The sequence below is a fragment of the Triplophysa rosa genome, linkage group LG7 (assembly GCF_024868665.1).
Source record: "Triplophysa rosa linkage group LG7, Trosa_1v2, whole genome shotgun sequence".
Lineage (NCBI taxonomy): Eukaryota > Metazoa > Chordata > Actinopteri > Cypriniformes > Nemacheilidae > Triplophysa > Triplophysa rosa.
The window spans coordinates 11,307,535-11,379,623 of record NC_079896.1 but is presented as its reverse complement, the minus strand read 5'-3'; the positions used below and the strand labels follow the sequence as shown (position 1 = coordinate 11,379,623).

Genomic DNA, 72,089 nt, shown 5'->3' with positions numbered 1-72,089 from the left:
AGCGCTCCCTGTCGCAATTCAATATCTGCATTTAGGTGAGATGTTGTCAGGCTGAATATTCTATCGTTCTTAACTTGTTACAAAAAAGTCTTTCACCTTAGAAAAACAAACTATCTTGTCCTGCCAGACATTATACAGTGCTATTCTCAAGCAAATGTGGCGGCGCATGCTGGTTTCACTGAAATGGCATACATGTGAAATAAAAAAAGTAAAATAAAAGTAATGTACTTAAAATCACATAACTGGTACTTTGTGTGTTTGCCGGGAAGGATTTACATGAGGGTATAACATTCATATTCATCTTTCATTAACAGTTCATGTTAGTATTGTGTATTCACCATGGTAACTCTTGCTTCAATAATTCAGTTCAATTCAATTTTATTTATATACTGTAACGCTGTTCACAATGTGCATTGTTTCAAAGCAGCTTTACAGGAGAAAATAAGAAAAACTGAAAAACACAAAAAAGGTAAAACACAGCATAGTGCATGGTGTTTATAGAACAAGCAAGATTATTCTAGTAAATAATATCTAATAAATGCAGTCTCCCGGTGGTTTATTTAGCATATTTTGCATTAAGTGAATGCTTGGCTGAAAAGATGTGTCTTTAATCTAGATTTAAATTGGGAGAGTGTGTCTGACCCTCGAATAGTACCGGGAAGGCTATTCCAGAGTTTAGGTGCTACGTATGAGAAAGCTCTACCCCCTTTGGTGGATTTAGTTATTCTAGGTGTTATCAAAAGTCTGGAGTTTTGAGATCTTAGAGAGCGTGATGGGTTGTAGTGTGATAGAAGCTCTATTATGTAGGTAGGGGCTAAACCGTTTAAGGCTTTATAAGTAATTAAAAGAACTTTAAAGTCAATACGATACTTAATGGGTAACCAGTGAAGGGTTGATAACATTGGGGTTATGTGATCGTATTTTCTGGACCTGGTTAGAACTCTGGCAGCTGCATTCTGAACTAACTGTAATTTGTTTATTGATTATGCAGGACAACCACTAAGTAGTGCATTACAGTAGTCAAGTCTTGAGGTCACAAACGCATGAATAAGCTTCTCTGCGTCAGCAATAACCCCAAAATGCAATGTTATTTTTTTTAGCTTTGTGTCATTTTGTATATGTTTATATTACGGTGGTGGCTCAAACCAACAATTTTATTAAAAAACTAGTTTGGGACTGCTAGCCTTATAGAGTAAGTAGCATGAGATCATGAAAATTACATTTCATGCAGTGTGTTATGTTGCCGTGTTTGAAAATAAGCTGTCTGCCAAGTTGCAAGTTCGAAGGTGAATAAATAACAAATGGGAGTCGACTCTGAATCATGCAAACAAGACATGAGCTAGTCCGAGTCTCTAACCGCCGCGTATCTACGTCACTAGACATAGTCCCCGCCTACGTTTTGCTGGGACTGCTGCGAAAACTTCACTAGTCTCTCCTCCCCCAAAACACTGTAGCTCGTTCGTGATGCATGTGTATCATGTCTAGAACCTGTGTTCTACGTTGTGAAACTAAGTCCGTCTTATTTCAACTACCAAAGGAAGAACTTCTGAGGGAACAATGGTTACAATTCATTTTTCAAACGATACCAAAGGAGTATAACCCCAGGGTTTTACTGTGCGTGCGTCATTTCACCGAAGATTGCTTCAATAATCTTGCCGCGTTCACTGCACGATATGTGAAACGACTATCCTTGAAAGAGGGGGCAATACCAACCTTATTTAGACCTGTTAGCTCCACCGAATCACAACCTCTAAGTGTGACTATTTATTTTTGCCTTAACTTCAAGAAATATGTGTGTACCTTATGTCTGTGTTTAGCTAATGCATATAACGCTATCATTAGCATGTACCGTTATTTCTGGGGTATTACAGTTTGTTTATCTTGCTATTAAGTCGGCTAATTTAATTGTTCAATCTATTAAATCTCAAAGTATTTATTTCAAAAACTGAGTCGAATACTATCTGTATTGTAATAACATCTGAAGATACAAACACCGTACACTGTATGCCGTGTCAACTAGTCCAAGAAACATGATGAACGCGTTTGACCAATCACAACAGACTACACCATCTGACCAATCACATGACACTAGGCTAGCGGATAGGAGGGGACTAGACGGATGAATCGCGGAACGAATCATTTGAGAGTCAGACAAGAAGTATGGTAAGAATAACTTATTTGCGACAAAATTATTACGACATAATAGTGTTTTTACACCTTGTATGTACATAAACTTGTTGTTGGACACTCCATAAACCAAAGTAGGACCTTAAAAATCATATGCTACTTACTCTTTAACCTTATAGGCTCTTAAACTTATAGACTGTTCTTTCATCAGTATTAGTCATATTAGTCACAAATCTTTGTTAGTATTTTAGCATTAGTCACTCATTTTTTTAAACATACTATATATGACGTCATATATCCTAAAAAGTGGGCCGCGGCTTGATGACCATGGGAAAATGTGGGTCCCATGGCCAAACCTGTCATGATTCTGCCGCATCATGTCATGTTTCTCGTGGTCTAGTGGCAGGATCATGACAGAACCCCATATTTCATGTGGAGAGGGGTAATTTTGGCCCTTATGGCCTTCCATACACCCTCTCGTCTCCTCTCGATCTCTCTCTGTTCCCGCCCTCTAGTCTCCTCGTTATTGCTCGTTTATTGTTTCATGCCCTTCACCTGTTCCCCTCTTGATTTATCATGCCCTTCTGTTTTCTGTCCTGTGCTGGTTCATTTTGATTCGTGTGGTGTAAGTCCCTGTGTCTTGTCAAGTTTAGTCTAGTGTAGTCATTTTGTAAATTATATCAAGTGTTAACTGTAGTTCTTGTGTAAGTTTAGTTAGTCTTAGTCTTAGTCTTAGTCCAGTCTTGTCATGTTATGATATTCCCTTGTTTTGTTATGTTACCCCCTCGTGGGTTTTTTGGTTTTGTCTTTATTATTTATTAAACGTCTTGTTAACCCCTTACCCGCTGTCTGCACCTGGGTCCTCTGTCCTTGTGTCTCACCATGTTTCCTGACACAAACCATTTGAGAAACACATTTACGTAATCAGACAAATATGTAATGAAAAATTATCCACTTGGCTGGCAACTCATTTATACCTCAGATACAAGTGTGGTCAAAATCACAACCTTACCAATGTTTTCCGAACAGAAAAAGGGTAAGAGCTGAGACTGGCAAATCCATCTGCACAACTCCCAGATATTCCCATTTCTGATTAATACAGCAGCGTATACAGAGCTTGATTACAAGTTTGACAACTGGCAAGAGACTAAAGTCATCTGTATGCTACTTGCATGCTACCTTTCTTGCCTATATTTGTATTGCGAGTCTGAGACACAGGGACACATAGCAAAAGGAAAAAAGTGAGCCTTACAAGCTTGCGGTTTTGAAGCCACCAAAATACATTTACATTCATGCAGTTTACATCAACACAAGTCAAGGCATTCTTATAAATCTGAGTCAAATCACAGCGGTGGGTTTTTATGTGGATCACTAAATTATTTGTTCGAAATAAATTCTTGACGCACGACTCCTGTTTTGGCTGAAATATGAACAAGGAATTCACTCCAAAATTGTACAACATGCAGCAGATATTCCTATGAAAGCAGTGGTGGTGGCCACATTTCAGCCAAAGCTGCCAATTAAAGTGGCATAATGCAGCCTGACACACAGAGAATGCCAATCCATCACAAGCAAGCTGCTCTAAATGGTAGCCCACGAAACACAGGCTGCAATGAAAAGAGCAGGAGAAAATAAATAAATAAACAAATAAACTGAAAAAGGTTCTGTGGTCTGCCGAGTTGTGGTGCAAATGTATCTGTGGAGTAGCTTTATTCAGCTATAGCTGGCAAACGTGTCTTTGATATTGTGAGCAAGGCAATTTAGCTGCTGCTCCGGAGAATATGATTTTCCTCTAATGACATTCTCCCTCTCTCGCCTTTTTACCATCAGCACCTTACTCAAGATAGTCATACGAATTTTAATTCACCCATCATATAATTCGCCAATCACCCATATAAGAAAATATGGACCTTATATACTATTCAGTTCAGCAGTCTCATTATTACACCCAATCTCTGCATAATGAGCTATATCTTTTTACCAGTTCTTTTAAAAATGTTAAATTCGTTTCAGTGACAATGTGACATATGTAAACATACTTGCAATAAATAGAGTAAGAAAGAGGAGCAAAAAGCAAAATCATGTCTACTTTTTTCCTACAACTAATTACTGAAAAGGACAAATCAAGTTGCCTGTTTGCTATTCCCCTTTGGAATATATATATAAAAAAAACACTCTAGAGACACTGTACTGTCCTTTTATTAAAGCAAAGGTAAACAAGTCCATTGCAGGAGGACAAAACTGATGACAGTGGGCAAAACTGACAAGCAAGCAGTGCCAAAGTTTGTAATAGTAAGTTGCACCTGTCAGTGGGTGAGCTATAACAATGTGGAAGCATTAATCTGTCACTGGCAGTGCTAAACAAAACACAAACCTCACTAACTAAGTTTCTAAACTAGATTTAATTCTTCTATAATTATACAACCATATGTAAGATACATTTTATTAAAAACATTTTGATTTTATTATTATTGTCCTATGTACTGAGAGGGATGCAAACCATGCCTCAGCTTGCTTAAAGCAGTTTTTACATCTGCGCTATAGAATATATTACATTTATGCATTTGGCAGACACTTTTGTCCAACTCACAGTGCTTCAAGCTATGCATTGTCTCTATGTTAGATCCACTGGGAATCAAATATGTGACCTTGGCAACGTTGCTGGCACGCTTTACCAATTGAGCCATCTGTAAGGCCAGTTGACTTCCATACAAATGCCTTGCAGTGTTATCCAACCAAAATAACTCAAATCTGCAATAACACCACAGCAAATGTGAGTTCCATAGTTTGGGTCTCATATCTTTTGCCTTTCAAGAAACTTCAGGGTAAAAATGTTCCCTCTTCGAGTGACTCAGGAGAGGGTGAATAAATAATCAGTGAGCGCCAGAAGGACTTGTGAATTCAGCATTAATGAGTTTGCAGCTTGACTGTTCTCACTCAAGAGCAGCCACGCTCTGAAACAAAGAGCAACCGAATCTCCCTGCAACTGCACATGTCATTATATCAATAAATGTCCTACATGCTGGTAGTGGATTCACCTGCACATGGCAGTCTGTGCTTTGACACACCAAACATTGTTCTAACTACATGACAACAAACTGGTAGAAATCCGAACAACAACGCTGCTATGTAATGTACAAAAAGAACAATTGTGCTCCCGGTAGTCAATTTATTAAAATGATAGATGAAGATGTCTGCTTACTTTCATGAGTTAGACAGCCCTTGATCTGTAGAGTAATGAATTCAGATTAATGAATAATTGTATGTTTAGATGGCATTGTGGCATTGTGTTTGCGTTGGCAATCTCCTTTCACCTGAAAACACAGGCATAAACATCAATCACAGTGCTTGTCTGTTTTTTGTTGGATAAACTAACTTTTCCTCTTTCTTGTTTTTTCGTTTCCCTGGTGGGTGATAGAACCCAGAGAGAATGGCTGAAGAATTTTGATTCTCACCACACAATTATCAATACAGAAAAATCATTCAACAAATATCTGTATTTAATGTCATGTAGTATATGAATGCAGAATACAACATTATGCATCAGAGATTTGTATGCCTTGAGCTTTTTTGTTGTTGTTTTCTTTTGTATGGGTAATGCCACAAGCAATATTGGTGACAATAAATGTATTCCTTAATGAATCTTAAATGAATCTTATTTACCAATGCCTAAGCAAATTATTTTTGTGGCTGTTAGTTAGGGGTCAACATGCGGGTAACATCACAGACCAGTCATGATCGACGCAGTATTGTGGGGTTTGGGACAGAGTCAGAGGTCGGGATGTCCCAGTTTAAATGTCCTACCTCCAAATAACTGCACGCATGATGTATTTTTGTATGCAAAACCTAGTCTCAGCTTCACACGTCACACCTACGGACTGTTGGCTAAACATCACCGGTTTTGTTACTGTGGGGACATTTCCAAGCCTCTAAACATGATGCGGCACAAAAAGAAAAGTTGGTAGCTTTACCTGTCAGTCATGTGGCCACTTGGGTGGGCCTTGGCCGATGAAAGCGGCCAAAGTTCCCAGACCTACTGGCTGTGTGAGACTATCCAAAACCCAGAACTGAGTTAGCATTATCTGGTTCCATCACCCCAAAGTCAATGTTTTTTTTTAATGAGGTTTTGGTTAAATGTCTTAAATAAGGTCTGCGGTTAACAAACCTCTAAATTATTTCACAAATTATTCTATGACATAAAACACACCAGTAATGACCCGCGTGTGAGTTTTTAAACTTTTATGTGTCTTAAAAACGGAGATTGCTAACAAGTTGCTAAAAGTGACAGTGACTAAACGTGTAAGTATCTTTGTCAATGACAGAGCTTATTTTTTGCGATCTTCTGAAAAATCCATAGGCTTTTGGTCAGGGGAACCAGTGCGCTCTAACTTCCGGGTTGGTCTGCAAAAATATATCATCCCTGCGGCCCTCTGTACATTCCAGTCAATCAGACATCCTTTAAATAAAACATACAGAAAAGAAAATAATTCAATATGATCTGTGATGTAAAGAGTTATTTGGGCGTTAATCTTGGTCATGTTGGGTGGGATGTCAAATGATGCATCTACCTAAAGCCTGTAATGATCGGTCTGTCCTGAGTTCAGAGGTCGTTGTGAGCTCCATTTTTGTCTGAGGTTGAGGTGAGAAAAATCAAAAGTCTTCATTGTTTTGAACACAGCATACAGAATGTCTAAGAATGTATTTACACTATATACATATACAAACACTAATCACTGGTTAAGTATTATGCAGTATCTACTGCCACAGTTTGTGATTTGAGATGCAGCCTTTCAGTTTGGCTGAATGGAGTGCAAAAAGTGAATTTCTTTTGTCACTAGTATGTATATTGATGAAAAAAATTCCACTTGGCATCACAAAGAATAAATCATTTGTTGATATTGATTAAAAATCAACAATGGAACGTGTAACAGAAGTGTGGCAGGTATTTTGTTGAACACTCTCATCATGTTGTACTCCAGTGATTTATCCTAATGCCTTGAGATAGTACGGATAATATGCTTTCATGTTTTCTGCAGGTTGGATTATTATTTTCAGTCTAACTTGGACATATGTTTGCACAACATGTCTAGTGAGGCCATCTATGGCAAAAATTACAGCATATCACAATGGAACGTTCCATTTTTTAAAAATTATAAAGCCATTTTTATTTACTCTACATATTACGCAAGTAAATTCTGACCTCCACTTTTACGCAATTTCTTAAATGTGACATTTCAACTTCTATATAATAATATTTGAGATATTTCAGTTCAAAGCGTTGCTGATCAGAAAGAGATAATTAACACAAGTCAACGATCCAAAAATATATTCATCTTTTTTATCCCAGAAGAGCTGGCTTCCACGTGGGAGAGAAGCCTTGGGCAAAGTCTCGGGTGTCAGCAGAGGATAAAAGTGAAGGATACGAACTTGAAGGTGGCAGAGAGCAAGATGAGGAGCCTTCCTGCTCTACTCTCATATCTTCAATCGCGGAGCTAGAAATCTTTGATTGACATTTGTTGATTTTTTTTCCCTCTTGAAGAGCGACAAAGTCCAGGAGTTGTATCATCTTAGACGTTACATTGATAATGCAGTCTTATGATGTAGACATACCCACATGGAGCTTTTGTCACCTTCTCAAATGTTCAGAATAGTCATTTTGATGTCTCTGCACAAAAGGAATGTGTTAATGATGCATGACTAATGATGATGGTTGTGTAATAATGTGTTTTTGTCGAAAGCTCAATACGCTTACATTTTTTATTTTTAGTTTTTGGGATTAGCAATGATTTTTAATGAGTGTTCCTTTGAGGAAATTATTTGAGCCATTTAGAATGATATGCAGTGATGTATTAATCAGAATGTGTGCTAATCTAATAGTAATAATGAAGAAAAATTACACTGCCAAAGGCATTCTTTGCATAAATTCATTGAACACATACACAGTGCCCGCGATGAAGTTTTGTGGTTTATTGTGTCATTGGCTTACGAATGAATCCATCCATGATCAAAATATACTTCAGAGAAGGTCTATAAAAGAGTTGTCAGTGCTAATGAGGCTAGAAAAGGGTTACAAAACAGTCGCTAAAGAGTAAAACATTCATTAATCTACAGTGAGGCAAAGTACAAATGCTTTTTAGCTCTATTCTTATGCTGGGTAAGCGTCCAGTTAAATCATCCCAAGGGTAAGTACAATGTTTCAGGAGGGTAATGGGCATTTCATGCTGTGTCTAATTTGAATGCTCATGAAACCACAAGAAAGAAAACAGAGGCTGGGAGGATGTAATGAAGGAAATCACTGGTGTCTAAAATGAACATTGCTGCATATCTCAGGACCCAGGATGCCTTGAAATCTTTGAGGGAGCAATTCATTCTGAGCTGAAGTTTAGATTGAGTTGTCAGTTGAAACCAGTATGTGGGTCAAAGCTTGGCAAGCCTTCTAAACAAGTACATCTACAAATGAACAGAAGATTTGCATTCTGGAGTCCAGAACCCATCTTAACTTTTTTGCCATAACCTAAAGTGAGCAACTGATGCACATTACAAATTATAATAAAACACTTTGAACGAACGGAAGCAGGTTGCAATCTTAGCTCCTATAGTTGGTGCCACATGTTATACATTAGAAGCACTAAGTTTGGAGTTTGAGTTCAGTTTAGCTATGATGTGTAAACAGAACAATTCTGGACAACTGGTTGTCTGTCAAGTGATAGACATGATGTAATAGTGATGTAAATCATACAATGAGACAGGGCGTCATTCAGCTTCGGCACACATTCAGCTTGACTTGTGTAAATTGTGTCATCTGAAGGCTTTAGATCCCTTCACTGTCTTTCTACTGGATCCGTTTCCATTTGTTTATGGTGTGGGTGTGACCTAAATCTATACTAAGCCAGTGTTGGTAAATTATGATTTGACTGTTGCTATGGTTACATGCATTGTTTTATGAGAACAGATTATGAGATTGACTGTGCGTGTCTGCGTGTGTGTGTGTTCAAATATAAGAAAGGCTGCAGAAAACTGACCTGCGCTCAACTGCGATTGCTCAAACTCTTTTTATTACCACTTCCAAGATGGTCATTTCAAATTTAAAGTCACATTAGTCTATGCCTATTGTCTACTTTCCTTTCACCGCTATGGAAGTGACTGAAAATCTTGACAAATTCAGCGAGAAAAGAATCTCATGCATCACTCCTAATGGTGAAAATGATTGCGTAATCTTGGCAAGTCTGTCTCTTTGGCGGCCGCAGTGAGACATCACTGTCTGCTCTTCACAGAATCAGTGTCAGGGGTATGTCTCCAATCCAGCCAACGCCAACCAAACAAGTTTAGAGCAGGCTATCACCTGATAACAGATAAGAGCACAGAACTGGCAGTATTGTAAGAGAAACCATCTAGCAAAGAGCCAGCTATTCACTCTAAGACATTTCATTTATATCCCCTCCCCCCATGCAAGGCAATTATGTTGCATTGGTATTATTTTTGGGGGGATCTGCACCGATTCAAGGTCAGTATGTGAGGTCATCATTTTTTCTTGAATAGCAAAATAGCTATTTGCATACGTTTGGCTCTGCGGTCAAGGATGGAGGCTTTTCCCCTCTGAGATTATTTTGAATTCACATCTTTATTTGTTTTACTTCAATTTGAGTGATAAATGAGGGACCTGTAGGGAGTACACAAATTAAATGCCTGTGTTTTGTGGATGCCCGTGTTTTTGTTGTATCCAGTGAAATGCCAAATAACCATGTCACTAAACAATTTGTTTACGCTAAAGAAATGAATTGCATTAAACTCTATTACCCCCAGCAAGAACCGAGCGTACCACAAAAAGCAACCAATTAACATTTCACAAAGTGTGTTGTAAGGTTAAGTGTTCTCCTTAACACCCCATAATGACACTGCACAATGGAGTCTTTAAAAGCCTGTTGAATGCTGGAGAGTGAAATTTTAACTTCATTGGTGATGCTTTTTAAACGCACCAAATTGATAGGTTTCAATCATTTAAACAGGCTAAGAAAGAGTCTTAAAGGTCAAGACTGATGTAAAAACCTGTTAGGACATAAGGACAGCTCTCATTCTGTGTAATACACTCAGTCGCGCTCATAATACATCTTTGGTTGCGGCCTTCAACCTCTCCATGAATTTTTCATATGTCGCCAGATGAGTATTGCAGTGACATTAATGAAAAAGACAGGTGCTCCAGTTTAATAGATGTTTGTTTACCTCAAGTGGGAGCAATGGCAGATGAAACCACAGCATTGTAAGCTCCTTCTCCAGATACTTCTATCGCTTTTTCAGACATCTAAATGAACCACATTCTAAGTATTTCAAATGTATCAAATTTGAAAACAGCTGGCACTGAATAATTTGGCAAAGGCCCATTTCATTCCCCCTAAAAAAGTACTCATATTTGCCCCTGGATTTGTTAGACATTAGTTTGTCTTTGTGAAACTCTTGAAAGCATATTTTGTATTTTTTTAAATACTGTTGCGTGAAGAAAATATTGTTGTGCAGTTGGATTATTTATGTGCGTGTGGAAAGGGAGTGTAATGAGCCAAAACAGGAGGATTCTTTTCAGAGAATTTACTAAACTTCTCCATGTGCAGATGCAAGTAACATTTGGAAACTTAGCAGCAGTATGACAAGTATAAGCACAAATTAATATCAGGTTAATGCGGCAAGAGTAAATTTCTCTGAGGTACAATATAAAGGATATTTTAAAAGTTGTTGCTGACTAAGTACTGTGGAAGTCATCAAAATCTGCACATTAAAGATGTTTCTACTTGTGGGACAAGGCCATGATCAATACCTCAAAAAAAAAAAAAATCAGATTTAATTTATTTTTAAGACGTCAAATAGATTGAGATTACATTCAGGTATACTCATGGAACAGGTTGACCTTCTGGCTTTTATAATGATTAATAATTAGGGATGCATGATATTATCGGCACGCTGATATTATCGGCAGATAATAGTTTATAAATTAATTATCGGCATCGGCCCGATAAAGAAAATAACGCCGATATGCCTCGCCGATAGGAAGCTGTGTTGATTAATATGCGCATGCGTCAATTTGCGTGTTTGTGAGTGCTACAGCGACCATGTCGGCGGTTTGGGAATATTATATAATATATAATAAAGTCAGTAAGAACACCTCTATATACAACATAGTGATTAAATCATGCTTGTAAAAGCAGCACATTCTTACATTAACTGAGTGCGCAAAGAAATCCATCTCTGCGCCCGTCAGCCACGCACTGCCTATTTATTGATTAAAGTTTTTAACTAAAACACAGAGTAAAAATAAAGTTGAATCCTGCCCATCGTCCATCGGGAGTAGACTCTGAACTTGAGCTCAAGCGTGCATAATATGCAACGCGCCGCCCTGTGACTTTCGTCTCTGCACACTGCCATTTTGTAGTCTCCATTTCAAAGACACCTATGCTCTTGTTGCTTCTTTAATTAATATTCACCAAATTCATTTTACAAATGTTTTAACATTATTTTGTTTATCATAATTTTAAAATGTGAAAAGGCACAGTCACTGAAGTGACCGATTTATGCCCCCTTGTTATTTTCCATGGGCTCAGTGCTGGCGCTTATCTTTTTCCCATGCATCTTATAATTGCGACCAAAGCACTTTGGTTGAAAAAACGCTGTCCAGTGCCTGGCGCTTTTAGCAGCGTAGAAACGCCCGGTGGATAGACAGCATATATCGGTATCGGCATCGGCTTAATTTAGGTCGAAATTATCGGCATATCGGATATCGGCAAAAATCCAATATCGTGCATCACTATTAATAATCAATTCAATTTTAGTGTGAGCATTGTTTTATTTTGATGTACTTGCCTCACATAATATCAAATAGGCCTGCATTATCATGCTATCCTTGTCACTTTGCAACTCCTTAATCTGTCTGGGTACATTTGAACCCCACAGGAGTCATGTTGATGTCTTAAATACTTTTCAAAGTGTCCTTTGTAATTATTTAATGGTGCATGCATAAATGCTTTCGGTCCTGTGTTCAAATAGCACATGGCTGAAAATAGTAACTAGACTCTTTTTTTGAAAGAAATTGAAATTCGCATGCATCACCTGTCATATTTTGGCAATGGCAAAACCCATTTCTTCAGATTTCTTGCCAAATCATGCACAGAAAGGAAAATGGATTCTGTGGAAAAAAACAAGTGCGTGTTTAAGCCTGAGCGATAACAGTTTGTTTGTGTTATTAGTCACATGCAGCAAACATGCACGCTTTTCTGTCCATCGAATGTGCTCTCTCGCATGGCTGAAGGATGGTGCTTAATAACATATGTGATTTCAAACTTACCAGCGTGATTGATTATGCCTAGGAGAAATCAATACCGTGTAGTCCACGAATGTGGACATTTTTCAGTTTTATTAGCTAGCCACAGGTAATGCCATATAAGCAGACATAATGGAGAAACAGACTGTTTTTGTGTACTACAAAGGCTGTGCGAGACATCGCAGGGTCTTGTGATGTATGCAACAGCATAACAAATGACATAATCCTGAGGATATATCGCCTCATATATCAGATGAGTTTCATAGCTGATTTCAAGGTTCAGCTACTATGCTGCTTACTCGTGGTGGAAAACAGTAAAAACAAAAACAGGGTGAAAAAATCAAATCAGGTCGTCTAAAACACTTCGGAGGGTGTTCGTCAGATGGTAAATGATTGATGACATTCGCTGTGCGGGAGTCACTGTTCTCCCTTTCTAATTTAGAAGATATAGCAGGCTGGAGTCAATTAAATAATTGGATTATGGAGGTGGTTATCAGTTAGGCTGGTAGGATTCCTAAAATATCACAGTATCCCCATGTCCCCGTTGCTCTGGTCACTCATTTGCCCTCTAATTATCTTTTCTTAAAACCAGCACTGATAAAGGCAAAGACCAATAAACACATGCTCCTATCTCCCTTTCAATTAACCCAACTATTTGATGAGGGACAGGGAGAACCTTGATAAATGTTTTCTTTTTTTTTTTTAAAGAAAAATGTGTTTGTAATGACCACACAGGCTGTCATTACTCAAACACACCAGTTAACATCTAAACATGTATTGATCTTATTTAAAAAAATATATACAACAAAAAAACATGCAAATATTTTGAGAGCTTTATCGGAAATATTTTCAATAAAAGGCATGCACCCCTGTTATTTCTGTCTGAGCTTGAAAGGGTTGTTTTTAAAATGAGAGTGCCAGGATTTTAGATTGCAGACTAATGACTATGCATATGAATCATTCATTAGTGAAGGGATCTTTAAAGGTGAACCATGCTGTGTGATCTAATTTTTGCCTGAGACTAATGATCCGAAATGCATTGTCCCTGTTGTTTCAAAGTGTGACAGGTTGCATCAGACTAACAAGTAATAAGGCTAAATAAATAAATTGAAGAAAAATTAAAGCAATAATATTAATAGTAATAACTCTTAATGCAATCGTTTTTTGCATTTCTGAAAAAAACGGAATTTCGAATGAGAAAAAATAGGCTTGACAGACTGACCATTAAAGGGGAGGGGTTAATAGACGCTCCGCCCAAGCCGTCTTACTTGCGTCATTTGAGAACGATAGTCACTAGTGGGCAGAAGTACCTTTTCAGATTTTAACTGAAGACTATGAGGGCACATGAATATTAAAAAGAGAATAACCCACAATGATAAGCTACTTACAATGGACGCTGCCATATTTCATGAAAACATTTTTTATTTCACTGGGACCTTAAGGAATCGCAAATATAACTTGACCAAAATGCAATTCTTCAGGCAGTTTTGGTTTTAAATCTGATTTCTGACAACATTCAATGCATTAAAAGCTTCCCAGTGTCCTCACACGCCAGGACGCTGGAATTCATAATACAATTCAAGAAAAACAATTGAGTAAAACCAAATTAGCAAAGCCGTGAGAGCGGCTTACACAGCCTGCCCCACTCACACTCAGGCACTGACGTCAATATAAACATATCTAGTGAAGAATATTCACTCTTTGGCAGAACAAGCATTCATAAGGCCTGAGCATCTGGGTCTGTGTTAATTAACTTGGCATTATCCGCGTTCATTTTGTTTAGCACCAGGCTCATGGGTCTGTTTTAGAACTGTTAATTTAAGCCTGAAGAACATGGGGATGCCCTTGCCTGATTTGAGCAGAATGTGGTCGCTCTTCCCAAGTGGCCAAGCCTCTCTTGGAATTTCTCAGTAATTTAACTGTGCCGTCAATCACGGTTTGCACAACCGTGTCCCGCCATGTCTCTGTGGTAACAAGAAAAAGGAACAACCAAGATGGGCAAGAGGAAACAATGCGTACATTTCCCTGTCACATAACAGGTGTCCAGTGTGCTCTGTCTTTTAATGCCAACAAATTAATCAGAAATGAATCTGGATGGAGGCTAGTGTTTGATGCGCTGTTTGTTTGGAAAAACCTGAAGGGCTCTTATGTTGATTATAAAAACATGTTGGGGAAACTCAATTTATGTACAGTGAGGGAAATAATTATTTGATCCCCTGCTTATTTTGTAAGTTTGCCTGCTTACAAAGAAATGAAGGGTCTGTAATTTTTATGGTAGGTTTATTTTAACTGATAGAAACAGAATATTTTAAAAAATCAGGGGAAAAAATGTTATATAAAGGTTATAAATTGATTTGCATTTAAGTCAGTGAAATAAGTATTTTTTGATCCCCGAGAAAACAATTACTTTGTACTTGGTGGAGAAACCCTTGTTGGCAAGCACAGAGGTAAAACATTTCTGATAATTGGTCACCAGGTTTGCACATGCGTCAGGATACATTTTAGTCCACTCCTCTGTCAATCTTTAATGTTTCTTGGCTGTCGCTCAGCAAATTGGAGTTTTAGCCCCCTTCATAGATTTTCTATAGGACTAGGGTCTAGAGACTGGCTAGGACATTTAATGTGCTTCTCCTTACACCACTCTTTGGTTGTCTTGGCAATATGTTTTGAGTCTTTGTCATGTTAAAAGCACATGCACGACCCATCTTCAGTGATCTAGTTAAGGGGAGAAGGTTCTCATCCAAGATTTTACGGTACATGGGCCCGTTCCTCAGCCCCTTAATGCGGTGAAGTCATCCTGTACCCGTAGCAGAGAAAAAGCCCTAAAGCATAATGTGTCCAACACTGTGCTTCTCTGTAGACATGATGTTCTTGTGGTCATAGTCAGCATTTCTCTCCCTCCAAAAACAGGAGTCAATTTTGGTCTCACAGCAGTGCCAGCACTTTCGCCAAATCCTTTTCTGAATCATCTTGATGTTCATTGTCAAACTTCAGACGAGTCAGACGGGCCTTCTTGGGCAGGAGGACCTTGCGGGTGCTTCAGGATTTCAATCTATTGTGGCATAGCGTGTTACCAATGGTTTGCTTGCTAACTGTGGTCCCAACCGTCTTGAAATCATTAACAAGCTTCTTCCGTGTAGTTCTGGGCTGATCTTTAACCTTTCTCATGATCATCTTTACTCCATTGGGGAAATCTTGCAGGGAGCTCCAGACCAAGGGCAATTGATGGTTATTTTGTATTTCTTGTATTTCCAAATAATCGCACCAACAGTTGTCTCCTTCTCACCAAGCTTCTGTCTGTAGCCTTTTCAAGGTTTGTGCAGGTCTACAATCTTGTCCCTGACATCATTTAAAACCTATTTGGACTAGACCATGGTGGTGAAGAGGTTGAAATGGAAGATACAGATTCTGTTGGCAGGCATCTTTTATATACATAAAAAGCTGAATTAGGAGTACTTTCTTAAAGTGACAGGACTAATCTGTGGTCCATATAGGCACCTAACCAACCTGTGGAGCCAGAATTCTTGCTAGTTGGTAGGGGTTCAAATACTTATTTCACTGACTGAAATGCAAATCAATGTATAACCTTTAAATAACATTTTTCCACCAATTTTGTTTAATATTCTGTCTCTATCAGTTAAAATAAACCTACCATAAAAATGATAGACCCTTCATTTCTTTGTAAGCAGGCAAACTTACAAAATCAGCAGGGGATCAAATAATTATTTCCCTCACTGTATATTAATGTTGACAATGAACTTGATGTAAACTTGAAGTACGTGTTTTTCTGTTTCCAACCATAAATTAATATGTAATGATAACACATTTTTAGGCCAAAGTGATTGACTCTCTTTACAGCATATTGCTAAAAAAATGTATAAGTACTCACAGCTTTTCTTGTCAATGACACATCTTTTAGAGAGATGGCCAATACACTCACACATACATCTGGAAAATGCAGCCGGTATTTTTTATTTTTATTTTAGCAGCTGACAACGCTGCCCAGGTCTTCGCAGGGGAAAGGCATTGTTAAGGCAGTTCAAGCAGTGATAAGGTTAATAAATAGATTCACGGCACTAAAATGCCATGTCAATTTGCAACTTCCGCCACATTTCCAACTCGGAAAGCGAGGTGCCTTCACATTGCATGGAAGTAGACATGCCTGAAACCGACTGTAAATTGAATTTTAATAGCACCATATAATATGCTGAGCCAAGCACTTTTTTGCCAGCTCTCTTCTCAACGTTGTCACAAAGCAGTCACTTCTATGACCCTGAATTACACCCACCATCGTAGACCTCAAGATTTATCCAAACAGCCTCTGGAGCAAATGAAGCTAGGTTTACGTGCACAATATGCGCTGTTAGGTTTTAATTTAGCTATGTCAAATAACGCTGTGTTTATGCTCGCCTGGGTAAAACCAATGCAGTACCATTAGTTGGGATGAAGTGTTTTGACTGTATGAATCTCGAACAGCATTTGCTTGTTCAGTTGTCAGGCTATTGATTTTGTGTGTGCGTTTGAGAGGAGGCAGTGGACTGAAAGAGTATGTTATGTTTTTTTTCTCTCTAACTCAAAAAGACAACAGATTAAGAATGCTGTAGCCTGGCGGCTTTCAAAATGGAAACAGACCAATCCTTTTAACCAAGGAGTAGTTTGTGCCAAACAGGTTTGTTAACCTCCTTATTACATCACATTCTCAAGCGTTGTTTGCCTTTGACATGCCTCTTTTGGTGCCCCTGTAACGTAAACGTATTTTGATGCTCTGTGTGTATCAAAATTGCTATTAAAATTTTAACCATTGTATATAATGATTCAAATACAGCAGCTGGTGAATACAGTTGATGAATCACATACTGTTATAGCGATCCTTGGTGTTAGTGACATGAACAAAAATTGTGCTATTTTTCATTGTTAAGTTATAATCCCTAAATAACATACAGAATGGGTTACATGAGTAAGGAAATCCAATCTATGTTTCGTCACGTTTTATCTTTTGCATATAAAAAAGATTAAATTTGACTGGCTAATTTTAAGCCCTGGGTACTTTTGTTTATGTGAGTTATTATGAAAGAAACAATATTGTCTTTATACGATGCTCCGAGTGGGCCACCTGTCACGAGGGACTAAAAATGATATCTTACCTTTGTACCAGAGGTTTATCTGTATTCAAATACATTGAAATTAGTTGCCATGCAATAAAGCAACAAGATTAATGGGGATTTCTTCAGCATTAAAACACGCTTTATCATTTTCATTCTTTAGTATGGTGAAGAAACAACTTAGAGACATTTTGCAGGCATAAGCAGAGGTCTGAATGCAGCAGGTCTGCACAAAGAGATGAACTTTTATGATGTGAAAGAAAGACACAAAAATAAACCTTTACAATCAAAGCGTCTGCAGATGTTTCTCAGAAAGGGCAACTCAATGGCAAAATCAATGAGAACATATCCTCTGAGGTAATAATAAAAACAGTATGAGTACATAAAAACTGGGAGATTTATAATGGTGACAAAATGAATAAATAATAATTATATTAATAAAACCCTTGTGAAATGATAGGAACGGGTAAACTTGTGCTGTAATTTACCCCATGATGACCAGAATGCACTTATCGCTTCCCTATTCTTTCCACTAGTAGATGAGTCTATCATAAAAGATAGCTTGTGTTAATCTGTGGGAGGTATTGTGTGTTTTTCATCAGCACAGAGGGGGCAGAATAATTTTGCCTGCTTAAATGTAAAACAGATAACAGTTCTGGGTGATGGTATTCTGAAATGTGATAAACCAGGACAAATAGACCCGGGGTGAACCAGAGCTTAGTCCAACAGGGCTAAATTCATTTTGCTATCTCACGGAATGGAGTTATCAGAATCAACCGTCTTCTATATTCACCACAGGATATGGAGGAAGGCCAAGGTCAAATTACATCAGAATCCGACAGCATTAAATTCAGACGCCGGAGAAAGTTTCCCAACTGAGTAAGAGATAATCTCAATCTCCAACTGTGCTCGGCAGGGACTAAAAAGCTTAAGAACTGATAGGATCCTCAGACCACATGATAAAAGGTGCTGTAGGCAAGAAAACACTACAGAAGATTTCATCCGCCAATAAAATCCAACGAGTTCAATGAACCTCTAATAATATGTTTTAAAGATGCAATGAAACAGCTGTCTGTAATGTTTAGAGCCTAACCACAGCAATGAACATGAGGAGTTGCTTTAAAAAGTCATTTCCACTAAAAGTAACTTTTTGTGTAGCCTATGTAGTGAGCTTGATTCAGGCATATTAAACTTTTTATCCTTAAATAAAAAATTTCATGACTGACCCTGTAGCACGAGTGATTACAGTGCGAGACAAAATATGCTTGTTTCCACTGACACCGTGTCTACACCGGATGCGGCGCGATGCGACATGACAAAAAACAATAGAACGCATTAGAACCCATTATAATTTTACATTTTGTCCACACTGGATGCAGCGTGCCGGTCGCATCCGGTGTTGACACGGTGTAAGAAACAGGAACAATTCGCTGATGCGAAACTATAAACGCTAATAACTAAATATAGCCACAGAAAAAAATAAGAGACCATTTCAAAATAATTTTCAGCTATTTTGAATTTACTATTTATAGGTATTTGGTTAGAAAAAACATTGTTTATTCGCATTTATTTGCAAAAAAAAAACACAACAACTGGGGAAACAATTCTCTGTATTTACGGACCTCAAATACTGCAAATAAAACAAGTTCATATTCACTTTTAAGCAATACAACAGTAATATTTGTTCATGTATTTAGGAAAAGTTCAGTCTTGTCATGCTGTCAGTCTTTCACGTTGCTGTTGGATGACTTTGTCACTCCTGAGGTTTGATTTTGTTGAAATTCATCAGACACTGGACTGGAATGGCCACAATACATCTAGAAATGCCGATTAAATGAACATTTAGAATTGTCTCTTATTTTTTCCGTGGCAGTTTATACTGTATACACACTATGTGTTAGATACAAATTGGTGTCAATAATCTCTGCTAATGGGAGTTAGCAGTATGTTAGCAGGGGTTAGTGCGATGTCACTTTGCAGCCACATACTTTTATTATAAAACGTATATGATTATATATGCTGTGTGCATAAGATTTAAAAATCACAACTATGTATGTGGTGTTAAAGTTAAAGGACCTTACTATGCAATCTTCCAGCCAATGGTTGATCAACTTGTAATCTGTCAGCTACTGAGCTTCAATCGTTCGATATACAGTATGGCAGACTCAGCAACTTGCACTCTTAACACATTTGATTTTAATACATCAACAAACATAAACTGGATATGGAGGGACTCCAAGTAAAGGTATTTCAGCTACTTGTGACTTCACTGTTTAAAATAATTTACATATTATCATAGATCATTACCGATACTATCGTTCAAGATGATTGAGAGGCTATTTACCCTTGATTGCTTGTCGAAATGTAAGAAATACTGCTCAGACTTTCTAGAGTTTGGCCTTCAAATGATGGACCGGCAGACATCTGGCGATTCTGCCATCTGTTACAGGACTTTTCAGAGCTGCAAGTATAATCCCAGAAGGTACACGTCTTAATGCAATGTACATGCATAATGATTTGGTCAGTAGCTGTATTAAACCTGTTTAATTCTGTAGACTAATACATCTCACAATGAACAGCGATGGCGCAGTGACTGTGTTATCAGATAAAGAGACCATATAACAGTTCAGCACCACGGACAGTTCCAGTACAGCATTACACTAATCTATCACAATTTTCTCTCTAACACGCACACAAGCATGATCCATGTTTCATCAGTTAGCCAAACGACAAACAATCTTTGTCAACCTCTGTAATGGATTTGTGCTACGTTTGTCCACGCTTACAGAGAAATTCTGATTGGAGTCCCTTCGAATTGGGTTTGACAAATGCTTTGACTTTAATGAAACAGAAGTTATTCCTTGTCTGAATTCGGCTACACATCAAAGCATGGCTGTAGTGAACTCATGCTGCTACAATGCTCTTGTCTTGCTCTCATTTACTAATAAAAAATGTGAATATTGATGCAACATGCTGAAATCAGAGGTATGATTTTTATTGGATGTAACAGGAGTCTGAGTCATTCGCAGTGCATAAATGTAAAGAGGCTTGGGGCCAGGAAGAGACACCAAGGATCCCACACATGCTGCCCACATTTTAAACCAACCCCACATTAAAAGGATTCAAAATTGACACCATTTGCATAGAATGACTCAAAGGTTATATTTACCTTATGGGTCCAAGAATGGGTTCTGACCTGTTGACCCAGTAGGTATGACTTTTTGTCTCCTGCAGTATTAGTATTAGTTAACTACCATGGTAAGATAAAGTCATTTGTGAGATAGGACAGCAGTTACACAAGTCTCTAGATTTGGTAAAGTAGTTGTCATTCCTGGCTCGTCTAGAGTTTTATGCATATCCCCCGAAAAGCCATTACAGAGGGCTTGTGTTTTAAACATGTGAATGGGTGAGAGAGACTGCAGAACCAACCCCTGCCTGCCAGCGTCTATCCATTGAAATTTGTCTCACACACAGACACACACACATACATGGACAACGATGCAGAGTAGGAGGGTCAAGCAGAGCTATGTTATGGTGCTGACTTTATAAAGGAATATCCATTGGCACTTTCAATAGACAGAGAGGAGCCTCACAGTGTCGCAGTCTGTCGGCGGATGTAATCCTGCACTCGCGTACAACTGAGCCGCGCACTTTAACCGAAAGCTGCGCTCCGTTTCTAATCGTTTCTAATGCTGTTAGTGGATTTATATTCGCAAAGACACCGTTTGATTAACGCTTATATTAATGTCTTTCTCGAACAATTCATCACCGGACGGATAACCTTATCTTCGTTTCATGATGGGAGCGATTTGTTACCAAAGTTCTCCAGCGGACTATAACGAAGTAGCGCCAGTTCAAACGCAGAGGTGCTGACCGACCTTTCGTCCATTTTGTCGTTACCCCAAGCAATTCCATTACTTAACGTCGACGCCGGTTAAATATTCGCGTAACGGAAAACAAACACTTCTTTAAAATTTAGCGAAGAAAGAGATCGGATGAAGTTTGAAGTTACGCTGATCTGCGCTGTGGTGAGTTGTCTCTTTTCTATTCAGTTTTGGCACGGTTTGTATATAATCGTTGTCTTTTGCTGCAGCGCTGACAGCGGGACAACTTTTAACAAATGCGAGTGTTAAGGCATTATTATGAATGATGAGCATACAGCAACCCATCACTGCTGCACAGCGCCTTACACGAGTTACAACTGTGATCTCTCAAGACCATTCATGTATTTATGTATTGAGCTGTATCATGTGTTGCTTGATACACAGACAACTGCATCTCACTCTCTCTCTCTCTCTCTCTCTCTCTCTCTCTCTCTCTCTCTCTCTCTCTCTCTCTCTCTTTCTCTCTCTCTTAATGGAAATGTGCTCTAGTCTACATTGCTGTAGGCTTATACACAGAACTATCTGATGATGATCGTAGTTTGCTGCCCAGTGAATCTGTTATTGCTATTAATGTCACTGTTGTTAAAATAGCATACATTGTGGTCCGAATTGCAACATGTAAAATGTTCTTGCATGAAAACATACAACAGTGGGACTTAATAAAGAAATACAGTATGTAGTTGTTGTATTGAATAGAGTTGAAACCACAGTGCTAGTATCACTCTCAATGGAGATAGCAGCACAGACAAAGCCAGAAATATAAGTGGATCTATGTTACATCCCTCTTCATTGCCCAAACAGGCACGGTCTTTGTCATTATTTTGATCAGGTCTGCATCAACAAATGCTTTGCTATAAAAAAATATACGTTGAAGATGAATGTTTTTAAACAATTATGACTTCCCACTAGTCTGAATGGAACAATGCATGCAAATAAATAATTTGAAAAAGTTTAGAATTCATTATAAAAAGTAAAACTATTTTTTAGGTTAAGCTGCCATTAAGCACACGGAAATAACAAAAATGATCATCTTGTTTGATCATCATCTGCTCAAACAAAAATGCAGTCCCAGCCCAAACGCATGCTATTGGTCAGTCAATATTTGTTAAACCTTAATTTAAAGGGATAGTTACCCGAAATGTAAAACATCTGAGATCTTTTATTCCCCCTCATGTGGTTGTAAACTTGAACCTGACTCTTTCCTCAGTGGAGCACTTTTGTGTTCTGCAGCAGAAAGAAAGTCACACAGGTTTGACATGACATAAGGGTGAATAAATGATGAAAAAAAAATGTTTTGGATGAACTATCCCTTTAACATAAAAAATTAGACACGTCAGCATTACCAAAGCCAAAACTGAGAAGTATCTGGAGCGAAGAACATTGTTGCCTGGGACCTTTATATGCAAAATGCACCTCTATATAGTGTATTCGTTGCGTGTTTGTCAGGCAGGGGACCCGGTGACTGACTGGACATTTGGTTTGTTGTTTTTGAAAACTACATTTAATATTGTAGTTCATGGAGGCACGCATACTTTATGTATTGCTTATTGCTCTGTTTATTCTCTCTGTGTGAGTGCTGTTACCCCGCACAGTGCATGTCTTTGCAGAAAAGCCACTGGGACCAGAACAGTGACAAGTTGAATGCTGTATTCACATTTCTGTGTATGAGGGGTCTGGCTAAGTGTGTGCGTGAGCGCCTTTGTATCCCAGCTGTCTCTCATCATTGCTATCTGCTGGCACAGTTTTTGCCATTTCCAAAAACAGCATTTAGAGCTTTTGGCGTCCACATAAAAGACAAAAAGTCCTTTTAGCGCACACGTACACGCACACAATTACGTACACACGCGCTTACATCAGCATCCAATCTTGTGTTAGCTCAATGGCTCATTCATCCTATACTAATGCACGATACAGCCACGGATGATGGCCGCTGAGAGCCAAATAGGAATACCTCTCCCAGTCTAGTGAATTTGCCTCAATGGGGCCTTTTCCCTTCAAATGACTATCTGCAGGTAAAGTGGCTCCCTAACAAGTCCTCAAATTAATGAATGACTCATGCATGAAGGCCCTTCTACAGCAATTCCAGCACATCAGAAATTTCACACCATGGACTGATTGGTCGAACAGACAGCAAGCAGACAGGCCCGAGCCGTAGTGGAGCTTTACGACCGCGTGCCGTAGCCCATTATTTTATGATAATGAGTTGGATCTCTGAATCCATCCTGACGCTGAGAGTTCTGTGAAACAAATGCGTGAAAAGACATCGGCTCACTGATTAAACCTTGAAAACAAAGATGCCCTCAGGAGTACGCGGTTTAAAAAAAAGTAAAGATGTGACATGGCACCTTTCAACTAGGCAAACAAAGACTGTGATGCGTGTACAGAATGACAAGCAAGATATGCACAAAAGAAAAGCTGCTTAAGGTTACCGGCCTTATTAGGATCAGTTCATTCCGTGACACGTGAAATTTATTTGATTTTTGGAATCTACAGTATAGCTGCCTTTTGAGGAATGGACCTCAATACTTGTATCATCCATTTTAACTGCGATAGTTAGACAACTTAAATTACAATAAAATTGCACGGATTTCTGTTAATTTGCTAATTCATTGTAAAGTGCTTTGGTTTGATATATTCCCTCAATATCAGTGCCAACTCATAATGGCCTTTGTTTGAAGAGGAGATTTTAAGTTTTCTTGCTCTACTGTAGATCTGGCAAGGCCCATCTTTTACAAGAAGACTATGTGTGGTTTGTTAAGATTAATTGCCGCTTTTCCCTCCATTGCTCTTGGGCTTTACCCTGATGTGTGGCCAAATAAAAATGCAAAAGTGAGAACTTTACGATGAAGAACGTAATAATTAAAACAGCAATTACAGCAGCATCTTGGGTGTTTTTACACTTGGGTTCATATCAAACCTGTAATCAATTCTTTGTTGCGTTTTATTAGAACTAACAGACGTTTTAATGGAATGAACCCTTCTGTTTAATGATCATGGTTAATGGATCCACTATAAGCCCTTACGCTTTGCATGCATATGTCCTGACTTCAATAGCCACAGCTATTTTCTAGGGGTGAAACAATAAATCGATATGGATCGATGTATCGACAAATTTTCTAATAATACGATGCCACACTTAATATATCGATATGAGGTACCTTTACTTTGACACTCTCCAAGTCCCCATTCCTCACTCTTTCATTAGTTTAAGTGACTTTTGTTCAGTAGAAGCGCATACAGACAAACTTAGCATCTTTTTGGATGAACCTTAGCTTTCATTCAGTGGGAAATTTTCGGCAGTACTACTGCCCCGCGAGCGCAAGGTCTCGCTGTCAAGATATATGGAGGCAGACACGGAAACACAGGAACGGAGGACCCAATCGCAGACAGCGGGTAAGGGGTTAACAAGAAATTTATTAACAAAAGACAAAACAAAAACCCATGAGGGGGCAAAATACAAAGGACAAGGTAAAACATGGAGGAGTGACAGGAACACGGGATAAACTACACTGGACAAGACTAAAGATAAACATTGACATCAGGTACAAATAACTGGACTAAACTACATTGAACTCAAACAGGAACTCACCACATGAAATGAATGACAGATAACAATGAACCAGCACGAGACAGAAAACACAAGGGCATTATAAAGGGGATAAATCAAGAGGGAACAGGTGTGGGAAATGAAAACATTAACCATCAATAATGGGGAAACGAGAGGGCGGGGACAAAGACGAGACCGGAGAGTATGACAGGCCATCCGTGCCAAAATATCTCTCTCCACATGAAACATGGGGTTCTGTCATGATCCCGCCACTAGACCCACAGAAACATGACAAGATGCGGCAGAATCATGACACTCGCTTTCCCAGGTTCACCTCTCTCTCTCAGCATCTAACTTACTACTCTGCACAGGGAGAAGCCAAAGCCACTAGATGTAAAGCCTACAACATTTAGGCAAAAAAAAAGTAACGGCTAATGCTAACGCCCTGGCTTCAGCGGAATGCAGGAAAGGAGTGCAGATGCAAATTTTCCATCTCCCTATAATAAGAGTATCTCTGGAGAGGTATCACATTCAGTTCACGGTACGGCGGCCGACTCTTGAATGAATGAGTAAAAAAAACAGTGTTTCCAAAAACGTGACACTGTTACTGGCTGTTTTATATATAAATATGAAACAGAAAATATGTACACGAGAACGACTTTATTGGGCAATATGCTGTATTAAAAAATGTTTCGAAAGCAGAAGTAAAATGGGTCTTAATTTGCAACACACAAAACTATGCGATGACATCATGAATATGTTAATTAGCCTATGTCCTAACCCAGCCCCACTGTTCTATAAAATCCTAGCAGAAACATTATAGTTTGTTGTAAATGTCTCATTTGGACAGAGTGTGTGCAGTTTTCAAAGAGTTTAATTAAACGTTCATCTTATATATTTTGGGTGCATTTCGGAGTTATTAAAAATGTAACTGCTTGTGTAAACTAGGCAAGTAATATCAAAATATTGATTAAATTAATCGAATTGAATCACAAATATTTCAGAGGTATTGACAAATATAGAATCGCTGGCGGAGAAAATCGATACTGCATTGTATCATGATGAACTGTCCGATTTACACCCCTACTATTTTCAGCTGAATGATTCATCAAAATCAAAAGTTATCGGCTTATGATGATGGATCACATAAACAAATGATTAAATTCATGATCAAAAGAACAGCTACCTTGTTCATAACAGCTTAAAGATCAAAAGCTTTTTTAGTATAGTTTTGTATTCCAATTAATGTGATTTATATATTTATATAAAAATAGCAATTACCGCAGCCTAGTTTTGTAAACTGAAATCCTTTTCAAACCCTATTAAAATGTGTGTCATGCCCATAGAGACATTATGCTCTTAGGGGAATATGTGATATTAAATGCAATTTTGTAATGTTTAAGGCCCGTTCACCAAGAATGTAAACTATAGCGATAATTATTTGCGTCCACACCAACATAGAATATTTTTATTCTAAGTTTGTGCACTGCACTTTCACATTTTAATTGCTCAAGTACTTGAAATTCAATTTTGTTTAATTGTCAATGTTTAATTGTGAATTTGCTGTAAAAAAGACATTATTATTATTATTATATTCATGGTGTACATTGTTAAAGAACTGTAATTTTCAAGAATTTGACTGGGTTTTTTTTAAAGATTTTGCACATATTTTTGAAATACAGTAAAAACCTGTTAAATTACAACATGAACATGATTGTTACAAGAAAAACATGAAAAATGTAATTTTACAGGAAAAAGCTGTTATTTTACAGTGTAGACACATAAATCTAGAACAATCTTAACTTATTCTTTAAAGATATTCTTATAATTATTATAAATTTAGATTTTTTTTAATCCTTTTGTGTGTAGTTATTTTCCCTGTGTAGAAAACATCACTAAAACCTCAGATACGATAGTGCATGGACATCCAGTTTGTATTAGGAAAGACTTAGGAAGGTGCACCTCTCAGAAAATGTAGACAAATGAAGATCATTTTAGATGTTTAATTACGACTTGGAGCATTGGGATCGCGAGACGAGGGGAATGTATTTATTTTTTTATGAAAATCTCAAATTCGACCAAATTTTTTCACTTTGTCCTGTAGCTCAAAATTATTGTCATGTGATTACCTGCTCCATAGGTGTCATGTGGTGCACTTAAAAAACTTGTGCATGCCAAAAGCCTGAAGAAAATGACAATACAACGTCATCGGTTTCATCTAGAATCTGACAATTATTTTTGTTTCGTGGGTTGTCCTCTCCTAGGGTCCATTTCTCAAAGTGACAGCAAGATTACAGAGAATGTTTGATTTTGCATTTAATACCCAACACAAGAGCTATCACACTTTTAACCATTCTTTCTGCCCCATTCGCTGATAAGAAACATAGCATTTTATTTTTATTCTATTGCCGTAACATCTATCTGCTGAACCATTCTCTTTGAGACATTACTCACCACCACACATCTCTTTGTACACATCCCTTTGTACTAAAACGAAACATGGATAAATAATTATCTCTCGCAGCCAGATTACTTCACTAAGAAACCTCTTACCCTTAGGTGCACAATGAAAGACTAAGTTGACTGTCAGTGGTTAAGGAATAACTTGGCTAATTAGTAATAAAAGCTCCGTCAGCAGAGAGAGGAGGATGTGAATTTATCAGCTCCTGTCTTAGAACCTAAAAGTTCTCTTTAAGTGTCTCTCCAAAAACACACTCATGCAAACAGTCTAGCAAACTTCCGTCCACCCTAAGGACGCAAATGTAGAGCAGGAGACGTATCAAACAACGCAGCTTAATTTGCATGTTTCAAGCAGAGACGGCCAAATCTCAGTGCAATTGCACAGGTTTTATATAATAGAACTGAACAGATGCCCTGAGTCCAAAGTGCACACTTGAGTCTGTCCTCTGAGCATGACTGACTGAAATACCATTGAGAACCCAAGTTTGTTGAGTTCCCAAATCTCATCATCTCAGTCTCAAAACCACTTTAGGTTGGCTTTGTAATCTAAGGTTAAGTCCTTGGAGATAGTGAAAAATGTTGGTTGGATGGTAGAGTGGAGCAACAGTAAAACCAGGCACAACCTGAGGCAGCATCATTTGAATATACATTCAGTAAGAATGAAATTGTTTTGAACAAGTTCACTTCCAACAGGCAATGCTTTTTTACCTCAAACAACGTCTGGAAAATTAAATTGGAAACAAATTAAGAGTTCACAGTGTCCTATGTAATACATAACAAAGTGAATTTCAGAGGGAGTTTCAAGCAGCACTCTGAGTCAGACCCATTTTAGAGTTGAGTTCAATCCAACATATTTCCAGATTTAATTGGCATCTCCACAGTAAAGCATTGAGAAGTATGATGTGGGAAGTCAAGTCAAGTGCACCTGAAGAATTTTAGAGACCTTGCTATTAAATGCATTTTCAATTAAACATATTAATGCTGGTCACTCTGATCACCTGCGGTCTTCAAGTTTCTTATATTATTTCCCCCGAATAAACGTTAATTTTATTGTAGGGGCTGCAGTTTCTGATAACTTTTTTTTGCTGTTTGTTTGCAGTGAGTTATTTATAAACCCACCGCAATCACATTCCGAGCCTGTAATCTAAAAGTCTCGCCGCTGCTTAATGAATATAGTTAGTCAATGTTCTCACTGAGCAAAATGGCACACTGTTAGATTTTTTTTGTAGATTAGACAGGAATTTGTATAAACTGTTCCTCTTTTATTTACTAGGCAGAGTCTGTATTTGGTAGTTTCAAAATCATTCGTCCCTCTAGGGTAATACACAGGACCTTGTCATAGTCACCATTTACATGACAAATTACAATGTGAGCGTTTGCATAGCTATTGGAAGCCCTGCAGGTTATGATACAAATACTCCTGCAACATCTAGTTTAAATGAAAAATTGTGTGTCGTGTAGCAAGGCCAAGATGATCGTGCAAAACCGTACATAATATTTTCTGCACTAAGGCCTTAGAAAGCTTTTTATGAGATCTCTGTAGGGGTATATTTTTTTCTCTAACACAACTCTGATTAATTATTTTCTCCTAGTTTTTCAGAAAACTAGCTTTTTTGTATTTATCTTTTTCTTATGCCGACTTCTTTCATTTCTTAATTTCCCTCATTTACAGGACGTTTACACGCTCCTCTCTGTCATTTACGCTTCTTTCACATATGCATACAGTATATTCTGTAGGCATGTTTATATTATATTTTCTAAACATTCACACCTCAAAGTTCACATATAAAAGTGTAGTGTATATTGTATAGGTGCATTTCCTAATACTGTTTCAAAGCAGCTTCGCAGAAAAATGACCTGATCAACATAAAGTTGTGTAGAAGTTCACAGAAGTGTCCATTCAGATAACATTTCAAGCCTCTTTTCTGTTCAGTTATTTGTAAGTGACACCATTGGTGCTCTTACTTCCATGACTGATTATAAACAATACATTTCTACAAAGCACATTGGTTCCTTTTTCAGGGTGGATTTGTTGAACAGCACTTGATGAAGTGTGCTTTTTTGAGCACAGATATTGTGATGCCCTTGTAAACAGGGAATGACACATTCCTGATATCATTTCTGCAGATAATAACCAAAATCCTGTTATTGTGAGTGCGGGTAATGTGATTATAGTGGCAGATTGTGTTAAAACTAACAGTGCTTTCGATGCATGTATGTTTACATATTTTCAGTTTATAAAGATTGCACAACAGGTCACGAGTCTGCTGTTAACTCAAGCTTTCAAGTTATATATGAGAGAGCTGTATTTACAGAGATTGCTACCCTGTTCTCTTCGCCATTCTGCTCTGGGGGTATAAAGTACAGACATAACTGCAGTTGCATACTGCGATTATGTTGCTTTGTATAAAGAACTAAACTACTAATGTGAACATGAACAGAGCCCTTGTTATTTACATGTTTTAATTGTCACGTTTTTACTTTGTCAAAAAGAGCTACAATCACAAAAAAAGAAAAGAGAGTGATAAAACTAGATATTTTTTCAACAACGCTCTGCTCTCTGGAGGAGTGTAAACAGTGATTTTGCACAAAAGCAAAGTGCTTGTTACTCTAGGCAAAAAATAGCGAGTCAAAAGAATTGTTATTGAAAATGTAGAGATTGCGGTATTTGAAAGACCCCTTTTTGCGGTGCACTGTGGCGCTAAAGAGCAATGCATTGTAGGATCCCTACTGAGTGGTGACTGTGTTCCACCGAGACCTCCTCATCAATATGCATGTAGAAGTACGGATGTCTGCGTTGAAGAATTAGATGCCATGCCGAGAAGCTTTGCTTTGACATCTGCTGTAATCACAGCAGAAAGCATCGGCGCCCGGGTTGGGGTTGCATTCACGCCCTTATGGATCAGCATGTTACATGCATAATACAGTGTAGATCCTTCACACATTCTGCACAAGAAAGACCACCCATAGGAGTAAAGACTGCATGTGGACCTGCTATCATGGTTGACTTGACTTTATGATTTGAGCTTTACATTTAATTAAATGTATGCGTTTATTCAAAACAGCTTACAGTGCATTCAGTACATTTTTACGATTTGAGCTTTACGTTTAATTAAATGTACGCGTTTATTCAAAACAGCTTACAGTGCATTCAGTACATTTTATATTTGTGTGACCTTGGAATTTTTAGCACCATGGCGTACTAGTTTAGCTTCAAGGACACTGTAGCTAAAATATGCTTAATGATGGATATTGATATTCTGCGCTGAATAAATTAGACGGTATAAGAATATAATAGGGCTCCTTTAAAATCTCTCAATATTTAGACATTCTACTACAGTATTTTATGCACAGTATTGATACATATACTTTAATGCATGCGCATTAATATCTCTAGATTAGTGTGTATTTTAATCCATCTTTTCACTATTCCACATAAGTATGATGATTTTTAAATGTCAACCACACATATGACTTGACAGGCTGTCATCAGAATACAGTAATGAGCCTCTTTTCCAACATCTGGTTTGCTCACAGAAGCGGAAAATGATTGACAGCGCTTGGTGGAAAAATGGGAAATAATAACAGGGTCAGAACAAGGGGTGGGACTCCAGCAGAGGCTGAGAAGTAACTGCTGAAAGAGATGTTGAAAACGCTCTCATTCAGTCTCATGGCATCTGTTTACCACAGGACTGAAATATAGTGCTTACATTTAAACCGTATCTGTGTTGTCACCTCTTAATGCACTGGAAACGCTTTTGGCCTAGAGGTATATAGCGCACCCAAAAATGACAAATCCTGTGAAATCATTTTGCTTTCAGTGAAAACACAAAAAAAGATGTACAACTGATGTTTTCCACACATTGAAAGTCAATGGTTGCCAGGAAACTCCAAAAATAATCAGAAACGTAATTTACGTAGCACATAAGCATGCAGTATTCCAATTTCATATGATGGCTCTGTGTGAAGAACAGACTGAAACTGATGTATTGTTTACTGAAGATATTCCCAACTGCCGTGGCTGTCAAATCTCATTGTGCACATTCACATTATGAGAACCAATGACATTTAGCAACTTTGACAAACTTAGTGTGATGTTCCGACACACAACATTTGAACGTATGCATACGTAAATGAGATTTGAGGGCTGTGGTGGAGAAGATTATCAGTAAATAATGATTTCTGTCTTTTCCTCACACATGGTTTCAGAAGACATGAAATGTGTTGTTTTTACTTCTTTTAAGGTGCCTTTATGGTGCATTTTGCCTTTTTGGAGGCTTCACAGCCCCTGGTCACAGTCGCAAACCTCACGCCCACAGAACGTTTGCTGAATGTCTGATGCATAAGGCATATAAAATTAGAAACACTTAAGGAGTTTAGAAGTTATCATTTGATAAATTCTACAGGATTTCAGGAAGACCTAGAACGATGCTCTTAAAAATAAAGCCGAACAAAACAAACTCGTGTTGGTTGCTTTACATTTGAGACAGGCTTTTGGGCAGTCCTTGGCCGCTGAAAGCTGCTTTGAAGTCTGTCAGTCTGGCAATATGAGACTAAACTGCCCCTGGTCAGCATTTACTTCCATTGAATGGCAAAGAGCAGGTGTTACACAACAGAAGGTTGCATAAATGATCAGAAATTGCACTGTTTCTTTAATATAAGCACGCCGTGTGATTTCTGGGACCACTTCTCAGTTTCATAATACAGAAGAGTTGTACGGAGGCTGCTAAAACACAGGAGGTTCCTTTTATTTCACTTAGTTTTTTTTTAGCGTTAATTTGGTGATACTTTGTTCCTCTGAAGTACTAAAACACTCATTACCATTCAGAGAACATTTTTATGCGAATACATTACACTTCTCACTTACAGACAATTAGTACATTATTCCCACAATGAATCATCTTACTTTTCTTTCCTCTCGATGTTGACAAGATCTCTCTGGTGTCCCAAGTAGTTTTCATGCCCTCAAGAAAACAGAATCTCCTACTAATTGCCTCTCAATGTGCGTCTCTGTGTGTGCACTTTAAAATTATGAGAACGGTTGTTTTGTGGTTCATTTGTCTATGTAAAAGTGAAGGTGATGGTGTTTACTATTGTATGGATGTCCTTGTGTTAATCTGACTGGCACTTGTGTGTTTAGGGGAGCGTTTGTGGGGCTGAAGCCATGCTGATCTTCAGTGCTGAGGGGTGGAGTGTGGTCTTGCACCAGAGCCTGTGCTATTGAAGCGTCGTGCCGCTCCCTCATGGCTCTATGGGAGCTGTTCCTGCTGACTTTCAGCCTCCACTGCTGGCTGACAGGCTATGCCAGTATAGCTGAAGAAGGTCCGGCAGGCCCCCTGGACTGGCTTCTCTCTGACAAGGGCCCATTTCACCACTCGCAGGAGTACACTGACTTTGTGGAGAGGAACCGTCAAGGTTTTTCAACGAGATACAAGATCTACAGGTAAGTCCTGACTGAAAAGGGAAATTTTGGGCTTTATGCATTAATTTTATCGGCTCGGTTTCACTCACTGTACAGTGTACAGTGTTTTCCCAGTTGTTTTGGTATGTGATACAAGTCATCCTTAAAGTCCCAGTAAAACGCCTTGGAACGGGCAGCATTATTTGATGTGTGGACGTACTTTCAACAAAAGAAAAAAAAGCAGAGAGCGAGAGACATATCAAGTGGCCCTGCCCCCTTTAAAATAACCAATAGCGTTTCATTTACGGCTCAGTCAGCCTAGCAAAGCTGCATTTAACAGTGTGATAGACACAGTGGTGTAAAAGTTTATTGAAAAGAATAGGAAGATCAGTGATACCAGTGATGTGTCATTTGAAGCTTGTTATTTGAGTGACACTGGCATTTGTCTTCTCCTTTACTTATCAAGGCTGCGATGTTCGATCTCTTCCATATAGCCTAAACATACAACATTCTGTGTAGACTTGAAAAGGGTCAAATACCTTTTATTTTCTCTGTGGATTTGCGCGTATGATCGACGTATATGATAGCTCTGTGCTTTCGTGTCTCTGAACCGGAGGACACTCACGTGCAATCGCTCGCGTATCACTAACACGAAATTAAGACTTTAATGTTAATATAACGAGTTCTCTAGGCAAGGAAGGAAGGAGGTGGGAACCGGCGAACATTTAACAAACTTTATTAAAATAAATAAACAATAACACGGAAGTAAAATGGCCGACAGCCACCTCACGGTCGACTGCCGGCCACACAAACATAAAGAAAACATTACATGATCCAGGCCCGGTCCTCTCTCATCAGCAGTCCTGTCGCTCGTCCTCTTATGCTCCCGATCTCCACCGTGAGGCATGCGGGACCGGTGCGCGTACAGCTGATACTCATTATCACTCACGCCACCGGCCCGCCTTCCGGCCCCACGGCTCTTGTCCCGCCTTCCTCGCTACAGTTAATGTTTACAATGTCTGGATCATCCCTTATCTCCCATCTAGTGCATTATGCGTCATTCACCATGTAGGACATAGGCCTGTCGCGATAGCAACTTTTTGTTTGACGATTAATTTCATCATAAATAATTGCGATAGTCAATATTATTGTCATTTTATAAATATTTTATGCTACGGATTAAGTAATGATAGTATAATATTGCAAGCACACCCTTTTAAGACCTTTTAATAGAATATTTGGACATTGAAATTAGAATGTAAATAAAAACTGGAGTGTAAATATTTAAAATACATAAAACAGACACTTCCAGTCCTCAATTATAATTGGTTTATTTATGTTACAAGCCGTTATGATGAAGTTTAGGGTAAACAGAGCCCTTGATATGTGAACTCTGGAGAGGGCAGCACGATTGTATGTCATAATGTGGCAGTTTATAATACACTTGCCCAATTGAGCAATGAAAAACAATGTCTCTTTATCTGGAATGACTTTTCCATTCGTGAAGTTCCCTTCAATGGAACAAAAACGCTGTTTGAAATTCGTCTAAGACAGGGGTGTCCAAAGTCAGTCCTGGAGGGCCGGTGTCCTGCAAAGTTTAGCTTCAACCCTAATCAAACACACCTGAACAGCTAATCAAGGTCTCACAAAGCAGACTAGAAACTTCCAAACAGGTGTGTTGAGCCAAGATGGAGCTAAACTCTGCAGGACAGTGGCCCTCCAGGACCGACATTGGACACCCCTGGTCTAAGGTGTATTCATACATGTGACAACATGTCATATTTAACTTAACTGTCTGTAAGACCTCTCTCGAGCTCCAAATGTGGCTTTTGTTTTAATCAGTTGTGTTGCTGTTTTCGCTACCTCAATATTTAAAGAGTAGAGCGTCTTGTTCACGCGCTCCTTTGTTTTCATATCGGAGTGGGAGGTTTGCTGCTTTGACACAAGTCAATTACTATTACGAAATGGCTTTAAGAGTTACTTGGCTGTAACCCTGTTCCTTTAAAAAGCGTGAACGAGATGCTGCGTTTCAAAACGGGGAACATTTTTTGTTCGACCGGTTGTGAAGCACGCGTGTCAAACACGCCAAAATTTGGCTTAAATAACCTCAGAGGGTGATGTAGTTAATTACACACACCTAAGGTCTATAAATACGCGTGAAACGAACATATCCTCAGGTTCAAACTTTGTCTGAAAGGACTTCCGTGCACGCCAAGAGTAAGGCATTGAGGCGCAGCATCTCGTTCCTGCTTTTTAAGGGAACAGGGTTACAGCCAAGTAACCCGAGACGTTCCCTATCAAAAGCTACTCTCGATGATGCGTTTCAAAACGCTATGGGAACGAGAATACCAACACGCCGCACTGGAAGTGTCTGGACCCTCCAAGGTTGTGTAGTGTGCACACAGACACTGAAGAGGCCTCAGACCTGACTCTGGGATGTTGACTCAAGAACATGTGAGCCCGGAGTAGCGTGGATGTCTAGGCTATAGAATTTGACAAATGTGTGCGGAGAGGACCAGCCCGCCGCATCACACACTTGCTGCAAGGGGGCACCCCTTGGTAATGCCATAGAGGATGCGACCCCTCTGGTTGAATGGGCCCTAACTCCTAGAGGAGAAGCTTGACCACGAGCCTCGTAGGCCAGGGCAATAGCATCCCTCACCCAATGTGACAGTTTGTCTAGTAGCAGCCGCCCCCTGGTTGCGACCCCCATAGCATATGAAAAGCTGCTCTGAATTACGCCACTGGCTGGTGAGGTGGACGTAATTCTGAAGAGCACGTATTGGACACAGTAAGTGAAGCCTTTCCTGCTCCGGTGTAGTGATCGGTGGAGGGCAGAAGGCCTCAAGAACAAGATAAGAAGATAATTAGGGTGAGGATGCAAAATGGCTTTGACCAGCCCCGGGGCAAATTCCAAGCAGTATGGCGAGACTGACAGGGCCTGCAAGTCTCCAACTCTCTTCAGAGNTACTCAAGTACTGTTAAATTCAGATACTCTAAGACTTTTACTGAAGTCATTTTTGAATTGGTGACTTGTAACTTGTAATGGAGTAGTTTTCGCTGCAAGGTATCTGTACTTTTACTTAAGTATGGTTTTCAGGTACTCTTTACACCACTGCTTCAGAGAAGTAATAGCCATTAAAAAAAACATCTTTAGGGTCAGAAACCTGATGGGTACTGACTCCATTGGTTCGAATGGGGTACCAACCAGACCCTCGAGCACTATAGCTAAGTACCATGAAGGGACTGTCGGTCTAGTGGGCGGTCTCAATTGTTTAGCTCCACGAATGAAGCGGACAACTAAGGGCCATCTGAGGGCATAACTTTTCCTAGTAGAGGGAGCCCTAGCGCTTAAAATGGTCTCTACTATATCGGCTGAAAGTCCAGCATCTCTTAGTTGGTCCCATTCAGGGTCCAGGCATGGAGGTTCCAGAGCTCGGGACGGGGATGAAACACTGTCCCCTGTGCCTGAGACAAAAGATCTCTCCTGACTGGAATCGCCCAAGGAGAGCCGTCGAGGAGGGATACTAGGTATGAGAACCACACTCTGGTTGGCCAAAAGGGAGCTATCAATAATAGGCGAGACCCCTGTTGACGGACCTTGGCCAGGACTCCCAGGAGCAGCGCAATCGGAGGAAATGCATATAGACACAGTCTGGGCCACATTATGGGCCATCGCATCCAGACCCAGGGGAGCTGGAGGAGTCAAAGAGAAGTAGAGGGGACATTGTGCTGTCTTCTGTGAAAAAAAGAGGTCCGCAAAATCTTTCCCAGATTAGATTGACTACTTCGGAGTGGAGTTTCCATTCCCCATTTGTCACAGATTATCTGGACAGCAAGTCTACTACCACATTCATATGCCCCGGAATGTAAATCGCTCTGAGGGACAGGAACTTGCCTTTTACCCAAAGCAGAACCTGCTGCGCCAGTTTGTTCAGGTGGCGCAACTGCAGTCCGCCCTGATGATGTATGTAAGAGACTACCACCGTGTTGTCCACCCGCACTAGGACATGGTAGCCTCATAACTGCCCCTGGCACGTAACCTGTGTTTGCCTCTGGGGATTGGCCCTTCGATGAAATCCCCTGGCTCTGAGCCTCAATCCTAGCGATTTGAGATGAGCTAGGATGACATCCCGATGTCGAAGCGTTAGCTCCCGAGACTAGGCCAAAATCAGCCAGTCATATATGTAATTTAAAATGCGGATGCCCTGGAGTCGCAGAAGAGCCAGAGCGACATCCATGCATTTTGTGTACGTGCGGGGTGTCAAGTCTATTCAGAGTGGAAGAACCCGATACTGGTAAGCCTCGCCCCCGAAAGCGAATCTCAGGAATTTCCTGTGTTGTGGCAAGATCTGTATGTGAAAATACGTGTCCTTGAGATCGATTGTGACGAACCAATCGCCTGCTCGAATCTGAGATACGATCGTCTTGATCGTCAACATTTTGAACTTGTATGTTCTCAGGTAGCGGTTCAACCCGCGAAGATCTAAAATCGGACGCAACTGCCCATCTTTTTTGGGAACCAGAAAATACCGACTGTAATAACCTGCCTCTCTGTCTGACAGGGGAACACGTTCTGTTGCCCCTTTGTCTAGCAGAGCCTGCAGTTCCTGTGTCAACAAATGCACTTGTTCCGGTTTCACAGAAGTGAAGACCACACTGTTGAAACGCGGAGGACGATATGCGAAATGAATCCTGTAGCCTGTGCCTACAGTCCTTACTACCCAAGGGGAGATATCTGGCAGTAGTCTCCCCGCTGCCAATTTCTCTGAAAGGGATATTAATTTTGACACTTCGTCTTGTCGGGGGGGGCATTAGATGTCCGGAGTCCTGAATCGTGGCAGGAGATAACCGGACACGTAACGATTTGTTGGGGACCGCTGGCCCCCCGAAACACAATTGGCGGCAAAGATAGCGCAGAAGTCCCCTGAGGGTGCCAGGAAGGAGCCTCTAATCTCTCTTGAAATATTAAGTGACCCTTCCCAGGAAGGCACACCCCCATGGTCTTTGGCGCACAGACCTCTTATTTGAGGAGATGACATTCCTCAAGTCTGGCCTCCCAGAGGCAGCCTGAAAAGCATGGCGACCCACTCCCCTATCTCTACGAGGGGGAGCATGCTTCGCCACGCTCTCCTTCTGGACCTCACGCCTGAGGTAAAACGGGCCAGAATGGGTCTGGGTGGGGCCAGGTCGGGATTGGGTTGCCAATCCCGACGCCTGAGCACGGCGGGGAAGAAACACCTCCTTATGGCGCTTCGCCTCCCGGAATCTACTGACAACGGTATTAACCACATCACCAAACAGAGCGGAAGGCGAAACGGGGGCATCAAGGAGGAACGCCCGGTCCCTGTCCTTGATGCCCGTGAGGTTGAGCCACAGATGCCTCTCCATGGAAACCAAAGCAGCCATTGACCGGCCGGGCCATCTGCTTGGTGGCATGGAGGGATACATCTGTAGCCTGTCAAAGTTCTGAGAACGCCTCCTCGTCAATAGACCCACCTGTGCTCAGGTCATTGAGTAGGTCAGCCTGATACGCTTGCACAAGAGCCATGGTGTGCAGAGCAGCACCAGCCTGACCCGCTGCCTGGAAAGCCTTCCCCACCAATGAAGATGTTATTCTACACAGCTTGATGGGGAGTACAGGCTTCTTCAGGGATGATGATATCCCAGGGGAAAGATAGCCTGCCAACGTCTCCTCCATGTGGGGCATCATCATATATCCCTTTGTCTTTGCATCCACAATAGTCAAATAAATCGACGTCAAGGGCACAAAGACGCGGGGCGAGTAAGGTTTACTCCATGATTAACTCGTCATGAAGGTCACCAAAAAAGGGGAGAGGGCGTCGCTGATGCCCCTTCCCCTGGCCACCTGACAGAAATCTGTCATCCAGTTTCGAGCGCTTGGGGATCTCTTGCTCCTGTGACCAGTCGAGATTTAGCCTCTCCACTGCCTGAGTCACCACCCCCAGTATGTCCTCGTACGCTTTGATATGCTCTCAAACTCCGCAGAAGCAAGGGAAGCAAAGTCCTACGCCCGATCTGAAGAAGTCCCGGGGCATGCTTCAGAGGCGGGCGTTAGGACCTCGCGATGCAGTGAGCGCGTGAGAGAGGATGAACCCGTCTCACGCGCTTCAGCCATATCGCGGCACGATCCCCAGGAGGCTAACGAGAGAGAGGCGGCTCAGTCCAGTTTAAAAAATGCAAGCCGAACGCAAAGAAATTTGATATCAAAAGCCTCGCAATGTTCGCACTCTCCCTCGAGCCTGAGAGCAGCATGTTCAGCCCCCAAGCACTCGAAACAAAACTCATGTGAGTCATAATCAGAGAGGAGCCTCTCGCAAGGAGGGACGCATCTCTTCTCTGACTATGCCATTTTAAGTAATGTATCTATATACAGTAAAGAGACACCTATCTAAGAGAAGACTTCTTCCCACAAACAGATAGCAACGTGCACACACACAAAGCGGTCCTTGAAGACAAAAGAACCTGAGGAAATGTTCGTTTCACGCGTATTTATATAGTGTGGTGTGTGTAATTAACTACGTCACCCACCGAGGTTATTTAAGCCAAATTTTGGCGTGTTTGGCACACGTGCTTCACAACCGGTCGAACAAAGAATGTTCCCATAGCATTTTGAAACGCAGCATCAAGAGTAGCTTTTGATAGGGAACACAGTATAACTCCTCAAGTATTTTCATCTGCCGCTGTCCACGCCATGTGTGTGACTGTGTGCTCGTGTGTGATTGTGTGTGTGCACGCGAGCCCCGCTTTTGACACACAGACAGGACAGCACTAACAGAGACAGCGTGATTGGATAAAATGTTAATGACATTAATTTTGATGTTAACAAACGCATATATAAACACAATGGCGATATATTGCATCACCAAAAACTACCGACGTCAAGTTAATATATCGCTATAAATATAGCTTAAAACAGGGCATGCGTATGTGTGCAGGCACATAAAGTAGTGTTTCTTTACAGTGCAACAGAGCCATCCACTGGCATGGCATGAATAATACAGCGTTTTTTGCACATCGTTTTGATAACGCTGTCATGTGTAATACCCAGCAATACATGTCCCCCACCTTGGGAACAAGAAAAGTTCATGATGTGTAACGGTTAAATTAAAATGATCCAACAGATAAAGGCAGATATGGAGGAGATGGGGATGGAGGTGGGTTTTTAGTGTGGCATGATTAAGCAGCTGATAAAGAGCAGAGAAATGCAACTTAAATAGGATGCAGTCTTGTATGTGTTGTATGATTATTGGTTAATGTTGATTAGCTGCACCTGATGTGATCGGCTGATGCAAGCTAGACTCACGTGACCTGCCAGAACTGACCCTATGCTTGATGCTGCTAAATTTGAAAATACTCTGGCATGCATATGAAAGCAGCACCTTTTCAATTAGTATTTTGAAATAACACTTTGATTTAATCAGGGAGTGGTTGTAATCTTTCTCTAACACAGCCTTGCTTCTGACAGCATCCTCTCAAGGGAATGGGTGATAATGCAAAGTAATAGGAATTAAGAAACCGCTAATCAGCTGGCCACATGATAAGACTATTAATCTTGCAGAGGGTGCATTGAACCCTTATGCACAAGGTTTAAACAACACATGTCAATGTTTTGACGAAGGGCCAACCAGAGGAGGCAGCACAAATGAGAAGATGTCAACTGTGGCTTCTGATAACAGATGAATATGATAACTGTCCCTGATTCGGAGGAAAGAAGTGATGACAAATCACTATTTAAATTTAAAAGCTAAAAGGTTTGCTTACCTTCCTAAATCATACCAGATTATACCAAGTGCAATTCATATAATCTTTGAAGATGTTAGTTTTGCAGAGTTTGCTTGAACAAATTCAAAGTTTATGGAGTGTTTTTCGTCAGATTTTTCATCTATTTCTAACAAAATATTTCTAGCATTGCAAAAGCATTATATGATTTATAAACTTGAGGGATACAATAATCATTCGTTATAATGTTACATTTACACTATTAATTCCAGTCCTCGCTCCCCCATCCCAAAATCTTTTAGATGTCTCCCTATAAAACATCTGAATCAGGTGTTTTATATAAGGAGACATCTACAAGATTTTTGGGGGGGTTGCGAGGACATGAATTGAGAAGTGTAATCTGATCAGTCTATACGGTGCTGCAATGCAGTCAAACAAGCCTAACGATGCAGATGTCTCCCTAATTAACACACTAACAAGATGGTGAGTTGAGGTGTTTATATAGGGAGAGATCTAAAGCATTCTGGAAGGGGTGGATGATTGAAATTAAGAAACACTGACATAGGATGTATTTTTAGATCCAGATCACATGTTTAAACTGGTTTACAAGTTTCTATGTTTGCTGATCCTAGCTAGGTCAGCTGGGTCAAAAGAGATGACCCATTATATTGTGTACCCTTGCAAGTATGTTATGTTAATTGATCATACATTCTTTATGCTATATTATGTTCTATATTATAACAATATATACAGTAAATGAATATCAAATGAATATTAAAATCATGCAACACAACTTAAAACTTTTATATTGATTAAATTATTTGACAAAATTGTAGAATTTTGAATGCAGAATCACTGATTCATTTTAACCCAACTCTACACTATAGCTCTATTCTGACTGGAGTGTAAATGGTGTTTGAGCTACATTTTTATCACTTGACAATCTTTCATTTCATTTGCTGATTCGGACAGGAATAACATCTCTGTGGGAGTGTCAATTTTTTACGTCAGAACACAGGTCACATGCTTGATTACATAGTAATAAAAAAATATATATAGTTACTTTATCTTTTAAAGTTTAAACGTTTTTTAACTGCTAAAAAGCATCAGTCGGTACTTTTAAAAACAATAAGGCACTTTTTTAACACAATCTGCATTACCAACCAGAGCATGCGAGCGAAGTGGAGCGGTGTGTCGCTCCACCCAATATTTCGCTCTATGACCGTGCGCTTCGCTCAGTTGCTCACGGACCAAGGAAACGCTCCGCTCACATTACGCTCACCGCCCTTACAGAAAAGACACATGAATTTCACATGTTTTTCACATGTGATCACATGTATACAACATGTGTTTAACATGTGCAAAAAACAAGTGTGATCACATGTGAAATGTGTGTTTTTGGAACATTTTGGTATGAATTCCCACGTGAAACCCATGGGATAACATGTTAAAAACCCATGGGATGACATGTGCAACATGTGGTGACGTGAAGAACATGAGATCACATGTGGAGACATGTCGCATACGTTATCCCATGGGTTTTTACATGTTATCCCATGGGTTTCACGTGGGAATTCACATGGAATTCACACCAAAATGTTCCAAAAACACACATTTCACATGTGAATTTCGTGTGTCTTTTCTGTAAGGGCGGTAAAGCAAATCTCGCTCAGATCGCGCTCGGACATAAAATGTGTCTAGTAAGCCTAAATTCTTGAATAAGTGTCTCAGTTTAAGTAGTAGGCTGATAAAGAGCAGTTATGTTTCAGTCCGACATTCTGTGACATTACAGCCAATATTTTTAATCATTTTTTATTTAAAGAGTGTCTAAAATAACTAATATAATGTCTAATATATAATGTATATACTAATGTCTAATATAATAACTGATAAAGTATATTTGATTTTCATTACTTTATTTCCGTGAACATATAGCTGCCATAGTGCAACATTCAAAATAAAAACACAAAATTGAAATGCACTATGAACACCTTTATTATTACTGGCGTTAATAAAATAAACAGGCTCTAAAGAAAAATAAACCAAAACAAGGGGAAATGCAGTCTTAAAGTGTCAAACCTCAATCGTTACAGCATTTTAGAATGTACTTTTAAAAACTTAGGCAAAGTAGCTGCGTCTTCGAAGGCTGCATGCGTCCTCCGGAGATCAAATTTGTCGGCCTCGGCCGCATATGACATTGAGGTTTATTCAGGTTTTATTTCAGAAAAGCAACTGTTACACTGGGTAAGTGACACAATGTCTTCTTAAGAGAAATAAATATAAATGTTATGTTTTTTAACTGAAATGAGCCTGTATCAAACCTCTGGTCGCCCGCGCACCTCCGCAAATGGACGAGGCGTTTGTAGTTGATGCGCATGCCGTTGCGCTATTATTCAGGCTTCAGGCTCATGTGGTGTACATGGGACAATAATCCAGCAGCAAAAAAGTAAATCACCAAGAGGGCTGAGCTAGCGACTCTGAGCGTATTGAGCGAGCGGAGCGGAATTTTCAGAAAGGCGCTCTCCGCTCCGCAAGAAATATTAATGCTCGCTCCCCGCTACGCTCTCGCTCCGCTTCGCTCACATGCTCTGTTGCCAACATTAATCTGAATCCTGGCCAAACACTTCCAAAACTCATTTAATTAAAAGAAAAATCACAGATAAAAAAAGCATATTCCACCATAACACAGGCAACAATTGTCATCTGAAAGTAAACACTCACTCATAAGCATTACCTATCAATGATGGACTCTTATCTTTAAAGTTTTAATAATGTTTCACACAAATAGTTTTTCATTATAGAACAACAAAAACTCCTAAGACACATACATAAGAAAAAATTCTACACAACAATTACTGCAATATGTTTTAAAAGTAAAAGGTCAGTATGTGAACATATTATATTGATATTGTACTGTAACATTTAATTCAGTTGAGGGACACTCATCTGCTATTTCGCCTGAAATGTTCCACAGTTAATTCAACTGTTGCATAGTGCAGATTTGGTTGCCCTTAGACCCTTAGTCTTTCTCTGTAAGAGAAACCAACGGTTTTTAACATAACAAATAATTGTCAACCGTAAGTAACACCCTAATCAGCGATCATCATTCTTGGTCTTGGTCTGTGCCATTGTTGTTTTTCCCATCAACCTCTTTTTTGATTCATATTTCCAAACAAAATCATTTCGAAGTCGTCCTCTTTTTAAAAATGTAAGTAAGGAGAGTAAAACAGGACACCTGGGTGGGCATTCAGCTGAAATTGCAATGAGCTGTTTGAAATGATTATCGTTTCATTATCTGCCAAGATTTTCTAGATTTCAAAATGATCACTGCAGAAATGCATCAAAGTTGCCATTAATTTGTTTTGAATGTGTCTTTGACGATTTTGAAAGCAACGTGTTAACATTTGATACTGTATGTCCTGAAAATGCAAACTGTTTTGCTGGTGATGAAGTATAATTGACAAAAGTGTTCATGGATTTTGTAAGATGTGGTTATTGAATGCATTTTGTGTGAAACCACTGAAAATGATCCACAGTTTGGTCCGAATAGACTTTTGTGTGAAGCATTTTGAAAATGTAACTTCAGTTTTGACTAATGCATGTTAGCAATTGAAAAAATGTATTTAAACATTTAAATGTAATTATTTTATTTATAAAAACGTAATTTATTAATATCATTCTGTTTGCAGTGACATGTTCATTGACATAAATCATTAATTTTGAGAGATAAACTAAAGCTAAAACTATTTTAAAGATCAACTGAAGTTACCAGCTTTTGCATGTAATTAGTGGTGGAAAGACTGAAAAATCATACTTAAGTAAAAGTACCATTACTTCCCAAAGAATGTAATGTGGGTAGAGTAAAAGTACCTGTCCTAAACATTACTTAAAGGGGTCATATTGCACGGCTAAAATGAATATTATTGTTTGTTTTAGATGTAATGTAATGTGTATACACCATTTAAAGCTTAAAAAATGTTGTATTTTCCACATACCGTGCATGTTTGTATCTCCTCTTTGCCCCGCCTCTCTGAAACGCACTGATTTTTTACAAAGCTCATCACTCTGAAAAGCGAGGTGTGCTATGATTGGCCAGTTCACCAGTGCACAGTGATTGGTCAAATACTGCAAGCATTTCACGGAAATGTAACGCCTCTTACCATATTCGGAACATCAGGTTCCAAAGCAATTGTACTGACAGGCGATACAATGAGATTTACAATTACGCCCACCTAAACTACGTATAGATTTGGGCGGTCTTAGTCAAATCATGTTACGAAGTTACGTAGATTCGCCGGGGTGTGGTTACACGAGGCATTTCAGGCAAGTCTGGTTGAGCATTCTTTTAGATAGAATGCATCTTTTGTTCCCACACTTTCATTTGTGCAATTTTACGTGTCTAATACATGCACGGGCAACTTATAACACACCAAAAACACGTACTTCTGCCATTTGACCCCTTTAAAGCATGAGTAAAAAGTAGCCCTTCTAAAAGTACTCAAGAGTAGTGAGTATTATGCTGTGAGTTATTACACCTTATACCCCGCAGATTAAAAATGTAGCTTACAGTGTGTTTCTCTATTATAGATGTTTCTCAGTAATTTATTATTTAACATTCATGGACTTCAATTTTAAATCACCATGCGAAAACACATTACATCAGAAAACCTAACATTCTGCAGTGTGTTTAGTAATTGTTGAAGGCCATTTCGCGATTTCAGTCATCATACAGTAACCAGTAACCAGCAACAACCCCACCCCCTCCCTCTTATTAACGACATAATAACATGCAGTCTAAACAGCCTCTCGTTATCATTTTGGGGTCTTCTGACACTTTTGATGCATCCACACTGCAGACATTTACTCATTTACTCAAGATGGTTGCCATTTAATCTCATCATCAAAAATGTTCGGTAAAAGTTCGTGTTTTCAGAGTGTTTTTTTTATATATATATAATTTTGGTTGACAAACATTTGGTGCATACCTATGGTACGTCCTCCATGATTAATCTAAATTGGCGGAAGGTGTCTTGAATCTGTGTGAGGCAAGTTTTCTACGTGCGCGATTTGACTGGATAGGGTCACGTGACAGGAGTCACGGACTGATTCTCCTTAGCCAATCAAATGAAAATTTATTAAACATATAAAGTAGCGATGACAATGTGAGGAAAAATAGCACAGTTAAAGTACCGTTACAGCACTAAAAATGTACTCAAGTAAAAGTAAAAGTACACTTCCTGTGTACTTTTCCTGAAAACCTGAAAACACTACACGAGTTTCCTGAAAACACTACTCAATTACAGTAAATGGAGTATTTGTAATTTGTTACTTTCCACCACTACATATAAACCATGTTTTTGTGCTGTTTGTACGAGAAACGCACTTACCAATTTGCAAATCTTAAAGCCCCAGTGAAATCAATATGAAAGTTTTTTTTCCTTTTATTAAAAATAAGTTAGCCTTAAGGACATGAATAAACAGATATGCTCCTATACGCACTGACAAAATTCCCATTTAGAAGATATAAGATATATACAAAACTGACATGTGCGCTCAAAAAAACCCCTAGAAATCACAGCCTCTCTTCAATGTTCTTGTCCAGTCAAATCCGCTTTAGAATCGGTAGAGTCCCGCCCCCTTCACTATAAGAGCTGTGGAAGCGGTGCCTCAAATCAGCCACTGGTCCTAGTGTGTTTCAGTCACTAAGGGGTCAAGATACTTTTTTAAGGGCCTATGGCATTTTACTATATGCTTATATTGTTTTCACAATAACTTAATCGTTTAAGGATTTTGTCATACGTGGGAGATGTGTGAATAGAAAATGCATAATGGAGGAGAATAACTGCAATACAGCTTAGTGTCGCTATCTATAAAAAGTATTTTTGACATCCTTAGATCAGATTGCTTCTCTGAATAATGTTGAATTCCTTTAATACCGCATGTTGTACCAAATTCAGCAGCCTGGAGCTTTTTACACAATCTCTTATTTTTCAGTGCCTTTCCTTGACGATAACAAACAATGTGCTCGTACTACAGACCTAGTGAGATTAAAAGTGGCAATATTATTTTCTGGATAGCGTTTTCCCCCTACAAGTGCAGCTTTGTTGCGTTGCTCAATTTAAATAATCCTCAATGACAGGTGGAAGATGAATTACCAGAAATGTTTTTTCTCCTTACAGTGGTGTGTAACAGTTGTCTGGGTAATGAAAGTGCACCATCTCATCCCTTCTTCAATTTTCCACGTTCTTCTTGATTGAATATGAAAGAATTTTAATGAGTTCTTTGTTGGAAATTGCTCTTTTTATTTGGGGGATTTCACTGGGTAGAATATTGGCCCGCCCCGAATGTTGAGAAAATGCCATGTCATAACATTCAAACACCGGGTCCAATATACCACCTGCTTTAGCGAGCCACTGCCACGGAATAGATTCCAGGGACGATGATGTGCGTTTGGACCATGGCAATTCTCTCAATTCTCCAATAATGTAAGTGGGGGAATCAGTTTGAAATTGCTTGTAAGAGGTCACATCATAAAATTGCATTTCTTTTTATGACGACAGCTGGTCTTATTTAAAGTTTTCCCTTTTTTGTCCTCATCCTTTCAATAACATCAGTAAGAGCATGGTGCTAGCAATGCCAAGGTCGTGGGTTCGATCCCAGGGATTGCACATACTTAGAAACAAATGTATAGTATAATGCAATGCTTTGGGTTAAATCGCCTGCCAAATGCATAAATGTAAATGTAAATGTAATCCTTCTGTATTATATTTGACTCATCTTTTTAATAGGCAGCAACAAAGATTCGTGACATAAACCTATAGGGTACTTTTTTGTTCCGGAACAAAAGCCGAGAAACAAAAAGCTGTTTTAGGGAATGAAGCCTATCAAAATGCATAGGGCGCAGAAACGGGAGTCAATTTCGTTGCGAGTAGTGCTGTTGTGAAGATGGATGATGACCGCTATACTAATGAGCATTTCATGTAGCACAAGCCATTTTGCTTGCTTCTGAGTGAAGCTTTAAACTGCTCTCACTATTGTTAGGGTTGCAGCCACAAAATCTTACCCCGACAAGAAAAGCCCATCTTATCATGCTCGGCGGTGACTTGGAAACAGAATGACTAGAAGGATTTTGTGTCTTTACCTTTGTGTTGCGACCACCTTTGAACTTCTGAAGGCTAACTCATCACAGCTTCTAAAGATGTGTCTGTCTATTCGAGGAGGTGACTTATCTCGGTGCCATGTGAAAATTGAGATAGACCTTCCAAATTCAGGCTAGCACCTCAATTGCTGACACAGTACATGCCAAAACTATTCTCCGTGTTTCACAGCAGCCAAGGGCAAAGTTTATGAAATTACTGAAAATTATATTCTGACAAAAATTCTGAAACAGCTTTTGACCAAATTTAAATAACAATGTTTTTGCCTTTTATGAATCACAAAACAGCAGATGGATTTAAGGGCATTTGGTGGAATGAATCAATCAAACATCTGGGTCGGGGGGCCTCTGTCATTACTCCTGATTTAATGTGATAGATACCCTTTCAGAAGGCCACCCCAACTCCATCCATCACCTGTGCATGAGGTTACTCACTATTTCTCAGCTGGCTGAAGAGAAGCTCTTAGAGAAAAGAAGCGCACTGATTGTAGGGTGTTTTGAGATGGATCGAGCGTAAATGTGTTCAAGATTGTGCCATTGTTTTTGTAGAAGCATGTTTCTATTTTAGTTTACGCATAATTGCTGAAGGCAGAGCTTAAAATATGGAATGAAAAGCAAAGAAATAGAGAGAGAGCACAAAACAATGACAGAGCCAAAATAGCTTGAATACTTAATTGCCTGAAACCGTGTGAATTAAATGTGTTGTTTTGTATGCATTTTAAGCGGCCACTAGTGAGAAAAAGCAAAGAGCGTTCGTCCTGACCTGTCCTCTAAGCAAAAACAAAATAGTTTCTGTCAGGGTAAATTAAAAACAAGTTTTTAATTGCTTCATCAGCTACACATTTGGAAATGAATGAATTTTGCCCTAAGGAAGATCCATTGCTCTACTGGCTCATGCTTACGTCAAATGTCCCCGTCCCTAGTTCCAGTTTATAAACCCACATTCCATTTATCACACAACAATTTATGTCCACTTCAAAGTGCTCACAGCTGAAATATGTCTTTGCATAAACGTCTCGCTACAAGATCCATGGCTTAGAATTAATCAAAGTTTCTGATCAGTTTGGAATCAGTCGGCTCAAACAAAACTGTTCGAAGAGATCATTTAACACATGAACCACACAAATCCATTTGTTGTCTGTGCACAGAACAGACTGAAATGTTGCACGCAGAGACGCTGCTTGTTTTAACTTCACTGCTTTTTTGATTTAGTATGCTGTGTACGTTGATTTCTTTCCAAGACCTTTTCATCATGGACATTATGGATTCGATCAAATGAGTGGTTAAAGCCCATTATTGTAGATTAGTAGTGAAAGCTAAAGAAGAATAAAATCATAATGAAAGTTAACAAGACAAATGGAGGAAAATAATTTGCATCACTGAAAAAATAGTATATTTTTATATTATAAACTTGTATCTTATGGATCCAGAAGCATCTAATTATTATTTTTTCGTATGTGTCAGAGTTAAACTGAACACCCAATCCCATCACCTGTTGCAAACCCACTGTTCCAGAAGCAAAAATGACATAAATGCACAAGTCACAAAAGCCTGTGGCATTGTTTGTCTGCCTTTTTGCCTGGAAGCGTTTCACAGTCTTGTGATGGTATTTTTTCATTTAACTTTTTCTTCTCCACTTTTATGAAAGGTATTGGTTGTCACCACAGGGCACACGTATATGAGTCTTTCTGTCAAGGCAGTTTTTCGTCATGAAGTGTTTATTGAACACAGCACCTGTCAGCTGAACATTCAGAGACTGCGCCCCACGCGTCACATTCATCCCCCGAATGCAGCGTGCTCTCAGTACCTGAGGCTGAAGATGCAGCTTGGCAGGAGTGGCGGTCGCCCCGCAGGCCTCCTTCTATCATCTCCATAGCAGTAGAGTGATGTTAATGAAAACAGATCATTAGGGACAGGCCTGTTTACTGTCTCTGTTTTGCTCATGCAGGGAATTTGGCCGCTGGAAAGTGAACAACTTGGCTGTCGAGCGACGAGATTTCCTGAGCTCCCCCCTGCCTCTCACCCCAGAGTTTATACGGAACATTCGACTCCTGGGACGAAGGCCCACTGTTCAGCTAATTACTGACAACCTAATCAGGAAATATGGGACCCATTTTCTGCTGTCAGCTACACTGGGAGGTATAAATGCATTTGTGACACTTGCTCACGATGGTTTAGCACAAACCATACAAACCCAGAGGAGATTAATTAAATGCTCAAACATTGTGCTTTTAAAAGCTCAAACACTTACTGAAGAGCTCAGTTGTTTAGTTTATGCATATCTTTGTCTAACATTTTAAAAGTGCTAAGGATAATAAAACAGTAACAAAATGTAAACACATAGATAGCATATCTAAAACCATTTGATCTGGGAATTTGACTTTTGACTACACATTATACATAATAAGAGATTGTTGAGATATCTTCTGAAACTCTATAAGGGGCGGTTTCCCGGACAGGGATTATCTTAAACCAGGACTAGGTATTCGTTAAATTAGGATATTTAATTTGTTTTCAAAAACATACTTTACAAAAAAAACCTTAGGCTACTGTGTGCATCTTGAGAAAAAACAATCACACTGATATATTGGAAGTTGGTTTCGATCAAGACACCTCTAACATTTAAGTTAGTCTGGGACTAGCCTTAAAACCTGTCCGGGAAACCGCCCCTAAAAGTGACATGAGGTATAAGAATATATCTGAGAAATACTTTTTTTCTCTCCATTTAATCCCTTGCTGTCTATGATAAATACCAAAAGATAAGATTTACTTTTCATTTTGTGATTTATTTTGATTTTTTATTAAATGATAAGAAAATAAACATGATAATAATGCCTTGCGTAAGCAAGGTTAAAAAGCAATTACTATTTTTAACAAGCAGATAAAGTTCATGCATGTTTAAATTTCAACTCCATCAAGCCAGGAAATATTACATTTACATTTAGTCATTTAGCAGACGCTTTTATCCAAAGCGATTTACAGAGAGTTCAGGGAGCAATAAGCGATATGTCATACAGGAGCAATAATACAATAGGTGCTAATACAAAGCTACTAGTTTCAACAAAAGCCAGACCACTACCTGTTGAGAGAAAGAGAGAGAGAGAAATAACTTGCTAAAGTGTGAGATGCTTTGTATGATTGAAACAGAAAAGCAGACAAAAATGCCAGCTTATACCAGTATGACTTTATAATGGTTTGGAGCTGGTCTACACTGTTGAAGTTTATCAACCAGCATTGAACATACAACATTTTGCTTCTAAATTAGGATGTTGAGGACATCAGTATTGAAAAGACAGCAATGCTGGTCGCTTCAGCAGGATAGCCAGATGCTTTAAATTAACCAACAATGGATTATTTCAGTAACAAAAACCAGAATGATGTTTGAGGGTGTGCTGTCTGAAATCCACAAACATCTATTACTTTGCTCAGTTCTGTAAACCATAGGCTGTGGTTAAGTGTTGCTTCACTTAATTCAATGTAGAGGACAACTATTGTAGCCCTCGGTGCTCTGGAAGACAAGCAATATTGTGTAAGGTGACAGCATAAAACTAGAGATGCAAGTCCTGGCTTCGCAACAGTGATCTGCCTGGAATACAAACTGATTGGCAGAGAGAGGAACAGAGCATATGGACGTGAATCATAACAATATCATAACGCATAGTTTGAATGACAGGGCTAAAGTAAACTGTAGACAATGTACTTAGCTAAATTGTACAGATAAGAAAAACACACAAAATGGAAAAGAACCCTTGAATGGTGTTTGCAATATTTAGTCATTTTGAGGTAAAATAAGATCACATTGATGTGCTATAGAGAGTACCGTCGGACGCATGTGCTTGACCCGAAGTTAACTTCTAGTCTGTGTTTGGTACTCAACATTTATTAATTCTTTGCGGAGGTTCACCGGAAGTTAAGTTTGGGCCACACAACCGTTTTATACACTGTAAAATGTTTTTTGCTGCGTTAAGTTTCTAAGTTGACTTAAAAAGACAAGATTTAACCTAGGCCTACTATTTTAAATTGTGTCAATGCCTTTACACAACTTTGAAAAAGGAAATTCAAACTTAATCAAAATAAAACGTTAGCAATTTCACCTTATATTTATAAGTTACATCAACACAACCACAAAATTCAAAAGAGAAAGTTGAAATGACTTAAAACTCTTAAAAACACTCTTAAAGAAAGGTGCTCAAGAGGTTCCTCACAGCGAAGCCATAGAAGAACCATTTTTGGTTCCACAAAGAACCATTAAGTCAAAGATTCTTTAAAGAACCGTCTCTTTCTTGCACCTTTTGTAGAACAGAAAGGTTCTTTGTATATTAAAGTTTCTTTATGGGACCATTTAGACAAAAAAAGGTTCTCCTAGGCATCGTGAAGCACCTTTATTTCTAAGAGCGCAATTTGATGGAAATAAAAATTTAAAACTTAAATTCGAAAGGTGCCTTAAATGTTTAAATTATATCAACTTGGCTTTACGAGTCACTTTAATTTAAATTTGATTTCCTTGAAATTCGTTAAACAAGATTTTTAAAGTTACAGTATATGAAATGCAACTACGTTTTTTAAGTCAGGTAAATATAGTTTAAATTCATTTGACTTGTAAAGCCAATTTGATTCTTAAAAATTTAAGATAGCTTTTGAACTAAAGTTTTTAGGTTGAAATATGCACATTTTTACAGTTTACTGGATCTATCACAAATATCAAACAAAGACGATAACAGAGATCTCTTGTGAAGTCTGCTAAACCAGTCAGAAAAGACCCCGCATACAACTTTTCAGAGATGTAATGTCACTTAGGATCAGAACCATAAAATAATGTTTTATTTGCACAAATTCGATGTAAAGCATCAATAAGAATATTGCCTCTGTTTGGGGCCATAACGAGGTTATTACATTTATGCAGCTGGCTGAAATTTGAAGCTTTTTGATGACTGCACATTGGGAACTTAGAAGTTTGCTGTGTGTGGTTGTGTGGGTTTGCTATGACCATTACTCGACTAATGTTATTTCTTACTGTTACGCATTTCTGTGTTGATAAGCATGGTATCTTTCTCGTGTTACAGGAGAGGAGGCTTTGACTATATTTGTGGACAAGAGGAAGTTGAGTAAGAAAGTAGAGGCGAACGACTACACCAGTAATAGCACCGCTGTGACTCTGGAGGCCCTTCACCAGCTGGCTGCCTCCTACTTCATAGACAGAGAGAGCACTCTGAGAAAACTGCACCACATCCAGATTGCCTCCACTGCCATCAAGGTATATCATTAGTAAAGTCAGAGCCCCCAGCATTCCTCTTTCAACTGCTCAAGAATAATAATGTTCAGTATAACAAAGTGCATGTTTCTTTTCTATCCCTGTTGTCATGATCTTGCTGTGAAATGTGTTCTGTGCTATGAGTGGATATCAAGAGATCCACATTCACTGCTGAATGACAAGAGCCCGTTTCAGTAAACTAGGTCTGGTACACACTGTTCCGTTTATGGCTGACCTGTTAATGGCAGGTATTTAAAAAATGAGGTTATTTTTGCAGCTTAATTATTGAAATAATGATGTTGAAGGATGTTGGTCTTTTGCTGTTAACAACATGAATAATGAAAACATGCCGTAACTACAGCATATGACAGTACGTTATGTATTCATAATATAGTCGCTGTAGGGCGGAAACCTCCAAAAACTTTTCAGGAAATAGAACCTATGTTAGTATTTGTCTTTGATATTTAGCTCATATACTGTTTATGCTTTAAAGGAGTCATATTGCACGGCTAAAACAAATATTATTGTTTGTTTTAGATGTAATGTAATGTGTATACACCATTTAAAGTTTAAAAAACGTTGTATTTTCCACATACCATGCATGTTTGTATCTCCTCTTTGCCCCGCCTCTCTGAAACGCGCTGATTTTTTACAAAGTTCATCGCTCTAAAAAGCGAGGTGTGCTATTATTGGCCAGTTGATTGGTCAAATACTGCAAGCATTTCACGGAAATGTAACGCCTCTTACCATATTCGGAACATCAGGTTCCAAAGCAATTGTACTGACAGGCGATACAATGAGATTTACAATTACGCCCACCTGAACTACGTGTAGATTTGGGCGGTCTTAGTCAAATCATGTTATGAAGTTATGTAGATTCGCCGGGGTGTGGTTACACGAGGCATTTCAGGCAAGTCTGGTTGAGCATTCGCTTTTAGATAGAATGCATCTTTTGTTCCCACACTTTCATTTGTGCAATTTTACGTGTCTAATACATGCATGGGCAACTTATAACACACCAAAAACACAGAAAAACACGTACTTCCGCCATATGACCCCTTTAATATATAGTTGATGTAGCGGCTTTATATATGGTCAGAGATTTGCGTGTGTCATTATACAGTATTATTAACACTTTACCATAATCAAGCTCAAATGGAGTTTTGATCAGCCCATGTGAGACATGTTTTTTCGTCATTTGAACAGCCACATCTGAGGCAGTAAATCCATTAAAATATTATAAATCGGGTGAAAATTTTGATAAAAGGTTCAATTTAAATAAGAAATTAAGTACATACTGTAATACATTCCAAGAATAGGAAGGAAGGAGGCGGGAACCGGCGAACTTTAAATAAACTTTTACACACAAACATAAATAAAACTTAACACAATGTCCAGGCCAGGTCCTTTCTCGTCGTACACTCCTGTCGCTCGTCCTTTTATGCTTCCGCTCCTCCGTGAGAGATGCGAGACCTGTGCAACTGTTTGCGAAGGTCATGCTCAGTAATACGTTCTATAGTGAGTTTCAGTCTGATTAGGCACTTGTGAGCCAGGTCCAATAAAATACCCTGTCAGAACATTCTGTCTTGTAAGCACTGAATTTAAAATAAGCACTTTAATTCAGTACAGTTCAATTGTGGAAAAACAGCTACTGTACTTTAGCAAAAGACTAAAAAATGTCTGTTTATTTAAAACACTTGGTATTCCCTGTGTTATTTTGCGGTTCCCTTTCTGTCGGTCTCTCGACGTTGTGTCGAGCCGACAGATGGGGTTCGCTCTTGAGAACCTATCACCTTCTGACTAGTTTAGAAAAGGCCAATGAAATTGGTGAATGAAATTTGCATGCCGGACTCCGCCCCCCGGATATCCGGGTATAAAAGGGAGACGGCGTGCTGCATTCATTCACCTTTTGTTCTTCGGAGCCTTCACACTGATCGACTTCGAGACTTCAATCTCTATGCCGAATTACTGCTGGAATCTTATGACGTGGTGCAGCGGATGGTCCCTTGCAGCGACTTCCCCTGGGCATCTCGGCAGTTCCAGAAGTGTTCAAGTTTTTTCTCTAAAAGAGCAAATTTCTCCAGCGTGGCATGTCCCGCTGTTCTCATGGGTGCAATACACTCATCGAGGAGGGGGATGGACACGAGGTCTGCTTCCAGTACGCTGGGGCAGACGTTGTGGATACGTCCTGCCCGCACTGCAGGCGGTTGACGATTCAGACGTTGCGTCACAGGTGGCTGTGTTCCCACGGGACTCAGCCACCACCTCGTCTGCTCCCCGTTCCGTGACGGCAGGACTACGGCCCTGCCGCCCGCTACGGCAAGCAGCGAGGGTGATATGAGGATTACTGTGAGCGTTTATCCACCAGCCACTGGCTCACGGACCGTTCGCACCTCGTCTCGCTCGTCTGACCGTTCCCCAGGAGACGGTCCCACCGTCTTGTTCCTCAAACACGTATTCGGACACGATGCGTAATGATGAGATGTCTCTTGCAGCATCGGGGGGTGATGTACTGCCATCCGACTCCGACGAATCCTTGGGCTCCCTCCCTCGGGGGGACGAGCCTAAGAAGAAGCAGATGTCGGAATGTCAGCCATGCTTTCCTGGGCCACCGTGAGCGTTGGGTTGCAGTGCCCGCACTGCCTCTCCCAGTGCTCGCGGCTGGCTACATGGCGCCTCGGGGTGCCGCGCCTGCCCCCAGTGCCGTGTTTACCGGAAGTGCATGAGGAACTTAGTAAGACCTGGAACGCCCCCTTTCCGGCACGTTCACATCAAACAAAGTTCTGTCACCCTCTCTTCCCTCGAGGGTGAGGCAGCTAGAGGATACGTTGATGTCCCCCAGGTGGAGTGTGCTGCCGCGGTGCACTCGTGCCCGCAGGTGGCGGCCATCTGGGGGGCTCGACCTAGACTCTCGTCCAACGCATGTTGGGTCTCGGCATCTCTGGTGTCGAGAGCTTACATTGCGGCGGACCAAGCTGCCTCCTCTCTCCGCGCTATGGCTCCTGCCAGGCCAAGAGATCTCCACAAGGGTAAGACCGACCCAGCGCTTATGCAGGAACTCCACGCCGCCACCGACCTCGCTCTACGGGCGACCAAGGTGACCGCGCAGGCCCTGGGTCGGGCGATGTCCACACTTGTGGTCCATGAGAGACACCTCTAGCCGAACCTTGCACAGATGAGTAACGCCGAGAAGGTCCGCTTTCTCGATGCACCCATCTCGCAAGGGGGGGGGGGGCTGTTTGGAGATACTGTCGAGCCGCAGTTCTCGACAGTAAAGAAGCAGACAGAGGATATCAAGCATATCCTCCCCCGCCGCGACTCGGCCGCCCTCGGCCGTCGAGTTCCGTGCAACATCTGCCTTCCTCTTCGATGCCCTCTGGCTCTGGCGCCCCCCACTCAGGCGCTCCACAGGTGGACCTGTTGCCTCCCCGGACTCCACCCATTGTCCGCTTTGATACTCCCTGACCGAGGCACCCCTCGGCAAGGATGCCCTTGCGCACAGCTGGCCGCCGGACAAGCGGAAGTACGCCTTCCCCCCAGTGAGCCGCATTGCACAGACCCTGTGCAAGGTCAGGGAAGAGGAGCATCAAGTGGTATTAGTTGCGCCCTACTGGCCCAACCGGACTTGGTTCTCAGAGCTGGTGCTTCTGATAACAACTCCCCCCTGGCCAATTCCCCTGACAGAGGACCTTCTGTCACAGGGGAAGGGCACGTAACGGCATCCCAGGGCAGACCCCTGGAACTTCCATGTCTGGACGGGACGAGAATATCCTGAGTGGCCCACCCCCTGCGTGGTTGGGACATCACTCAGGCTAGGGCCTCGGCCACTAGGCAGCTATACGCCCATAAGTGAGGGAAAGGGAACGTCTTGGTTACGGATGTAACCTCAGTTCCCTGATGGAGGGAACGAGACGTTGTGTCCTTCTTGCCACAACGCTGGCCGCCCGCCGCAGCAGTCGAGGGATGCTCAGGCTCCTCAGACCAAAACGTGAATGAATGCAGCACGCCGTCTCCCTTTTACACCCGGATATCCGGGGGCGGAGTCCGGCATGCAAATTTAATTTGCCAATTTCATTGGCCTTTTCTAAACTAGTCAGAAGTTGACAGGTTCTCAAGAGGGAACCCCAACTGTCGGCTCGACACAACGTCTTGTTCCCTCCATCAGGGAACTGAGGTTACATCCGTAACCAAGGCGTTGGTAAATAAATGGTGTACATCTTGGAGGAACAGTGTAAGTATGAGCCTATTTCACAAATGAAGTTTCATTGTGAATGGAACAGTCAATATTTGCCCACGCACATCCTTTACAGCAAATCCATTCCCCATGCTTTATTGAAAAACAATATATTGCTGTTCAAGTATTCTACAGTTTCCATGCTTGTCAGGCTGATCTGTAGTATGGGTGGTCTTTTTGACCACAGTGGGTGTTTTCAAGTAACATCTGTTCACTAGCTACTGAAAACTATTGATTTAATCACCCTCAACAAAACTGGAAATCATAAAACAAACCAAATATATGTGTCGTTTTCATATATTCTCATTAGCTGCATGTTGTTTAACTTTCAAATTCATTATTTTGTCATTAAATGCAATGGATCAGGAACGTTTCGCAGTAGAGACAAACAGATGTTAAGGAAAGTGCTGTGACTGGTTTTGTGGCTTTTTAGTGTTTTGGGAGAAAATAAAATGGAAAGGGTATTCTACTCTGGGGGTCTTTAAGCCTTGTTAAGACCCTATTGTACAGAAAAAAATGCTAGAGTTTTACATATGCTACAACCAGCCCTAGTTGGTCACTAAAATCAATATTTAAAACCAAATTGACAATTGTTTCCAAATCAAATACATGAGAAATCCTACATGACTGTATATCACAATAAGCGTCCCATGCAATGTACCATTTGTCTTTGCACATACGCCTTTGCCGCCAGCTAATACAATGACTCATCATGAACAGACAAAGCCGTCTGAATACCCCACAGAGGTATTTATTCCAGCACGGCAATGCTCAGTATGGTGCATATATTCCACGCAATGCTTTGATTATTCCAACCTATCCCCTTATATACAACTGTGCTCTCCATCAGGACACCACTACTGCAGTGCTTAGTCGTATTTATTACAGTTGGTAGGGCAGATATCCGGTGTCAATGCTGTGCTTATCTATCGCTGTGAGAATAGCAAAAGAGTTCCTGACTGACAGAAGCAGCCTGCAAGGCAGGACGACGCAGCTCCAGCAGCGCAACAGAATGAATCGCACAAGCAGCAGGGGCCCCGAAGCATGCATCATTTCCGCAGGGTGTTGACCCGTGCCTGCATTTCACGGGACAGACTCGGGCGAACGTTCCACTATATAAATTCCAGATTAAATTCAGAGTAGTAGAGAACAATGTTTCTATCTCCCCCTACTGGGCAACGTGGAGGAGAAATGTTTCTTTTTTTTTTTTAGGAAAAGCCTATTAATGTGCTGTTGTGCTGGGACTTTGAGAGAAAATAGAGAAAAAGAGAGTCGAGGCACTTTATACTTTATTTGTGGATCTGCTCAGGTTGTTTTTGTAATGTGTGAATCCTCAGGCCGTTCTGTAATCGGCAGGGATCATTTTGCTCCTGATTTTACCATTTTCAGCTCTAAGCCAACCCAGCATTCACATTCTGAATGTTCAGATACACAGAGTCAAAATTGTAACCTACGGATGACAACCGCAACTCTTTGTTAGCTCAACTTTGAAAAGAATCGACTGTTGCCATTTTCCTTTAGACGGTCTATTGTGAATAAGAAAATGTGTTAGTCTAGGGGCGCTTTCAAAAGGAAATCACTCTTGTGAATGCGAATGCCATGCAGAAGTAAATCAATGCATGGCTGTCATGTAGCATTTGTACAGAATATCAGTAAATTGGAAAACTTTTTTTTTTTTCGACTACTATTTTCTCCAAAATAACAGTCCCAAATATAGCTTCCGCCTATGCAGTGTGAGAATGAACAGCAGACTGTTGATGTCTCTCATTAAGCCAGAATCACATAGGTCCAGGTGGCCTATAATCTGCCATTACAAGGTATTTTGTGACAGGCAAAGTATTTGCTTTGAATAACAGCTGTTATCTGTAAAGGGAATCCAACATCACTCCCCACTTGTTCATCAATCGGTTTCTTTTTACCATATGGCACATCATATGGCACATTAAATAATAATGAGATATATCATATGATTGCATCAGCTATAAGTTTGTTATTAAATCAATTGCAAAAGCTTGGTGTTTTATCACAGTTCACGCTTTCAGGTTGATTTTAGTGCAGTCCGCTGCGTTTTGTATAGTGATCGATTGCAACATAAACTTTAAAGGTCAAGATGATATGAAAACGAATCTCGCCATAAACGAACACACGCATGCCTCGAATGTGTGTGCTTTAGGGCACTACGCTATCAGCATTGGACTCCTCAGTGGGTTTGTGATGGAGTGGCAGAAGACAACCTTGTCTCGCCTTATCTAGCTGCCAGTCTGGCTGAGATCTCGTGTGACAGGCCGAATCGAAAGAAATCGCTGAATTGATGAAGGTTCACTGGCACCATGAAAGAGAAAAGTGTGAATCAATTATGCGTGCTTCTCCGTGTCATGAGGAGAGAGGTACGGGTGGAAAGCATGAGAAAATTCAGTGTGATCTTATATTGCAAATGCGGATTATAGCGTGGCTAGCTTGCAGTAAAGGTCAATTGAGTTGCTTGAGTCAATACGGCTACGCAGAGTCTAGCCATCATTAAGTACCAAACCCTCCACTAAGGTTAGATGTTTTGCGATGTAGGGAGCAACAGACTGCTATATTCTCCTCTTGTGTGTGAAAGACTCTCTAAATAAAGAGGCTAATCGATTAAATACATTTCGTAAGAGAGAAAGACGGATGCATTGTGTGGCTGTCTGCCTGGCTTCTCTTTCTGCTCTGTGATTCAATGACAAAGAACTCTAGTTCATTATCTATTGGACTAATGCTGTTGCATTATCGCCACGTCTGGGGCGACTAATTCGCAAGCACCGGAAGTCGTAATAATGCATCTGTTCCTAGCCAGACTGGTTATATTATCTTTTAAAGGATTTTAAAAGCAAGGCTCAGAAGGAGCTTGTATTGTATGTTGAGCCTCAGGCTCGGACCTTCTGTCAAGCCAAATCTGTTTACTTTATTATATTCTAGGATTATATACACAAGTAAGCTTGAAATTCATGAAAGGAAATAGAAACAAACCATCTTCACACATTGGGCATCTTATGATGAAATTGCTCATTCTGGGCTCTGAATTTTATTTCCCAGGTAACTGAAACCAGGACTGGCCCTCTTGGATGCAGTAACTATGACAACCTTGATTCTGTCAGTTCTGTGCTGGTTCAGAGTCCTGAGAACAAAGTCCACCTGCAAGGTATAAGATGTTGTTCCAACATAATGTGCCAAGTTTTGATACTATAATGGATATTGATTTATGTTAAGTTTTGCTTCAATGTACAAAAAACTCTTGTAACAGCAACAGTTTAAAAGGGTTAAGCAAAAGCTTAAAGAGTTCTTCACAGCGATGCTACAGAGGAACTATTTTAGGTTCCACAAAGAACCATTCAGTCAAAAGTTCTTTAAAGAACCATAACTTTCTTACCTTTTTATAATCTGAAAAACCTTTTTCACCACAAAGAACCTTCTGTGAAACAGAAAGGTTCTTTGGATGTTAAATGTTCTTTATGGAACCATTTAGATAAAAAAGGTTCTTCTATGGCATCGTGAAGCACCTTTATTGTTAAGAGTATATGTGCCACACCCTCAAATCATTACAATTACGTCATCCTTTACTCACCCTCTTTCTTTACTCACCTAACTTTCTTTCTACTGCAGAACACAAAAGAAGATTTTTGAAGAATGCTGGTCACCGAACAACAGCGGTACCCATTCGCTTGCATTGGTGTTGAGTCTATACAATAGAATTGAATGGGTACCGTTGTTCGGTTACCGGCATTCTTCCAAATATCTTCTTTTGCCAGTATTTTTGTAACATCTTTTCTTTTCTCTGAAACTGTAGGGTTACAGGTCATTTTGCCAGATTATCTCAGAAACACTTTCGTCGAAGCAGCTCTCAGTTATATTGCCTGCAATGGAGAGGGAACTTTTGTCTGCAGAGACAATGACTGCTGGTGCAAGTGCGACCCTAAATTTCCAGAGTGCAACTGTCCCTACACGGACATTCAGGCCATGGAGGAAAGCCTTTCACGAATCTCTGAATCATGGGCCCTTATTTACAAAGAATTTGAAGAATCAGGTAAGAAATAACTCCATAAAGGGTTAAATCTGTGAAACAGCCCTCTCTACTCATGTAATGTGATTTATGAGGCTGACTGCATGTATATCAACAGCTTTCAATGAATCCTCACATTTGTCACACAACGTCCTTCAGAGATAGAGTTGGACTAGACAAAAAAATATATCCTGCTAACATATTGCTTCACAATCACCCATAAAATGGTTTATTGCCTGTCTTGCATCTTTCATCAGGCATATGAATAATAGCACTTAGTATAATGTTTAGGTACTGTATTACTGCCTCTCGAGGTCACCCCACAGCGACCATTAAATGCAAAATTAAAACGCGTGCCTTTTTTCCTCTTCAACGCTGTCATCTTTTTTCCTCCTAAAATATCTCAGAGCGCAATTACTTTCAAAGTTTGTGTTATTAAAGTTATCAAAAAGTGCCAGTAAGTGCCAGACATGCATACTTTCTCAGGTGTCGTAAATGTGACGTCCTGTGAGGGATATCAAAGCGCTCTGTGTTTTGCCCCATCAGCTTGAATAAAACACTCAAAAAAGAGCATCCCTGAACGAAAAGTCCTACTGAAACTATTTCGTATTGTCAAGCAGCTTGATGAACAAAGACATACTCAGGCATTTACCTCCAAGTTCTGTCGCAATCACATGACGACACTTCTGTATTTGAAAGAACTTACTTTTTTCCCCAACAGATGAATTCAAAACCTTTCTGATGAGGCTGCCTCAGAATTTCTTTCTCAATTCCTCAATGATCCAGCATTTGTGGTCGCTGGATGGAGTGTTTCAGCGTCGCTACGAGCAGCTGGAAGGCAGCATGAGGAGTCTCTACAGGAGAGCACAGCGAGTGGTGTACAAGCTCTTTAGCCTGAGCAAAAGGTGCCAGAGGCAGCCCCACATCAACTTACCACGTGAAAGGTGCGCCGAACGTTCTCATTATCTCCTCGTTGTTGCTGTGATGAATACACCGATATTTAATTCGGAAATGGAATAATGCCCCCATTTACTGTACCCAGACAGGGGACTCTGTGTGCTGTGTTTATCATCATTATTGCTTGTGTTCACGAGTCATACGTTTTAGACTCCATAGGCTGTGTGGTTAGTAGTAATAGGGAGCGCTTGAAAGGCCCGTGTACTTCCTGTTTGTAAGATTTCAGTCACAAATGAGCAGTAAGTGATTGATTTCTGCTTCCCAGACTCGGTCTGCAGACAGCTATGCCGGAAAAAAATCTCTGGGGGATGATGGTGTAGTTTTAACCCAACCATCAATAAGACCAGAGAAGCACAGCCTGTTTGATGTTTAGAATTTGAACTTATTTGTACTGTATCTGTATGAGATGGTTCCTTTGGCAATGGTTTGTTACTGTACTTTTTTAGTAGATGGTTTGGGAAAATAAAACATTAAAAGATGAAAAGAAATTGCTTCAACAGAGTTTGGTTGTTTTTATTACACTACAGTACGTGGGTGCAAACTCTAGAAATCCAATAGCCTGTGTGAAATTGTGAATGTAAAACAAAATCAATTTTACTGTAATAACTGAAATCGATCGCTACGCTTGTAAATATCTACAGTGTGTTCATAAAATACATAACAATACCGTGTAGAGGCCAGTATATAGAGGTAAAGAGCTAAACATGGCACATTTCTTTGACTTTGTAAAACAAAATTTGCTTTATACATTTTCCTTATTGATATGGGTTTCACTGTACAGTGGATGCTAGGCGACAGTTCTGTTCAATTTTAAAGGTTTATACATTACTGTACATGCTCTAGATACATTAAATGGCTGCTTTTAACCCGGTGCCTGTGTGGGTGTTTGCACCAAACGTCCCCACAAAGACAGTAGTACCAGATCTTGTGGGGACATTTTTGAGGAAAGCACTTTTAAAATCAAACTAAATTATGTTTTTATAAGTTTTCTGTAATGGTTAGGTTTAGAGGTAGGGTGAGAGTTAGTGGATAAAATATGCCGTTTTTACAGTATAAAAACAATTATGTCTATGGAAAGTCCCCGTAAAACATGGAAACCCAACATTTGGGTGTGTATGTGTGTGTGTAAAAAATAATCAATTTGTTAGTGCTACTTTTAATCTTGTCATCTTCTGCTGTGCTGGCTTCGGAGACATGACAATGTTATTCTCCTAGGTTACTGTTTAAGCAGAGTAACTGATATTTATCTTATCTTTCCTAAAATATAGGCCACAGTCGTATTGGCTAAACTATTTCCAGTCTTTACTCTACTGCTCTGAAAACAACCACCTGGGCTCCTTCTCTGAAGAGCTGCACACCTGCATTTGCACTTATGACCACAGTTCCTGCCAGGTACCCATACCGTGCTCTGTGGGAGAAGGTGGCGCCTGTGCGGCTTGCGCCACGGACAACCACACTCGCTGCGGAAGCTGCAACGCTGGCTATATGTTAAGCCAGGGATCCTGTCGACCAATGGTGGCGGATTCCACAGAAAACTACCTGGGCTTTGAGACTGATCTGCAGGATCTGGAGCTACGTTACCTTCTCCAAAGAGCTGATCGACGCTTGGAGGTCCATGCGATCTTTATTAGCAATGACATGCGTCTGAATAGCTGGTTCGACCCTTCTTGGAGAAAGAGGATGCTGCTTACCCTAAAAAGTAACAAATACAAATCCAACCTGGTCCACATGCTCTTAGGCATCTCCCTTCAAATCTGCCTTACCAAAAACAGCACGCTAGAACCATCCCTCACGCTCTTCATAAACCCCTTCGGAGGAAGCCACTCAGAGAGCTGGTTAATTCCCGTGAAAGAGAACAGTTTTCCAGACTGGAAGTCTGCTAAGCTGGACCTTCCGCTGGAGTGCTTTAACTGGACTTTGACTTTGGGCAACAAGTGGAAGACGTTCTTCGAGACCATTCACATTTATCTAAGGAGCCGCATCAAAGCTCCAGGTGCCGGGGCTAATGAGAGCATTTATTTGGAGCCTTTGGAAATAACTGATCCTACTAAGAATCTGGGGTACATGAAGATCAACAGCATTCAAGTGTTTGGTTACAGCATGCATTTTGACCCGGAAGCTATCCGGGACTTGATCCTGCAGCTGGACTACCCATACACGCAGGGCTCGCAGGACTCAGCCCTGCTGCAGCTGTTGGAGATAAGAGACCGAGTGAACAGACTCTCTCCGCCAGGCCAGCAGCCTCTGGATCTGTTCTCCTGCCTGCTACGCCACCGGCTCAAGCTGACAGCCAACGAGGTGGTGCGTATTCACGCCTCGCTTCAGGCATTCAGCGCACGCCTCCCCAATTCTCTGGATTACGAGACCACTAAACTCTGCAGCTAACAGCTAAGGTATCACAACTGACTGACTGCAATAGAACAATTGTAAAAATGCAAAGTAGACTGTTAATGAGTCAAAGCTGCAATGCTCTGACTTTCAAGATTAGAGACGCTTTTGAAAGAAATGAAATATTCACTAAAGTATTTTGTGAATTTACACTCGCTAGTAGATCATTGCAATCAAAATAAAAACTCATTTTTGTTGTATAATACAACACTGAGATCAAAGAGAAGGGGTTTTAAAAATATATGATGTGTTTGTTTGTAATTTTTATATGTTTTTTTTCTGCTTCAGTGACAGTGCGCTTTCTTCTAAAAGAATACAGTGATGTCAGTCCATTTTGTAGATAAATTGTTATTAAAACATCATGGTTGTAATTGAGTAACGGTTGCTTTATTTATCAGCCTATTTTATTGCTAATTGGCAGTTTGGTTTATTGGAAAATGAAAGACATTTTATATTTGCAATCGAGCGCACTTAATGAAAAATTAAGTAAGGCGAATATGATGTAAGACTTTGATGAAATAATAATGAAACAGATTTAGTAACATTGTGTTTCAGCTTGATCGGTTCATGCGCCATAGCAGTATAAGACATCAATTTTTCTTTCTTTAGTTCAAATTTTATTGGAGGGAGAGTGTTAAATGTCTGGATTTTTGAAAGTTACTGGTTTTGTTTTGTGTATAATTTATAGACACTGTCTCTTGTTTATACAGCATAAAACTTTTATTTCTATTTAATCCTCTGCAGATTTTAAATATACCCTCTGTTTTTAAGGGATGATGTTGTCTATTTTTGAACCACAGTGGAACAATATCACTAGACTCTTAATTTGCCCACAGACTATTTTACAGATTTTTTTAAAGCTAAACACATAAGGGAAGGTAATGCACATCCCCACTTGTTAAGTTTTGTTATGCACTATTGAGGTTTAACAATGCAATGGGCAGAAGGTCTGTGATGGCAATACTACATAAAGTAATTATGAACCGAGCTATATCCATCGGCAGCAGTAAAATGCAATGTATTTGGCTGTTTTATCCTTATCCAATTTGTTTACCTTTATTTTTATTTTATTTTCTCTAAATTGTTTTTTAAGTGTTTTCATTATTTAATCATATCTTTGTTAATTGGTTCGTTTCAGCACACTATGTTACTTCTGCATAAGCACTTCTATCAGTTTCTCTGAATCATAAAATATACAGTATATAATAACAAATCAGCCTTATATTGGAATGTAAGAGTGTTGCCAAACTGGGAAAGAGATTTTTGAATACAGTGTGCCTTTGTGAATATTCAGTATACATTTTTTTGTGCACCTCGGTATATATTACACCATTTTTTCATGTTCACACTTGTCAGAAATTTAAATGAATGTTTTTTTCAGTTCGGTTATTTCTCACCTTTTTCTTGCATTACATTCATTTAGACAGTGTGAATGCTAATTAGCTCCTGTTAACATGTCACTTGATGACAGATTACATTTACACTGACAAAAAAGTGTCAATTGCCTCTTCATAATCTGTGTTCACACTTTTTACCTAGAATTAGCACAACAAATAAATTGATCCTTATCCAATTCCCTTAGCTACCTTCTTTTATTAAAGTTATTTGTTTCTGTGCAGAATTGTTTTTCAGAATTAAAAATAATAAGTTCAAAACGTTTTAATGAATTTTATGCTCAAGGAAAAAATCCCTAGGTAAGAACTGACTATTATACTTCATACCAACCCACAATTAAGTTTTCCCAGGATTGGTTTTCCCATCATTAGTTTATAATGCATGTGATGTCTATAAGGCATATTTCTATATTAAGTATTAACAAGACTAATGAGCTGTTCACATCATAACATATCATTAACTGTAACTATAACTATATTTGCGGACAATAACGTTATGTTTCTTTTAAGATCGAGCGCTGCATTGTTCCCATGCAGTCACTAAAATGAATGTACTGTACATGACCTGCTGCTAATGCTTTCGTGTTCATTCCCACAAGGCTGGATGCTCTCTCTGAAGGCTGAAGGTGAGCTCGTGTCTGGGATGTGAAGCATATATTTTGCCAGCTTACTCATACTTATAAGCGTTACATATTATATCCAGCCGTAACCACACCGCTTTTCAATCGCTACAGACTTTAATTCAGACATTGAACCTGCGTCGCGATCATCAATAGCCAAAAATGAGAGATCCGCCAGAGACTGTTTTACAGTGTTTAATCATTCATCAGCTTGAAAAAATCGTTCTGAAAGTGATCCCAAGAGATATTGTTATAGTTGTGATATAAACTCCGCTATTCTCCTAAATTAAGAACGATTTTTTTAACTTATTTTTTATAGTTATCGTTATGATGTGAACACCCCTTTAGAATATCTAAAAGACTACATTTTCATATACCATAAGTGGTTTTGACCTATTCAGAACTGTCAATCAGGTGTTTTTCCACTTGCCTTACACATCAAAGAAATATTCTCCAAAGTTGTTTTACCAAATCTGTCCGTGATTTGCACAGAGTGAATAAATGTAAAGGTCAAAGGACTGTACGCCCAAAGGAAATTGTACATTTTGGCTATAGCTTGTTTTAAGAAAGGTTGCAGATAATAAGATAGCCTTCTCCAAACAAAAATCGCTAGGTCTTCGAGGACCCAACCGCATTGCAGTTACTGCAACATTTGCACATGTGAACCACCCAGCGCTATAGCAATTACTCTGCAAGCACGAATGACCAAGGGAGCAGTCATTGCCAGAATGCATACACAAATCACCTGCACGCTGCACAGCAGCCTGTAAAATGAGAGTGTGTCAGTTGAGCAGAAAATGACTTGACACGTTGTTGTAATGACAAATATGACTAAAAGAAATTGCCAAAAGTTACAAAAGCAATCAGTCTTACCCCCAGCCTGACAAAACAATTTATCACTCCACTGTAATTGAACTGAAATAGCCGCAGAAAAGAAAAGGCTGTGCGTTGTCTTATTGTATATTTACAGTGCACCACCCCTGATGAAGATGGAAAACTCTCCAGCACGGTGAAAAGATTAAGGAAAGAGCATACATCAATTGAGTGGGTTGTCGCTTGATTCACGGAGAACTCAGGGGCAGCGTGCCAATGCTTGATCAATGGAGGCCAGGTTGTCTCCTTGATCTCCTCAATGTAAACATTGTTATGTTCTTGTGATTTAGGATGAAGATGCATTGGTAACTTGACACAAACTTTATCTCGCAATTCACTGTAGCTTTCTGGAGGAGCAGATACTGCAGTGAGCGAAGTGCTGGCGAAAGGTAGCCGCCTACTGCCAATAAATCAATGTGCAGCTTTATTACCTGAGAGAACAAAAGATTCCGCAGGGAGATCAATGGCATCAAGATAACCAACTCAAACCAGTGGCATTCTGTTGCCTGGGGCCAGGACCCTATCAACGTCAATGTATTACTCATGCTGCCATTTCCGCTTGATGTGGCTTGTATGACCACAAATCAATTGTGATTTTACATCCAATTACAGTTTACCATTGATGGAATTGTAGTCACTTTGCTGTCTGTGTGGCAATGATCTTTATGTACCAAAAAATGATTTGTTAATGATTGTATGATCAATTTAATGATTGAGTCTTTATTGAGTTTTAGAAGTGGTTTTCTAAAGACTTTTCAGCTCTGATTCGCATGACAGTTGAATATTTTCAACTAAAATCGTCCAGTGTTTCCAATTCATTACTTAGACTATGGCGGTCCACCGGTTTCAAAATAATAAAATATTTTACACATCTCATAAAACAAAATATCTACGTTGTTTTACAGCGTTGTCTAGGCAAAGCACCTTCCATTCTCAGTCAACACACCCACAGTCGTGCAAAAAAATTAAATGTTATATAAAGTGTTAATAAAATCACTATACTTAGCAACTTTCCTCCCCCTTCAGCGACTTTCTTCAGAAGTTCCAATGCAAATACGTCTCAATGACGTCACTAATATTTTAATTAGCACACATGTCATCCAGCCCCACAGTCGAACAAAATTCTGTGGGAAACACCGGTGAGCTAAGATCCAAAATGTGTTTACTTGCTGTAGATGATCAAAGTTTTAAATAGATAGATACAACAGATTTAGACACAACTGATTTGAAGTAAACTACAACACACCACAACAAAAAATATTCTCAAGGGCAGAGAGGAACTTGGAATTATCCTTATAAACGCAGAAGGATGAAAGAAAAAATAACACAGGTCGCTGATCTCAAAAATACTAAAGAAAATGTATCACTTTTAAAATAGGCCCATTTGGGAATTCATGGCTCTCTGCTGGCTGACATATGAGCGTTCAAAAAATGGAAAAGGACACCGCTGTGCTGGAAGCTGCATGGTGTCAGTAGGACACGAGGAAATGAAAGAGTGACTTTGACAACCTGGCCACTTTCAACATTAAATCTCAACTACATAAGCAGCATCCGTTCTGGTCTGAATAAATATTTAAAAAAAAATTCCCAACCTGCATGCTTTTTCTTTAAACTATATCCTCGCCGGTTTCTCTCAAGAAAGCTAAAATGTTACACTCTTGAAGTATAATGTAGTCCAAAATTATCCCTCTTGATCACAACAAGTTCGTGTCCCTGAGGTACGGGCCTGCCACAGCTTAAAAATGAACTGTTTGATGAGCTTTAGTGTAATGAAGAGTCAGAGGAATTTGAAAATTTGCATCCGGTTCCCAGAATGCAACTATCTACCATTTTACAAATGAATAAAGTGAGACCTGCAGAGCGAGGCAGACTACTTAACTCATAATAGACTTCTACACTTGAGAGCGAGTTGCTTTATTTAGTTGGATTATCTTTGAAAATGCGGCATGTTTTGAAGCAATTGGTATCACAACCTCAGGCAAGCATTATCTGTAAAACACTTTTATACAAATTTGTGTATTATGGTTTGCATTTATGTTAAGGTTCCTTATGCAAAGTGCCACTTTTTATATATTGAAAAATATAAGCACTTGGTTGGGTCTTCAGAATATTCTCAGCAGTACAGCTAATTTGTGATTCAAAAACTCAAATTTAACGGGTCATTTTGTGGGAGGTAAGATGTTTTGATCCATTGTTTCATTATACAAAAACCCATGTACTGGTGGGTGAGGAGGTGATTGTGAGACACGCCCATCCAGACAGAAACAAATTGGCCGCAATGAGACCCAGCCCACAAGAAACAATCTGCAGTATTTTAAATTGCCAGTGGATTGCTTTTGGGGATGAGTTTACTTGGCTCTAAATGCATCTCTTATTAGATAATGCCCTTATGCAGCAAGTATTCATCCAGGAATTCAGTGCACAGAGCAGTGGTCATTTATGACCTAAAGGGACCAAAGGCACACTTTACAAATATATTTTATCAAGGTGCCTGATTTGTTGATTCAATACAAAATTTTGGTTGAGGCGTGAAAGAACTGAACCCATTAGCCTCATTGAGAGTGCTATGTTTTTTTTATTTTATATGGTAGGTTGTAACGTGATTTTTTGCACACAGTAGGTTTATACATAACTGAAGAGTCACAAATAGTACAAATTAGACAATTAATTACTAAACAAATATTTTAAATATATAATTTTTATTAATAAAAGACAGTCTATTGTTCTGTTCCCATATGTGACATTTCCAGATGACACCACAAGCTATTTGTCCCCAAAAAGTGTATTATTGTTAAATTATAATGTCTGTTGTGTAATCTTCTTCAGACAGAATGACATTTGAAAAAAACATTTTTTCATTATTTAATGAACAAATCCTGACTCATCAGGATACAGGAAATACATTGTAACAGTCATTCATAAAGCAGACGTCTGGGAAAAGATGAACCCAAAAATGTAAGATAGATTTGCACAGTTACTGTGTGCATTTGTTGTATAACTATGACAAGTTTTTTTTTACCAGTTTTCAGCTAAATTTAAATCACGGTCCAGTGTTGGTGTGGAAAGTTTCTGTTTCTGAGCAGTGATTACACAAAGACAAACAATCTGCCATGTTTTAGGTAATTCAATTCAGTTTTATTTATATAGCGCTTTTCACAATGTTTCATTGTTTCAAAACAGCTTTACAAGAAGAAAGACCAAAACAAACAAAAATTAGTGCTTACAAATTTTGAGTCGTTGCGGCGTGTTTGGCCACAATGATGAGAGATGCACTCATTCAGTGAGAACATAATTATGATTTAAAAGACATACAAGTCTTAACCAAAATAATAATCAATTTTTTAAATATTTTTTTATACGCAAAGCAAAACAGGCAATTAGACTATTAAACATACTGTCTGAACAGACCTAACGCAGATACTAATCTATGCTTTGTCAAGTTGCGCTAATGCACTATTCATTCTATTTTAAATGTCTTAAAATGTTACTGGATGATGAGTTTTAAAATGTTACTGGATGATGAGTCATTTTTTTCATACGTACACTCAGTGAGCACATGGGTGTATATTTAGCAAATGTCAAAAGTAAACCTACATACTGCTTTATGCAATGAAGGATCTTGACAGCACCGTGGTGCCAGGTTGCAGTTTTCTGACACAGATGTTTCTCTTTGCTTTTCCTATGTACAGTTAGCTGAACACACCAGGCATTGTGAGGCAACATCAGTATGATAGATTTCTGAAATAAGAAGGTAATCTAGTCTCGGGATTTACATTTTTAGTCCAATGAATTAAATTTCCAGTTTAATTTCAAATTTTTACAGTTTCAAAGCCAGTAATGTTTGTAGTATAATTACATGACATTACATACCAACATCATAATGATTAAAACCAGATTTTGTGTCTAATTGCTTCTATTGTAAATCATATATTTAATTAAATCTACCCCTCCACACTAGAGGCTGACATTTTTGCGGGAATCCTGCGGGATAGGAAACAAAATCACTATTCCTCACGGGATTGGGATTGGGATGGGACAGGAAAAAAATTCAGCGGGAGTGGGCGGGATTGGGAATCGTTTTTACGCATCTGAAAAAGGAATGCGCATTTGACAGCGTTGAAGCCGAGGAACTACGATACAATGCTTTCTATAAAAACATGCAGCTGTACAAGTACATTGCGTCGATTGGTTGGTGTGGTATTTGTCCCGTCTCTGCTGCACTGTGATTGGGCAGTAAAAAGTGCTATGATGAGCTGAGCGCTCTCTTCAAAGTTGAACATTGCAATTCTCTGCGCTTGATCGATCGCCGGCGTCAGGGCCGTCGCAAGGGGGGTGCGAGGCCCTGTGCGAACTTGCTTTGTGAGGCCCTCTGGAGGAGAGAATGGTTTTTGCAGAAGTTGTATGATGATTTTCTAAAAAAAAAACTTGCATTGAGTTTATCGCTATTCCAACGATCGCAACTTTCACACGCATCTGATGGACAGATAATCCGCGCTCTTTGTTGTTAATGCTGTGGATATTTCAGCAAAAAGTTTGCATCAATTTAACAGACTAAAGACGGTAAAACTTTACTGTACACATCCATTTGATGTATCCAGATGGGGGAGAGATAACCACGTGCA

General features: G+C 39.7%; 1 protein-coding gene across 1 annotated transcript; it reads left to right on the top strand.

Annotated features, from left to right (window-relative positions):
* The first annotated feature begins 20,974 nt into the window (after positions 1–20,974).
* On the top strand, positions 20,975–66,147 carry brinp3a.2 (bone morphogenetic protein/retinoic acid inducible neural-specific 3a, tandem duplicate 2). The gene is made up of 8 exons (XM_057339040.1): positions 20,975–21,560; positions 32,564–32,866; positions 49,672–49,862; positions 52,787–52,977; positions 60,272–60,377; positions 61,023–61,259; positions 61,957–62,179; positions 63,461–66,147. The coding sequence occupies exons 2-8, from the start codon at positions 32,667–32,669 to the stop codon at positions 64,575–64,577; spliced, it is 2,265 nt and encodes a 754-aa protein (XP_057195023.1). The 5' UTR covers positions 20,975–21,560; positions 32,564–32,666; the 3' UTR covers positions 64,578–66,147.
* Positions 66,148–72,089: the final 5,942 nt, after the last annotated feature.

What these genes read in the sequence shown, in the direction of transcription:
- brinp3a.2 (XM_057339040.1), top strand. Translation starts at nt 32,667, where the DNA reads ATGGCTCTATGGGAGCTGTTCCTGCTGACTTTCAGCCTCCACTGCTGG. An exon ending in GCTGTCAGCTACACTGGGAG is followed by an intron (nt 49,863 to 52,786) that starts GTATAAATGCAT and finishes CTCGTGTTACAG; the next exon opens with GAGAGGAGGCTTTGACTATA. An exon ending in CAAAGAATTTGAAGAATCAG is followed by an intron (nt 61,260 to 61,956) that starts GTAAGAAATAAC and finishes TTTCCCCAACAG; the next exon opens with ATGAATTCAAAACCTTTCTG.